The sequence below is a fragment of the Trichosurus vulpecula genome, chromosome 3, assembly GCF_011100635.1.
Source record: "Trichosurus vulpecula isolate mTriVul1 chromosome 3, mTriVul1.pri, whole genome shotgun sequence".
Lineage (NCBI taxonomy): Eukaryota > Metazoa > Chordata > Mammalia > Diprotodontia > Phalangeridae > Trichosurus > Trichosurus vulpecula.
The window spans coordinates 3,715,883-3,787,971 of record NC_050575.1 but is presented as its reverse complement, the minus strand read 5'-3'; the positions used below and the strand labels follow the sequence as shown (position 1 = coordinate 3,787,971).

The following is a 72,089-nucleotide window of genomic DNA, read 5'->3' as shown; positions in this document are numbered from 1 at the left end:
TCATACCTACTAGAATGACTAATAAGACAGAAAAGGAAAACTACAAATGGTGGAGGGGATGTGGGGAAAATAAGACCTTAATGCATTGTTGGTAGCATTGTGAACAAATTCAATCATTTTTAGTCCAAAGAGCTATAAAACCATGCATGCCCTTTGACCTATCAATACCACTACTAGGTCTGTATCCCAAAAGAGGTTTGAAAAAAGGAACAGGGCCTATATGAACAAAAATATTTATAGAAGCTCCTTTCCAGGGGCAAAGAATTGGAAATTGAGAGGATGCCCATCAATTGGGGAATGGATGAACAAATTGTGATATGTGATTATGATGAAATACTATTGTGCTGTAAGAAATGATGAGCAGAATGCTTTCAGAAAAACCTGGAAAGACTTACATGAACAGATGCAAAGTGAAATGTACCATGTACAAAGTAACAGTGATATATTGTAAGATGAGAAGCTGTGAACGACTTAGCTGTTCTCAGCAATACAATGATCCAAGACGACTATATTGAAATGCTTGCCTTCTCAATGGGAGGAGAGGGTTGTGAGGAGAAAAAAGGGAAAGAATTTGGAACTCAAAGTTTTAAAAACAAAAATGTCAAAATTGTTTTTACATGTAACTTGGAAAAGTAAAATACTAAATAATTTTAAAAAAAAGAAAAGGAGAAGAAATCTGGACATAATCTAACATGGATCTTTTAGGAGATTAGATTTCTAAGAGTGCAAAGAAAGGATGGGTAGGATCCAAGGGCCTACAATTCTACAGGGGAAATTAGCTTGGGAGGGATGGGAAATTCCCAAGAACGATATTCTGCAGACATGAAGAGAAACATTTCTCATGAGGACATGTAAGAGTCATCTATGGATAGTAATGTGAGTGAACAGAAAAATCATGGACAATTGAAATGGGCTGCTGCCAGGGATAATGAGCTCTAACAAAGAACCTTAGGCAGTTAGGTGGTACAGTAGTTAGAGCATCAAGTCTGGAGTCAGGAAGACCTGAGTTCAAATTTGACTTTAGACACTTGCTGGTCGTGTCATCCTGAGCAAGTAACTTAACCCTATTTGCCTCAATTTCTTCGTCTGTAAAATGAGCTGAAGAAGGGAATGGCAAATCATTCCAGTATCTTTGCCAAGAAAACCCCAGACGGGTGTAAAAATGAGTTGGATGTAACTGAACAACAGCAATAAGAACAGAGAACCTCCAGAGTCACTATTTGACCTTATGCTGCTAAGTTTATCAATGACTGGATAAAGGCATGGATGGAATGCTTATGAAATTTTCAGATAACAGACACCTAGAAGGGATAGCTAACACACCATATGTCAGAATCAACAAAGTTCTTGGCAGGCTAAAACAGTGGATCATGTCAAATGACATAAAATTTAATAGTGACAAATATAAAATTTTATATTTGCATTCAAACAAATTGATTTCACAGGTGCAAGATGGGGCTATTTAGTTGGATACAGGTTCTTCTGGAAAAGATCTGGGGATTTTTGCAAACTTCAAGCTTAATGAGTGAACAGTATAATGTAGCCACTAATGCAACTTTAGATTGCACATAGAGGCATAGAGAGTATCCAAGTAAAAGGAGATGATACTCCTTCTGCCCTCTCCTGCTCAGACTACATGGAAAGCATTGGGTTCCATTCTGGGCATCACAATTCAAGAAGAACTTTCTTAAGCTGGAGGGTGTAAAAAGATGATAGCTGGATTGGTGAAGAGCATCAGTCCATGAGGATTAGTCAAAGGGACTAGGGATGTTTAGCCTGGAAATAAAGATTTGTAAGGGAATACTGTCTTCCATCACTTGAAAAGCTGTCATATGGAAGGATTAGATTTATTCTTCTTGACCCTTGAGGTAGAACTTGGGTAGAAATCGGGCCTGATGTTAGGAAAGTAAAACAGTACAAAACTTCCTGACAATTAGAGCTATCTCAAAATAGACTGGGCTGCCTGGGGACGTAGTAAATTGTCTCTCATTGGAAGTCTTCCACAGGTTCGGTGTGTTACTGTGGGGATTCTTTTGGAGGATAGGTATTGACTGGATGGCTGTTGTTGCTGTCCAATTCTGATGTTATATTATTTTGTGATTCTGATAATATTGGAGCCCAGTCTTCAATTACGCAAGGTTAGTGATTAGTATGATGGTGGTTGGCCAATGCTTTGAACTTTTAACTAGCCCCAAGTGAAACAAGTCATCACTTGACCCACCTGATTTCCTATGGTCCTTTTCTAATTTTCCAGTCCCTCTTCTAATCTTGTTCCTCCCAACTCTAGACCCCAGATTTATGATGTCTGATCATGATGTCTAGTCTAGCCATTGGACTTGTTACCTCTTAATCTTTAGATCTGGACTTTTGATCCTGTTTATTGTTTGGCCCTACTGCCTCCCTGGCGCTCTAATTCTGAATTCAAGCCATTTGTGGTTTTATTACTAGTAGCTTATTTACTTACTGAATAACCAGAATCGAAACATATCTTGGGTAATCTTCTGTGTATTGGTACAGGGGTTGTCAATATAGGACATGGTGGTTTTTTTACACCATGACAATTGTAACTGAAGTTAAAAACTATTTATTGATAAAATGATTACAGATTCTCAGAAGGATCTCAAAGGCCATCTAGTTTACCCTCCCACCTCAATTATAAATTGTCTTTACAACACCCTCTACAAGTGATCATTCAGGGTCTACTTGAAGAACTCCAATGATGGAGAACTCACTACCTCTGGAGGCAGTTTATGGAATGGAACCTTTTTCTTTGATAACTAATTGTTAGGAATTTTTTCCTCATGTTGACCTAAAATCCACACCTATATACTTTTTAACTAGTTCTAACTATGCAAACAAAAAAATCTAATCCTTCTATTTCTTATCTAAACCTACTCTCATTTATTGGGCAAAATCTTAACTTGTGGCTTAGATAAATCATACCATCTCGGTCTGCCACAGTTTTTTCTTCTGTAAAATCGGAATAAAAATAATGCCTACCTCCCGGGTTGTTATGAAGACAAAATGACATAATATGTCTAGTGTACTTTATAAACCATAAAGCATTTTACAAAGGCTATCATTGTTATCGAAGTTTAAGAAATTCTTTCCCCAAAACTACATAACATACATAATCCAAGTATTATTACTACAATTTTACAGATAAAGAAATTGAGTCTCAATGCTTCTACATAGTCAATAAGAACTTATTAAATATCTACTATGTGCCAAGCACTGTGCTAAGTGCTGGGGATTCAAAGGAAGGCAAATGACAGAAAAACTAAGAATCTAATGGAAGAGACAACAGACAAATATGTACAAATAAACTCTATACAAGATAAATAGGAAATGACTAATGGAGGGAAGGTACTAGAACTAAGAGGATTTGGGAAAGGTTTCCTGTAGAAGGTGGGGTTTTAATTGGTAATTCAGGAGGGGCAGCATCATAGACATGAGGGACAGTCAGAGAAAATGCCTGAGGCTGAGAAAAATGTCTTGTTTGTGTAACAGCAAGGAGGTCAGTGTCACTGGATCTAGGAGTACAAGAGATGAGAGAAGACATAGGTTGTTAAAAGACTAGAAAAGTGTGGAAAAGCCTAGGTTAAAAAGGTCTTTGAATGACAAACATAGGATTTTGTATGTGATCCTAGATGCTATAGGAAGCCACTAGAGCTCACTAGGTAGGAGGGTGATATGGTTGGACCATATTATTTTCATATCTGTGACCCTCCACCTCCCCAATACTCCGCCCTAAAGCTATGCATCTGTAATGTTGATGGAATAGGAAGATCCTCCCCATTTATGAATAGGCTTATGTGACCTGCTCTGAACTTTGGCCCAGCTCACAGCTGTGATACAATCTGAGTCACAGAAACCATTGGGGGAGGAAAGCTTGTTTAGGGGAGGCTTGCTTGTAGGAAGGCTTTCACACCTTTCGGTACTAAGTTGATTTTGTGCCAAATCACGAAGGTTGTGATGCCTTCAGGCTCTGAGAAGCGTATATATACTCTGAGTTGATATTTAGCTTTGGTGGCCCACTTATGAGAAGGATCTTGTGATTTCCTGGTCGAGACTCTGAGTAGCCGTGTGTTCAGAACCCCTGACTGCTCAGAGGTAAAGGCTCTCTAGATCCAGTGATGTATGTAGAGTATACAGAGATATTGCTTTGATTCAGGCAGTTAAGAGCCCTGTCTGTTGGTCTTTATGCTAATTTCTCTACTTGTATTTTCTCTGCTTGTATTTTCTGACATTCAGGGTGTTGACCCTTCCCCTGAACTAGTGCATGTAATCAAAAGTAGGATTGTTAACCCCTTTTTGAGCAGTCTTTCCTAGAAAAGCAGATTAAAGTGTGCTAGCAGGCCCTCCTGGGTATGCTAGGGCCCTTCCTGCTACAGCATCCTTTCCATTGTGCTCTCTGAAATCTTGTTCTATAGACAATAAACTTGCTTTCATTCTAAATCATCTCCTTTCCCTCTTCTTCCATCTTCTGGCCCACACTGAGACTTGATTTTATCCTGGTGGCACAACCTCCCTGGCCCCCTTGCCAGCGATAGTTGTACTTTCATTCATTTCCCCCAATTCACTGGTAAGGGTAGGGGAGTAAGAAGGCCCCTTGCTCCCCATTGCCACTTCTAAGGTTTTTCTCTGACACCATCACTCAGTAACCTGTCCTCCACTGAGATTCACTCAGTCCAAATCTACCATATGATCAAAAATTCTAGTAGCTGTTGTCTGCCTCAGTTTCTCTCCTCAGTGAATTCAGTCCCTGGCTCACAGTCTTTCTCTATGGCCCAACTCTTGCCTTCATTCTTGGGAACTTCAGCATTACCATGGTTACTGACTCATTTCTGTGACCTACTCTTCTACACCACTTCTGCTATACCCAGAGATGGTCATACCTCTGATCTGGCAGCCATACACAAATATACTATTTCCATATTCATGAACTCTGAAATTCCTTTCTCTGTTCACAATGTGTTGTCATTCTAGCACTCCTTTTGTCTTGAAGCTCCAAACCCTCTTCATCCTCCCCATGACCTCTCATCCTTTGACCCCTTGGTTCTTCCCACTACACTGATCACACTCTCCTCCATTCACCATCCAGACCTTTTGCTGAACCAGTTCAGTTCTCCACTCCCCTCACTCTTGAGTTGTTTCTCTTTTTATCCTATCAAATATAATACTCTGCTAAGTGTCACTCCTGACGCCTGCTCCCTTTGTTCCTATTTACCTGCTACTGAATGAAACTGGAAAAAAACCATGAACTTAAAGTCATTGATTAATTTACAACAAATTTTGTTACATAATCTCAGCTAGATTATGCAGCAGCTAGGTGGCACAGTGAATAGAGTGCTGGGATCTAAAGTCAAGAAGACCTGAATTCAAATCCTGCCTCCCATATGTACTAGTTGCATGACCTTGGGCAAGTCACTTAACCCCTGTTTCCCTGGGTTTCCTCATCTCTAAAATGGGGAATGATAAAAACACTTACTTCCCAGAGTTGTTGTAAGGATCAAATGAAATAATATTTGTAAAACACTCACCACAGTGCTGGAGCGCTGCAGGAATATTAGGTATTTTTAAAAATTATACATTTTTCCAATTGCCTGTATAACAATTTTTTGGGGAAGATTTCTTTTAATTATCATTTATTTATTTAATATTTTTAGTTTTCAGCATTGATTTCCACAGGAGTTTGAATTACACATTTTCTCCCCATTTCTACCCTCCACCCCACTCCAAGATGGCATATATTCTGATTGCCCCATTCCCCAGTCAGCCCTCCCTTCTGTCACCCAACTCCCCCCCCCATCCCCTTTTCCCTTACTTTCTTGTAGGGCAAGATATATTTCTATGCCCCATTACCTGTATATCTTATTTCCTAGTTTCATGCAAAAACTTTTTTTTGAACATCTTCTTTTAAAACTTTGAGTTCCAAATTCTCTCCCCTCTTCCCTCCCTACCCACCCTCCCTAAGAAGGCAAGCAATTCAACATAGGCCACATGTGTATCATTATGAAAAACTCTTCCACAATACTTATGTTGTGAAAGACTAACTATATTTTGCTCCTTCCTATCCTATCCCCCTTTGTTCAATTTTCTGCCTTGACCCTGTCCCTTTTCGAAAGTGTTTGTTTTTGATTACCTCCTCCCCCTATCTGCCCTCCCTTCTATCGTCCCACCTTTTGTATCTCCTTCCTACTTCTTTCCGGTGGGGTAAGGTACACAACTGAATGTGTATGTTATTCCCTCCTCAGGTCAATTCCAATGAGAGCAAGATTCACTCACTACCCCTCACCTACCCCCTCTTCCCTTCCTACAGAACTGCTTTATCTTGCCACTTTTATGTGAGTTAATTTACCCCATATCAACCCTTCATATTCAAACTCACCCTGTATCATATATATGTGTGTGTGTGTGTGTGTGTGTGTGTGTGTGTGTGTGTGTGTGTGTATACACATATATATGTATATATATACATGTGTATATGTATATATATATACATGTGTATATGTGTATATATATATATATACACATGTATATGTATGTATATTTCCTTCAGCTACACTAATACTGAGGTTTCATGAATTATACACATCATCTTTCCAGGTAGGAATGTAAACATAAGAGTTCAGCTTTAGCAAGTCCCTTATGATTTCTCTTTCTTGTTTACCTTTTTATGCTTCTCTTGATTCTTGTGTTTGAAAGTCAGATTTTCTATGCAGCTCTGGTCTTTTCACTGAGAAAGCTTGAAAGTCCTCTATTTTATTGAAAATCCATATTTTGCCTTGGAGCATGATACTCAGTTTTGCTGGGCAAGTGATTCTTGGTTTTAATCCTAGCTCCACTGACCTCTGGAATATCATATTTCAAACCCTTCGATCTCTTAATGTAGAAGCTGCTAGATCTTGTGTTATCCTGATTGTGTTTCCACAATACTCGAGTTGTTTCTTTCTGGCTGCTTGCAGTATTTTCTCCTTGATCTGGGAGCTCTGGAAATTGGCAACAATATTACTAGGAGATTTCTTTTTGGGATCTTTTTCAGGAGGCAATCGGTGGATTCTCTCAATTTCTATTTTGCCCTCTGGCTCTAGAATATCAGGGCAGTTCTCCTTGATAATTTCTTGAAAGATGATATCTAGGCTCTTTTTTTGATCATGGTTTTCAGGTAGTCCAATAATTTTTAAATTCTCTCTCTTGGATCTATTTTCAAGGTCCGTGGTTTTTCCTATGAGATATTTCACATTGTCTTCCACTTTTTCATTCCTTTGGTTCTGTTTGATATCTTGATTTCTTATAAAGTCACTAGCTTCCACTTGCTCCAATCTAATTTTTAAGGTGGTATTTTCTTCAGTGGTCTTTTGGACCTTCTTTTCCATTTGGCTGGTTCTGCTTTTCGAGGCATTCTTCTCCTCATTGGCTTTTTGGAGCTCTTTTGCCATTTGAGATAGCCTATTTTTAAGGTATTATTTTCTTCGGTATTTTTTTGGTTCTCCTCTAGCAAGTCATTGACTTGTTTATCATGGTTTTCTCACATCACTCTCATTTCTCTTCCCTATTTTTCCTCTACTTCTCTAACTTGCTTTTCCAAATTCTTTTGGAGCTCTTCCACAGCCTGAGACCAGTTCATATTTTTCTTGGAGGCTTCTGCTGTAGGCTCTTTGACTTTGTTGACTTCTTCTGGCTGAATATTTTGGTCTTCTTTGTCACCAAAGAAAGATTCCAAAGTCTGAGTCTGAATCTGAGTCTGTTTTTGCTGCCTGTTCATGTTCCCAGCCAAGTACTTGACCCTTGAGCTTTTCTTTGGGGTATGACTGCTTGTAGAATATAGAGTACTTTGTCCCAAGCTTGAGGGGCCATGCTGTTATTTTCAGAGCTATTTCTTTTTTTTCTTTTTTTTTCTTTTGGCAGGGCAGTTGGGGTTAAGTGACTTGCCCAAGGTCACACAGCTAGTAAGTGTGTCAAGTGTCTGAGGCTGGATTTGAACTCAGGTCCTCCTGACTCCAGGGCTGGTGCTCTACTCACTGCACCACCTAGCTGCCCCCATTTCAGAGCTATTTCTACACAGCAAGCTCTGCCACACTAACACTCCTTCTCCCCCAAGAACCACCAACCCGGACCCTGACTCAGATCTAAGCAGGCTCTGCACTCCCACTCAGATCCGCCACTTAATTCCTCCCATCAGGTGGGCCTGGGGCAGCAACTTCAGCTGTAGCTCTGGAAGAAGCCTCAGAGCTGCACCACCTCCACCACCCCTGGGGTGGTGGCCAACCTCGAACTCCTTTCACTCTGTCCCCGCAGTTTTTTCCCACTAACCTTCTCTGTTGTCTTTGGTGTTTATGGGTTGAGAAGTCTAGTAACTGCCAAATCTCACTGATTCAGGGAGCTAAGGCTTGTTCTCCCTGGCTCCTGGTCTGTTTGGTCCAGGCGCGGCCCACGGTGGTCTCTGCTCCACTCCTCTCCCAACACCATGCACGATAGACCTTACCCAGCAACCATCCAGGCTGTCCTGGGCTGCAGCCTTGCTTCCCTCTGCTATTTCATGGGTTCTGCAGTTCTAGAATTTGTTCAGAGCCATTTTTATAGGTGTTTGGAGGGTCCTGGGGGAGAGCTTTAGGCAAGTCCCTGCTTTCCAGCCACCATCTATATATAACAATTTTTAACATTTGGTTTTTAAAATTTTGAGCTTCAAATTATCTCCTTCCCCTTCCCATCCTTGAGAAGGCAAGTAATTTGATACATATTACACATATGCAGCCATGCAAAACATATCTTTGTGTTAGCTATGTTATGCAGAAAACACAGAAAAGAAAAAGAAAGTTGTTTTTTAAAAAGTATGCTTTTGTCTGCATCCAGACTCTAATAGGTCATTCTCTGGAGGTAGATAGCTTTTTTCTTTTGTTAAGTTTTCATTTTTTAATTTATTTTTTATTTTTAGTTTACAAGACTCAGTTCCACAAGTTTTTGAGTTCCAAATTTTGTCTCCCTCCCTTTTCTCACCCCTCCCCCCAACACATCATGGAATCTGATATATCTTCTACATATACCTTGGCATTAAACTTATTTACACAATAGTCAAGTTGTAGAGAAGAATTATAACCAATGGAATGAATCATGAGAAAGAAGAAACAAAAACAACAAAGAAGGAAAAAAAGAGCAAATAGTTTGCCTCAATCTGCATTCAGACTCTGTAATTCTTTCTCTGGATGTGCATAGCTTTTTCTTTCATGAGTCTTTTGGAGCTGTCTCTGAAACTTGTATTGCTGAGAAGAGCCAAGTCTATCAAAGTTAGTCATCACAGATATCTAATCGTGTGAAATGTTCTCCTGGTTCTGCTCCCCTCACTCAGCATTTTTCGTCATAAGTCCTTCAGAATTGTTTTGGATAATTGTATTACTGAGAATAGCAGCATCACAATGTTAGCTATTTTTATTCATATCAACTGGACTCTCACTGCTGCAAGGCAGTCTTTTTATACCTCCCAAACTGACTTGCCATCCCATCTACTAAAGTGATTTTTCCAAACCTTTTCATTCCCTCCTCAAACATTCCATAGTTCCCTCTCCTCCCATCCTCTCAGCTGAGAATCCTGTCATGTATATTTCACTGCAAATATTGAAGCCATTCTTGGGGAGTTTCTATTTTCCTGTCTTCTTCATCTCAGATTATTCAGATGCCTTCTACATCTATCTCCTCCTTCACTCTTGTTTCATGTGAAGAGATGATACCCCTTTATACGCAAAAGTGTTCTCATTCCATCCTTTCTTCTCCAGATTACCCCTTCTGCCATCCCCACTCTCAGTTATCTCTAGTCTCTCCCTGGCTACTGGCTGCTTCCCCATTGCCTACAAATATGCTCATATTTCTCTAATTCTCAAAAAACCATCCCTCAACCCTATTTATGTATCCCTACTAGCCATTGTCCCATAATCTCTCCTCCCTTTTGTGCCTAAACTTCTTGAGAAGGCCATTGACAATCCCTGCCTCCACTATTTTTCATCTCTCTTAGTGCTTTGCTCTTTGAGCTCCCAAGTCACGTTGTATGAGGATGACCTTGGATTATACAGGGATAAACCCCAATATTTTCATCTGCTTCCCTTGCAGAGTTTCATCCTCCATTAGTTCTCAGTCTCATTGCTAGTATTTGAGTAAACAGAACTGGCACAGATTTGAATGCCATCCAGATTTTAATATATAACCACATACATACTGAGAAAATACTTAAAATAATGCCATTTCCAGAAATACCTGTTTTAGAAGAGTATAGAATTTAGAAGAATATAATTCAGCCACTGTATTGGTTGTCTATGTTGTTTCATTGACTGTCTAGATTTAAGAAAATAATAGACAAAATATTAATAATTCAGATTAAACTCCCCCAAAAGTGTGTGGTACACCTTGTTTCCCACTTCACATAGATTGTCACTGAATGTAGGGGGAGTGAGATCATGAGCCATGGGGCTAGCTTCTCTTCCACCTGGGTCTCCATTAGATAATGGGTAAAGCATGAGAGTAGGGTGGATAGCAGCAGGTCAGAGGGTCTACACTCTCAGGAAAGGGAGGAGGGACAAAGTACCAAGTAATGCCACCACAGCCTCCTTGCTGCATCTTAGATGGTCACTGTCCACTTCTATGATTCTGTTCCTAAAAGCCTGGGTTTGTTACAGGGAAATGGTGATACCTGACTTAGCTCAACTGAACCAGCAAGAGAAGAGTTCAGAATAAAGACTCCAGCTGGGATGGGGCTCTGGCTCCAACCACCTCCATTTTCTGTGTGTTCCCTAGTTTAAAGTCTTTGGTACTCTAAGCTTAAGCTTGCTTCTTTCTATCTTTTTTTACACTTTGCTCCCCCTTCCTCCACCTTCATGACCCCTTCAAGGTCAGGGTTCAAAGGTGAAAAAAGCAATTCAAGTAGTTTGCTCTCAAGTAAAGTCACAAACCTTTACAGCTTGGAGAACCTTGGAAAAGGGGAATGATTTCCCACAGGCAGCTCTGCCTCATCTCTCCTCCTTCCAGATCCACACCTCCTAGAGGAGTTGCAAAATGTGAGCTTCAATAATGAAATATTTTCCTCCTAAAATACTGTAAGAACTGAACTTTCATAAATCTCTGTGAAAGATTCTTCCATTGGGAAATGTGTAAGGTACAATGCAGATAAGAATCTCTTGAAATTTCAGCACGTTTGATCTGAAAGTGTGTCAGACTACCTATGTACTGGCTGTATTCTGGAGATATTGTTAAGACAGGTATGGGTTCTATTTGGGATTTTTGCTGTTTAGCTAGAAATATTTAGTTATTTTAGAGAACTTTTTTCTTCTCTCTGCCCTTTTTATATTTGTGGAGTTATAGGTAGAGATGGATCCAAATGGTCAGAAATCAGAATCAAATCAACATCAAGAAGACATTGTCTGAAATTGTTTGGAATCAGCTTTAACTATTTTGAGTCTGTGATTCAGCAACTACCAGGCCTGGGTACTACAATCTCAGAAGGATCTCAGAAGTTGAATGGATCTCAGGAACCACTGGGGCCACGAAGTATCTAAACAACACCCCTAAAAAGGTCACCTAGTAGATCCTTAGGCCTCTCATTCCACTTTTGAATAAAATTCCATTTTTTAGAAATCATTCCCTGACACTTGGCATTCAGCTGTTCCAGTTCTCTCTAACATTTGCCCAGTGCCTCACCATCCCAGATCCTGACTCCCTGCTGATGCTTCCACTTTTATGATCCCCTTTAATGAGAAATTCAGGAGTGGGTTGTATCTGGGCCTCTTAAAATCACATATTACCTGCCTCTAATCATATGTTAACTACTATTAACAGTTGTGTAAGTTCTTCCTTATTTACTTAATAGCTAAGACAAGAAGATCTTAATGCAATCATAATAAAATCCAGATAAATGGTGAGGAAACTTGGAAAAATGTCACGCAAGGATTAGTTGCAGGGATTGAGGATATTCAGTCTGGAAAGTAGAAGAGAATACGCCACAGGCCATGATGGTTATTTTCAAATACTTGAAGGGCAGTCATGTGGGAAAATGATTATGCTTTTTATACTGCTCAGTTCTAGTAGAAAGAACTAGGTTCAGTGAGTAAAAGTTATAGGAGGGTAGACAATGACTAGAATATAATTCAGCCACTGTATTGGTTGTCTATGTTGTTTCATTGACTGTCTAGATTTAAGAAAATAATAGACAAAATATTAATAATTCAGATTAAACTCCCCCAAAAGTGTGTGGCACACCTTGTTTCCCACTTCACTATTTTTTTCCTCACAAAGGACATTGATTCACGTGTAGGATAGTCAAGGGATTTAGTTAATGACATATCAACTCAACTCACCCACTTTTGTTTCTCCCTTGTTTTTAAGTTCCTTTGAAATCTTTATCTCATTTGGTCGTTTTTATTCTCCTGGTGGTTCTTTTTGTCTTTTATTCCATGCATAGATCATTCTTTCTCTTTTTAAAAAATAAAACAATAACATACTTCAGGAGTGGAAGGAGTTTTGCAGTTCGGCCACCGACCCTGGGGCAGTGGAGGTCGGGCAGCTACAGCTGCAGTTGCTTCCGGCCCCAGGCCCACCTGGTGGAAGGAATTAAGTGGCAGATCAGAGCAGGAGTGCACAGCCTGATGAAGATCTAAGCCCAGGATGGGTTGGGGGTTTTGGGGGAAGGAGGAGTGCTGGTGTGGCAGAGCTGGTGCATCCCCCCAAACATGGAATATAGTACTCTTTACTCTACAAGCAGTCATACCCCGATGAAAAACTCAAGGGTCAAGTTAGGTGGTTGGGAACATGGCCAGGCAGCAAAAACGCACCCAGATTCAGTCTCAGACTTTGGATTCTTTCTTTGGTGACAAAGAAGACCAAAACATACAGCCTAAAGAAGTCAACAAAGTCATAGAGCCTACACCAAAAGCCTCCAAGAAAAACATGGACTGGTCCCAGGCCATGGAAGAGCTCAAAAAGGATTTGGAAAAGCAAGTTAGAGAAGTAGAGGAAAAATTGGGAAGAGAAATGAGAAGGATGTGAGAAAACCATGAAAAACAAGTCAATGAATTGCTAAAGGAGAACCAAAAAGATACTGAAAAATACACTGAAGAAAACAACGCCTTAAAAAATAGATTAACTCAAATGGCAAAAGAGCTCCAAAAAGCCAATGAGGAGAAGAATGCCTTGAAAGGCAGAGTTAGCCAAATGGAAAAGGAGGTCCAAAAGACCACTGAAGAAAATACTACCTTCAAAATTAGATTGGAGCAAGTGGAAGCTAGTGACTTTATGAGAAATCAAGATATTATAAAACAGAACTAAAGGAATGAAAAAATGGAAGACAATGTCAAATATCTCATTGGAAAAGCCACTGACCTGGAAAATAGTTCCAGGAGAGATAATTTTAAAATTATTGGACTACCTGAAAGCCATGATCAAAAAAGAGCCTAGATATCGTCTTTCAAGAAATTATCAAGGAGAACTGCCCTGGTATTCTAGAGCCACAGGGCAAAATAGAAATTGAAAGAATCCATCTATCACCTCCCCAAATAGATCCCAAAAAGAAATCTCTTAGGAATATTGTCACCAAATTCCAGAGCTCTCAGATCAAGGAGAAAATACTGCAAGCAGCTAGAAAGTAACAATTTGAGTATTGTGGAAACCCAATCAGAATAATCCAAGATCTGTCAGCTTCTACATTAAGAGATCGAAGGGCTTGGAATATGATATTCTGGAGGTCATTGGAGCTAGGATTAAAATCTAGAATTGCTTACGCAGCAAAACTGAGTATCATGCTCCAAGGCAAAATATGGATTTTCAATAAAATAGAGGACTTTCAAGCTTTCTCAGTGAAAAGATCAGAGCTGAATAGAAAATTCGACTTTCAAACACAAGAATCAAGAGAAGCATGAAAAGGTAATCAAGAAAAAGAACAAGAAAAAGAAATTGCAAGAGACTTACTAAAGTTGAACTGTTTTGTTTACATTCCTACATGGAAAGATGACATGTATGATTCATGAGAGCTCAGTATTAGGGTAGCTGAAACGAATATGCATATATATATATATATATATGTATATATGTTTATGTATATATATATAAGTGAATGTGTATGTATGTATATATGTACCTGTATATATATAAAGAGAAAGAGAGAGAGAGAGAGAGAGAGAGAGAGAGAGAGAGAGAGAGAGAGAGAGAGGACACAGGGTGAGTTGAAGATGAAGGGAAGATACCTAAAAGAAATAAAATCAAATTAAGGGATGAGAGAGGAATATATTGAGAGTGGGAGATAGGGAGAGATAGAATGGGGTGGATTATTTCGCATAAAGGTGGCAAGAGGAAGCAGTCCTGTGGGAGGAGGGGAGAGGGCAGGTGAGGGAGGAATGAGTGAATCTTGCTCTCATCAAATTTGGCCTGAGGAGGGAATACCATACATACTCAATTGGGTATCTTACCCCACAGGAAAGAAGAGAGAAGAAGATAAAAAATGGGGGGATGATGGAGGGGAGGTAATCAAAAACAAACACTTTGGAAAGGGGACAGGGTCAAGGGAGAAAATTCAATAAAGGGGAATGGGTTGGGAAGGAGCAACATATAGTTAGTCTTTCACAATATGAGTATTGTGGAAGGGTTATACATAATGATACACATGTGGCCTATGTTGAGTTGCTTGACCTCTTAGGGAGGGTGGGTGGGAAGGGAAGAGGGGAGAGAATTTGGAACTCAAAGTTTTAAAAACAGATGTTCAAAAACCAAAAAAAAAGTTTTTGCATGCAACTAGAAAATAAGATACACAGGCAATGGGGCGTAGAAATTTATTTTGCCCTACAAGTAAGGAAAGGAAAACGGGATGAGAGGGGAGTGGGATGACAGAAGGGAGAGCTGACTGGGGAACAGGGCAACCAGAATATATGCCATCTTGGAGCAGGAGGGAGGGTAGAAATGGGGAGAAAATTTGTAATTCAAACTCTTGTGAAAATCAATGCTGAAAACTAAACATGTTAAATAAATAAATTTACAATTAAAAAAAAAGACATACCTATGACTGCACAGTGAGCTATAGCCCTGACAAGGAGGGGTTACAGCAACAGTGAGACAAGTCTGATCCATAGCAGGACTTCATGACCGGAACATGCAGCAGGTGCTTGTCTGAACTCAGAGAACATACAGAGCTGGTCTAAGCAATAGAAAAACCGATGAAACAGTTGTGGGATTTTGTTATGGCTGGGATCGTCCAGAGGCTGAGTGCAAAGGATTGTTGTTATGCTAAGCTCAGAGCCTAGCTTGTTTGCTGGTCCTTTTCTGGAAAACAGGGCGTCTCCTAATATCTTGACGTTTCCCCCTTTTGGCCAAGTACGGGCATCTGAGAGAACTGTTACCCTTCTGGACAATAAAGGAAAGGCAGGTATAAGCCAGGGTGCCAGTTGGGCAGGGGTGAGATATTGCCCAGGGGGTTAGTTCCGTGATGGAATTTCCCTTTCCAGGAAGTGTGTCCCGTGGATCATTGCTAGCCATTGCTTGCTTGCAAGCAGAAAAGGAGCAAGAATGTAGAGGGAGAAAATGCCAACCCAGGCTTGAATCAGAGCTTTGGTGCTTGGGCACACAACGAATGATTCCTGACTCACCCATATCTAGCCTGCTCTGTTTGGCTCCAGCCACCTACGGTTTAGAGGCCAGTTGTAGTTTGGTTAACAGTACAAATGCTTTATTCTGCAATCTTGATGGTCACACAATTCCCACAGAACTATTGTTCTCACCCTCCCAAGGCGGCTAGGTGCCACAGAGGATAGAGGACTGAGCCAGGAGTGAAGAAGACCTATCTTCCTGAATTCAAATCTAGCCTCAGACACTATGTGACCCTAGGCAAGTCACTTAACCCTGTTTGCCCCAGTTTCTTCATCTGTAAAAATGAGTTGGAGAAGGAAATGCCAAATCTCTGGAGTATCTCTGCCAAGAAAAGCTCAATTACTGTCATGCAGAGTCAGACACAACTGGAATGACTGAACAACAACAGTCACCGACCCAGGTGAAAGTAGCTTCTTTCAGACTTCTGGGGGCGAAGCTAAGAGGGCAGCTGAAAAGCAGGGACTTGCGTGAGCTCCCTGCCAGGTCCCTCTAAAAAACTATAAAAAATGGTTCTGAAAAAAGCAAAATAGCAGAGGGAAGCAGGGATCTAGCCCAGGACAGCCTGGATGGTCGCTGGATGAGGTCTATCACTCAAGGAGCAGAGGGAAGTGGAGCTCAGCATGGGCTGCAGCAGGACCAACCAGACCAGCAGCAGGCTGGAACAGGCCCTAGCGCCCTGAATCAGTGAGCTGTGGCAGTTACCAGACTTCTTAACCCACAAACACCAAAGACAACAGAGAAGGTTAGTGGGAAAAGCTGCGGGGGACAGAGTTCTGGGTTTGGCTACTGCCTCAGGGGCAGTGGGGGAGATGCAGCTACAGAATTACAGCTGCAGTTACTTCTGGCCCCAGGCCCACGTGGTGGGAGGAATTAAGTGGCAGGTCAGAGCAGGAGTGCAGAGCCTGCTTAAGATTTTCATCATGTCCGGGTTGGTGGTTCTTGAGGAAGGAGGAGTGCTGGTGTGGCAGAGCTGGCTATACAGAAAAAGCTGTGAAATCAACAGTGCATCCCATCAAGCTTGGAACAAAGTACTCTTTGCTCTACAAGCAGTCATACCCTGCTGAAAAACTCAAGGGTCAAGTAAGTTGGCTGGGAACATGGCCAGGCAGCGAAAACGCACCCAGATTCAGTCTCAGACTTTGAAATCTTTCTTTGGTGACAAAGAAGACCAAAACATACAGCCTAAAGAAGTCAACAAAGTCAAAGAGCCTACACCAAAAGCCTCCAAGGAAAACATGAACTGGTCTCAGGCGATGGAAGAGCTCAAAAAGGAGTTGGAAAAGCAAGTTAGAGAAGTAGAGGAAAAATTGGGAAGAGAAATGAGAAGGATGCGAGAAAACCATGAAAAACAAGTCAATGACTTGCTAAAGGAGACCCAAAAAAATACTGAAAAAAATATTGAAGAAAACAACACTTTAAAAAATAGACTAACTCAAATGTCAAAAGAGCTCCAAAAAGCCAATGAGGAGAAGAATACCTTGAAAGGCAGAATTAGCCAAATGGAAAAGGAGGTCCAAAAGACCACTGAAGAAAATACTACCTTCAAAATTAGATTGGAACAAGTGGAAGCTAGTGACTTTATGAGAAATCAAGATATTATAAAACAGAGCCAAAGGAATGAAAAAGTGGAAGACAATGTGAAATATCTCATTGGAAAAACCACTGACCTGGAAAATAGATCCAGGAGAGAGAATTTAAAAATTATTGGACTACCTGAAATCCCTGATCAAAAAAAGAGCCTAGATATCATCTTTCAAGAAATTATCAAGGAGAACTGCTCTGATATTCTAGAGCCAGAGGGTAAAATAGAAATGGAAAGAATCCACCGATTACCTCCTCAAATAGATCCCAAAAAGAAAACTCCTAGGAATATTGTGACCAAATTCTAGAGCTCCCGGATCAAGGAGAAAATACTACAAGCAGCCAGAAAAAAACAATTTGAGTACTGTGGAAAAACAATCAGGATAACACAGGATCTGGGAGCTTCCACATTAAGGGACCGAAGGTCTTGGAGCACAATATTCCAGAGGTCAATGGAGCAAGGATTAAAACCAAGAATCACCTACCCAGCAAAACTGAGTATCGTGCTCCCAGGCAAAATATGGATTTTCAGTAAAATAGAGGACTTTCAAGCTTTCTCAGTGAAAAGATCAGAGCTGAATAGAAAATTTGACTTTCAAACACAAGAATCAAGAGAAGCATGAAAAGGTAAACAAGAAAGAGAAATCATAAGGGACTTACTAAAGTTGAACTGTTTTGTTTACATTCCTACATGGAAAGATGATTTGTACGATTCATGAGATCTCAATATCATAGTAGCTGAAAGGAATATGCATATACATATATATATATATGTGTGTGTGTGTGTGTGTGTATATACATATGTGTGTGTCTATGGATGTATATATGTAGGTGTGTGTGTATATATATATGTGTGTGTATGTATGTATACACACACACAGAGGGCACAGGGTGAGTTGAATATGAAGGGATGATATCTAAAAAAATAAAATCAAATTACGGGATAAGAGAGGAGTGTATTGGGAGAGGGAGAGAGGGAGAGATAGAATGGGGTAAGTTATCTCACATTAAAGTGGCAAGAAAAAGTGGTTCTCTAGGAAGGGAAGAGGGGGCAGGTGAGGAGGATTGAGTAAATCTTGCTCTCATCGGATTTGACCTGAGGAGGGAATACCATACACACTCAATTGGGTATCTAACCCCACAGGAAAGAAGGAGGAAGAAGATAAAAAAGACGGGACGATAGAAGGGAGGGCAGATGTGAGGAGGAGGCGATCAAGAACAGGCACTTTCGGAGGGGGACAGGGTCAGGGGAGAGGATTCAATGGGGGGGGATAGGTTAGGAAGGAGCAAGACATAGTTAGTCTTTCACAACATAAGTATAGTGCAAGGGTTTTACATAATGATACGCATGTAGCCTATGTTGAATTGCTTGCCTTCTTAGGGAGGGTGGGTGGGGAGGGAAGAGGGGAGAGAATTTGGAACTCAAAGTTTTAAAAATAGACGTTCAAAAACAACAACAAAGAAAAATTTTTTGCATGCAACTAAGAAATAAGATACACAGGAAATGGGGCATAGAAATTTATCTTGACCTACAAGAGTAGAAGGGAGGGGGGGGATGGGAGGTGAGTGGGGTGACAGATGGGAGGGCTGACTGGGGAATGGTGCAACCAGAATATACGCCATCTTGGATTGGGAGGGGCGGGTAGAAATGGGGAGAAAATTTGTAATTCATACTTTTGTGAAAATCAATGCTGAAAACTAAATATCTTAAATAAATTAAATTTAAAAAAAAACTCAACTTTACAGCCAAAAAAAAAAAGAAAGTAGCTTCTTTCTCCTCCAATTTATTATAGCACTTTGAAGCTATATTTCAACCTACAACATTTGAATTTACATTCTAGTTGAAGATGTCCCTGCCATATCTTTTACTAGACTGTAATCTCATTGAAGGAAGAAGTCATGGTTCATCTTCTCATCTCTTGCCACACAATGATCAAAGCCAAGCATTTGGTGGGCACCTAATCCATACTGAATGCACCGTAATTCACATGTCTATAACACTTTCAGGTCCACTAAGTGCTTTCTTCACAACAACCCTATCCAACTATCATTATCCCCATATTACAGATCAGGAGACTAAAGTTCAGAGTGTCCAAACAAACAATGAATGAGTGAAGAGAAAAAAAGCGCTCAAAGAATATTGCTTCTCAATGATCGATTTATTATGATGAAAAATAACCGTAACCTTTAATCGTTAAGGCAGTGGTGCCTAAAGCTTGTCAAGAATTCCCCAACTATTTAAAAAGTTATCACACAACTGATACACACTTCAAGGCAGGTCAGGATGACTTTTGTTAAACTAATGTAGAAGGTCATGTTTACAGAGAGTAAGGAGCCAGCCTCGGGTCTCTTGGTATATGACAGGCTGACCTGGCAGTAGATCTCGTTCCCTTTACTTCCAAGTCTTTTAGTTCCTGACCTGTCAGTCTTTCTTCTTCTTCAAGAGAGAGAGCTATGCATTTTGGGGGTTGTTGACTTTCCCCAGAAAAAGCATGGTTTCTTCATTAAACAAAATGACTAGGAATGACCTATCAAACTTAACCACTGGAGGTAAAGGCCACCTTAATGAAAGAAAGACAAACTTCATTCCTGTGGCTGCCGCAGCTTCTGTGCCAGCCTCATCTACATCTAGCGCAGCCTTGTGGACCACCTGTAAGAGGGAAAATAAGATTACTGAACCTGGAGGTGGACATACAGGAACCATATCATGAAGTATGTGAGGAGAAGTCCTGCATGGGCCTTGGGTATTTGACCCCAGGAGTTTTGGGGGACCTTGTGCCCAAATCAAATGAGGTTTCCCTAAAGGAGATCCTAGGATCACTGCCATGTTGAAATCAGTGCTGAGAAATAAAGGGGGGAGAGGTAAGACCTTGAATATTTCTTCTCTATTTTTGAGAAAATTGAATTGTTGCAAACAGTTGGCAATTGCTCTGGACAGTTGCCACCACTGCTCCTTCCCTCCTTCCTTATCCTCTCCCTCCTACCCTCTTCATATTTTATACTTTCTCCTCTTTTCTCTCTAACCCCTCTCTTTCTTTCCCAGACTCCTCATCATTTAAAATCTCTCATTCCTCTTTTCCCCACCCTGCCTCATGTCCTCCAGAATCTTCCTCACCTCTATTCCTTCATCCTTTTGTAAGGGAGTTTGTGCTTCCCAGACCTGACCACAGAAAAGGGACTTCATAATGTTATTTAAACTGATTGTAAAGCCCCATCCCTGCCCAGGTGAGCTTGGGCCAGTTCTCTGAGGGCTGGCCCTCTGACACTGCCTGCTGCATGTGTGCTGGGAGATCTGGCTTCAGCTTGGTGGAGAGACTGCAGAGACCATCAGAGTACAAGAGGCAAGGGTGGCCTTTGAACGGCAGACAGGAGATCTGGAACAGCAGCTATGTGAGGAAAGCCAGCCCCTTTAGTCCCCAGGCCCTGCTTCCCCAGAAAGGAAGGGGAAACGAATAAGCATTCGTATAGTCCTACTGTGTGCCAGGCACTGTGCGTAGTGCTTTTTACAAATGTTATCTCATTTGATCTTCACAATGACCCTGGGAGATACCTGCTATTACTATCTTCATGTTACAGTTGAGGATATCGGGACACAGAGAGGTTAAGTGACTTGCCCAGGGTGACACAGCTAGCATCTGAGGCTGCATTTGAACTCATGTCTTCCTGACTCCAGGCCCAGCACTCTCTCCATTATACCACCTAGCTGCCAACCTGTATCCCCAGAAACTGCTAAAAGTCGCCTTCTTGGGGGAGGTCGTTTTCTCTTTGGTTGTGCTGACATTTCATTGCCCTCCTGAGTCAAGGAACCCCCAGTTCATGGATCTTCTGTTATTTAATCCATTCTGTAGAACTTTGAACTTACTGCTTTATGACTTGTTTCAAAAAATAATGTTTTTGTGCTATCTATCATTATCTTTTAATGTCTGGTGGACATTAATTAATTTAATTAAGTTAATTCATGTCCAGTGGAATGTGAGGTAAGTTGGCCTAAGTTACCCCTCCTTCACCTAGTCTGGAGGCAGAACTAATCCCTTTATGGAGTGAGTGTAGAAATTGGCTTCTTTCATAAACCACTAATATAAATGTAACCCTACATGCCAAATATGTGACACATAGCTGTTGTTTTAGTTGGTACCCAACTCTCCATGACTTTCTTGGTGTTTTCTTGGCAAAGGTACTGGAGCGGTTTGCCGTTTCCTTCTCCAGTGTGTCCACATCTTACAGACAAGGAGCTGAGGCAAACAGAGGTTAAGTGACTTGCCCAGGGTCACACAGCTAGTAAGTGTCTAAGGCAGGATTTGAGCTTGGATCTTGCTGATTCCAATCCCAGTGTTCGATCCACTACATCCCTCTAAACAAAGTTTACTAACTCTGAATCCCTGGATTAGATCAAGTTTGCTACACTGATTGTGATCAGTAGACCTTGGAATTCTTTGCCTAAACGTAGCTGACCAAGCCATCATCGGTACTTCCTAGTATTTTGGAGAATCTCTCGGTGGTAGAACATGAAGTTACTTCTCTCAGCTAAGGCCAGGCAGTAGGCCCATCCTCACAGAGGTTCTCAATGACAGCTTTAAGCATTGAAATTCTCAGATATTAACTCTGGAGTACTTTTAGCCTTCTACAAAGGTTTGTCTTATATTTTTAAAGCTGAATAAATGACCCTATGCTTTGTGCATCATCCCTTTCTGTGGTGTTTGGGTTTGAAGATGATTGTGTTATCAAGCATTTGGAACTGTGCTCTAACCTGAGGGTGGCCTGAGCTGAACAGAGTGGGCTAGGGAGAAGAGAGTCAGGAACCAAACAGAAGTTTTATTTCAAAGTGAGGGAAATTGCTTGCAAATGAAGGATATGGGTGCCGGAGCTGTATTGTATCGGGGAAGGGGGCACGGTTTCCACTTTAGTGTGGGCAGACCTCAAGGCTTCTACCTATGGCTGCACAGTGAGCTGTAGCCCTGACAAGGAGGGTTTACAGCAACAATGAGACAAGTCTGATCTATAGCAGGACTTCATGACCGGAACATGCAGCGGGTGCTTGTCTGAACTCAGAGAACATACAGAGCTGGTCTAAGCAATAGAAAAACTGATGAAACCGTTGTGGGATTTTGTTGTGGCTGGGATCGTCCAGAGGCTGAATGCAAAGGATTGTTGTTATGCTAAGCTCAGAGCCTAGCTTGTTTGCTGGTCCTTAGTTCTGGAAAACAGGGCGTCTCCTAATATCTTGACATTTCCCCCTTTTGGCCAAGTACGGGCATCTGAGAGAACCCTTACCCTTCTGGCCAATAAAGGAGAGGCAGGTATAAGCCAGGGTGCCAGTTGGGCAGGGGTGAGATGTTGCCCAGGGGATTAGTTCCGTGATGGAATTTCCCTTTCCAGGAAGTGTGTCCCGTGGATCATTGCTAGCCATTGCTTGCTTGCAAGCAGAAAAGGAGCAAGAATGTAGAGGGAGAAAATGCCAACCCAGGCTTGAATCAGAGCTTTGGTGCTTGGGCACACAACGAATGATTCCTGACTCACCCATATCTAGCCTGCTCTGTTTGGCTCCAGCCACCTACGGTTTAGAGGCCAGTTGCAGTTTGGTTGACAGTACAAATGCTTTATTCTGCAATCTTGATGGTCACACAATTCCCACAGAACTATTGTTCTCACCCTCCCAAGGCAGCTATGTGCCACAGAGGATAGATGACTGAGCCAGGAGTTAAGAAGACCTATCTTCCTGAATTCAAATCTAGCCTCAGACACTATGTGACCCTAGGCAAGTCACGTAACCTTGTTTGCCTCAGTTTCCTCATCTTTAAAAGAGATGGAGAAGGAAATGCCAAATCCCTGAAGTATCTTTGCCAAGAAAAGCCCAATTACTGTCATGAAGAGTCAGACACAACTGGAATGACTGAACAACAACAGTCACCGACCCAGGTGAAAGTAGCTTCTTTCTCCTCCAATTTATTATAGCACTTTGAAGCTATATTTCAACCTACAACATTTGAATTTACATTCTAGTTGAAGATGTCCCTGCCATATCTTTTACTAGACTGTAATCTCATTGAAGGAAGAGGTCATGGTTCATCTTCTCATCTCTTGCCACACAATGATCAAAGCCAAGCATTTGGTGGGCACCTAATCCATACTGAATGCACAGTAATTCACATGTCTATAACACTTTCAGGTCCACTAAGTGCTTTCTTCACAACAACCCTATCCAACTATCATTATCCCCATGTTACAGATCAGGAGACTAAAGTTCAGAGTGTCCAAACAAACAATGAATGAGTGAAAAGAAAAAATGTGCTCAAAGAATATTGCTTCGCAACGATCGATTTATTATGATGAAAAATAACCGTAACCTTTAATCGTTAAGGCAGTGGTGCCTAAAGCTTGTCAAGAATTCCCCAACTATTTAAAAAGTTATCACACAACTGATACACACTTCAAGCAGGTCAGGATGACTTTTGTTCAACAAATGTAGAAGGTCATGTTTACAGAGAGTAAGGAGCCAGCCTCAGGTCACTCGGTATATGACAGGCTGACCTGGCAGTAGATCTTGTTCCCTTTACTTCCAAGTCTTTTAGTTCCTGACCTGTCAGTCTTTCTTCTTCTTCTTCAAGAGAGCTATGCATTTTGGGGGTTGTTGACTTTCCCCAGAAAAAGCATGGTTTCTTCATTTAACAAAATGACTAGGAATGGCCTATTAAACCTAACCACTGGAGGTGAAAACTGACTTGATGTAAGGATAAACTCGACGCCTGTGGCTGCCGCAGCTTCTGTGCCAGCCTCATCTACATCTAGCGCAGCCTTGTGGACCACCTGTAAGAGGGAAAATAAGATTACTGAACCTGGAGGTGGACATACAGGAACCATATCACGAAGGATGTGAGGAGAAGTCCTGCATGGGCCTTGGGTATTTGACCCCAGGAGTTTTGGGGGACCTTGTGCCCAAATCAAATGAGGTTTCCCTAAAGGAGATCCTAGGATCACTGCCATGTTGAAATCAGTGCTGAGAAATAAAGGGGGGAGAGGTAAGACCTTGAATATTTCTTCTCTATTTTTGAGAAAATTGAATTGTTGCAAACAGTTGGCAATTGCTCTGGACAGTTGCCACCACTGCTCCTTCCCTCCTTCCTTATCCTCTCCCTCCTACCCTCTTCATATTTTATACTTTCTCCTCTTTTCTCTCTAACCCCTCTCTTTCTTTCCCAGACTCCTCATCATTTAAAATCTCTCATTCCTCTTTTCCCCACCCTGCCTCATGTCCTCCAGAATCTTCCTCACCTCTATTCCTTCATCCTTTTGTAAGGGAGTTTGTGCTTCCCAGACCTGACCACAGAAAAGGGACTTCATAATGTTATTTAAACTGATTGTAAAGCCCCATCCCTGCCCAGGTGAGCTTGGGCCAGTTCTCTGAGGGCTGGCCCTCTGACACTGCCTGCTGCATGTGTGCTGGGAGATCTGGCTTCAGCTTGGTGGAGAGACTGCAGAGACCATCAGAGTACAAGAGGCAAGGGTGGCCTTTGAACGGCAGACAGGAGATCTGGAACAGCAGCTATGTGAGGAAAGCCAGCCCCTTTAGTCCCCAGGCCCTGCTTCCCCAGAAAGGAAGGGGAAACGAATAAGCATTCGTATAGTCCTACTGTGTGCCAGGCACTGTGCGTAGTGCTTTTTACAAATGTTATCTCATTTGATCTTCACAATGACCCTGGGAGATACCTGCTATTACTATCTTCATGTTACAGTTGAGGATATCGGGACACAGAGAGGTTAAGTGACTTGCCCAGGGTGACACAGCTAGCATCTGAGGCTGCATTTGAACTCATGTCTTCCTGACTCCAGGCCCAGCACTCTCTCCATTATACCACCTAGCTGCCAACCTGTATCCCCAGAAACTGCTAAAAGTCGCCTTCTTGGGGGAGGTCGTTTTCTCTTTGGTTGTGCTGACATTTCATTGCCCTCCTGAGTCAAGGAACCCCCAGTTCATGGATCTTCTGTTATTTAATCCATTCTGTAGAACTTTGAACTTACTGCTTTATGACTTGTTTCAAAAAATAATGTTTTTGTGCTATCTATCATTATCTTTTAATGTCTGGTGGACATTAATTAATTTAATTAAGTTAATTCATGTCCAGTGGAATGTGAGGTAAGTTGGCCTAAGTTACCCCTCCTTCACCTAGTCTGGAGGCAGAACTAATCCCTTTATGGAGTGAGTGTAGAAATTGGCTTCTTTCATAAACCACTAATATAAATGTAACCCTACATGCCAAATATGTGACACATAGCTGTTGTTTTAGTTGGTACCCAACTCTCCATGACTTTCTTGGTGTTTTCTTGGCAAAGGTACTGGAGCGGTTTGCCGTTTCCTTCTCCAGTGTGTCCACATCTTACAGACAAGGAGCTGAGGCAAACAGAGGTTAAGTGACTTGCCCAGGGTCACACAGCTAGTAAGTGTCTAAGGCAGGATTTGAGCTTGGATCTTGCTGATTCCAATCCCAGTGTTCGATCCACTACATCCCTCTAAACAAAGTTTACTAACTCTGAATCCCTGGATTAGATCAAGTTTGCTACACTGATTGTGATCAGTAGACCTTGGAATTCTTTGCCTAAACGTAGCTGACCAAGCCATCATCGGTACTTCCTAGTATTTTGGAGAATCTCTCGGTGGTAGAACATGAAGTTACTTCTCTCAGCTAAGGCCAGGCAGTAGGCCCATCCTCACAGAGGTTCTCAATGACAGCTTTAAGCATTGAAATTCTCAGATATTAACTCTGGAGTACTTTTAGCCTTCTACAAAGGTTTGTCTTATATTTTTAAAGCTGAATAAATGACCCTATGCTTTGTGCATCATCCCTTTCTGTGGTGTTTGGGTTTGAAGATGATTGTGTTATCAAGCATTTGGAACTGTGCTCTAACCTGAGGGTGGCCTGAGCTGAACAGAGTGGGCTAGGGAGAAGAGAGTCAGGAACCAAACAGAAGTTTTATTTCAAAGTGAGGGAAATTGCTTGCAAATGAAGGATATGGGTGCCGGAGCTGTATTGTATCGGGGAAGGGGGCACGGTTTCCACTTTAGTGTGGGCAGACCTCAAGGCTTCTACCTATGGCTGCACAGTGAGCTGTAGCCCTGACAAGGAGGGTTTACAGCAACAATGAGACAAGTCTGATCTATAGCAGGACTTCATGACCGGAACATGCAGCGGGTGCTTGTCTGAACTCAGAGAACATACAGAGCTGGTCTAAGCAATAGAAAAACTGATGAAACCGTTGTGGGATTTTGTTGTGGCTGGGATCGTCCAGAGGCTGAATGCAAAGGATTGTTGTTATGCTAAGCTCAGAGCCTAGCTTGTTTGCTGGTCCTTAGTTCTGGAAAACAGGGCGTCTCCTAATATCTTGACATTTCCCCCTTTTGGCCAAGTACGGGCATCTGAGAGAACCCTTACCCTTCTGGCCAATAAAGGAGAGGCAGGTATAAGCCAGGGTGCCAGTTGGGCAGGGGTGAGATGTTGCCCAGGGGATTAGTTCCGTGATGGAATTTCCCTTTCCAGGAAGTGTGTCCCGTGGATCATTGCTAGCCATTGCTTGCTTGCAAGCAGAAAAGGAGCAAGAATGTAGAGGGAGAAAATGCCAACCCAGGCTTGAATCAGAGCTTTGGTGCTTGGGCACACAACGAATGATTCCTGACTCACCCATATCTAGCCTGCTCTGTTTGGCTCCAGCCACCTACGGTTTAGAGGCCAGTTGCAGTTTGGTTGACAGTACAAATGCTTTATTCTGCAATCTTGATGGTCACACAATTCCCACAGAACTATTGTTCTCACCCTCCCAAGGCAGCTATGTGCCACAGAGGATAGATGACTGAGCCAGGAGTTAAGAAGACCTATCTTCCTGAATTCAAATCTAGCCTCAGACACTATGTGACCCTAGGCAAGTCACGTAACCTTGTTTGCCTCAGTTTCCTCATCTTTAAAAGAGATGGAGAAGGAAATGCCAAATCCCTGAAGTATCTTTGCCAAGAAAAGCCCAATTACTGTCATGAAGAGTCAGACACAACTGGAATGACTGAACAACAACAGTCACCGACCCAGGTGAAAGTAGCTTCTTTCTCCTCCAATTTATTATAGCACTTTGAAGCTATATTTCAACCTACAACATTTGAATTTACATTCTAGTTGAAGATGTCCCTGCCATATCTTTTACTAGACTGTAATCTCATTGAAGGAAGAGGTCATGGTTCATCTTCTCATCTCTTGCCACACAATGATCAAAGCCAAGCATTTGGTGGGCACCTAATCCATACTGAATGCACAGTAATTCACATGTCTATAACACTTTCAGGTCCACTAAGTGCTTTCTTCACAACAACCCTATCCAACTATCATTATCCCCATGTTACAGATCAGGAGACTAAAGTTCAGAGTGTCCAAACAAACAATGAATGAGTGAAAAGAAAAAATGTGCTCAAAGAATATTGCTTCGCAACGATCGATTTATTATGATGAAAAATAACCGTAACCTTTAATCGTTAAGGCAGTGGTGCCTAAAGCTTGTCAAGAATTCCCCAACTATTTAAAAAGTTATCACACAACTGATACACACTTCAAGCAGGTCAGGATGACTTTTGTTCAACAAATGTAGAAGGTCATGTTTACAGAGAGTAAGGAGCCAGCCTCAGGTCACTCGGTATATGACAGGCTGACCTGGCAGTAGATCTTGTTCCCTTTACTTCCAAGTCTTTTAGTTCCTGACCTGTCAGTCTTTCTTCTTCTTCTTCAAGAGAGCTATGCATTTTGGGGGTTGTTGACTTTCCCCAGAAAAAGCATGGTTTCTTCATTTAACAAAATGACTAGGAATGGCCTATTAAACCTAACCACTGGAGGTGAAAACTGACTTGATGTAAGGATAAACTCGACGCCTGTGGCTGCCGCAGCTTCTGTGCCAGCCTCATCTACATCTAGCGCAGCCTTGTGGACCACCTGTAAGAGGGAAAATAAGATTACTGAACCTGGAGGTGGACATACAGGAACCATATCATGAAGTATGTGAGGAGAAGTCCTGCATGGGCCTTGGGTATTTGACCCCAGGAGTTTTGGGGGACCTTGTGCCCAAATCAAATGAGGTTTCCCTAAAGGAGATCCCAGGATCACTGCCATGTTGAAATCAGTGCTGAGAAATATAGTGGGGAGAGGTAAGACCTTGAATATTTCTTCTCTATTTTTGAGAAAATTGAATTGTTGCAAACAGTTGGTAATTGCTCTGGACAGTTGCCACCACTGCTCCTTCCCTCCTTTTAACAGCCTTCCATCTCCTCATACATGGCATTGTTCTTCCTTCCAGCCTCCGCATCCTCCCTTCCTTATCCTCTCCCTCCTACCCTCTTCATACTTTCTACTTTCTCCTCTTTTCCCTCTAACCCCTCTCTTTCTTTCCCAGCCTCCTGTGTTGATAAACAAAATGGGCTCCTTAGCACTTAGTTCAACAAGTGCCCTTGCATAGTTTGGCTTTTGTTCCCTTTGAGTAATTCATTGAGTCTTACTAAGCGCTAAGCCCAAGGCCCAAACCCCTATTTGGTGTAAAACTTTAGTGGGTGTGGATTGGCAACTAAGGTGGGGCCCAAGGTGGGCCTAACTCCAGGGAGGGCCTAGTTTCCATGTCTGGGACAGCAGAGGCTCTTAGACCATGTGGATTTAAGTCTGCCTCTTTGTGATGATTCTAGGTCACGTGGGTGAGTCGCATGTGTGACTCACCCCTGATGCTGAAAAAGATATAAAAACCAGGGGTTGGTTGTTTGTTCCTTGGAACTCTCTTACCCACAGCAGTGGTGGTGAGTGTCTCTAGGCCAGCCCTTGTTCTGAGCTCCCAGGCTGAACCTAGATGTTGGTAACTATGAATCTGTATTGGGTCTGTCTGTTTGTAATTTGTTTAAGGGGCTTCAAGATGGTGTTGATGCGGAGACTCGGACAGCTGCAGCTAAGGAGCCCTCCAGCTTGTAAACCTGGATGCTGAGACTTTGTTGAACTCTGGTAACTATGTGTTGGGATTTGAATCAGACAAGGTCTGTCTGTTGATGTTTGTACTTTGTTTGTATTTTGTTCTGAAGTTCAGGGTGCTGGCTTCTTCCTCTGAACTAAGTGAATGCTGTCTGTATGCTGAATTAAAGTAAGCTTGTCAAACCCCTTCACCTTGCTTTCCTTAGTTAAGCAGATCAAAAGAACCTGTGCTGTTGGCAGCTTTCTGGGTGCTGGCTGTGGGTGGATCTTACACCCCCGCAGAAGCTGCTAGCCAGAGTGTTAAAACACCTCCTCATCATTTAAAATCTCTCATTCCTGTTTTCCCCACCCTGCCTCATGTCCTCCAGAATCTTCCTCACCTCTATTCCTTCATCCTTTTGTAAGGGAGTTTGTGCTTCCCAGACCTGACCACAGAAAAGGGACTTCATAATGTTATTTAAACTGATTGTAAAGCCCCATCCCTGCCCAGGTGAGCTTGGGCCAGTTCTCTGAGGGCTGGCCCTCTGACACTGCCTGCTGCATGTGTGCTGGGAGATCTGGCTTCAGCTTGGTGGAGAGACTGCAGAGACCATCAGAGTGTAAGAGGCAAGGGTGGCCTTTGAACGGCAGACAGGAGATCTGTAACAGCAGCTATGTGAGGAAAGCCAGCCCCTTTAGTCCCCAGGCCCTGCTTCCCCAGAAAGGAAGGGGAAAGGAATAAGCATTCATGTAGTCCTACTGTGTGCCAGGCACTGTGCTAAGTTCTGTTATTATTTTCAGTTTACAGTTGAGGACATTGAGGCACAAAGAGCTTAAGTTACTTGCTGGGTGATTTATTACACAGCTAGAATCTGAGGCTGCATTTGAACTCATGTCTTCCTGACTCCACTGGGCCACTTGGCTGCCTTGTGGTATACACTAGACAGCTATAATTCTACCCTCATATCGTTCTCAGGGAGAGGAGAGTAAAAAGAGATGTGGCCTTCCTCCTCCTCCTCCTCCTCCCAAAAGTGGAAATCACAATCTCCTTTAGGAGACAGAATGGGTCTGATCCCAGGGTCAGGTGTCTAAAGAAATCCCTCTTAACAGCCAGCCTGCCAGTACCTGCTGCTTGGTCTGCTATCACACCACCTCCCTGTGTGGCCTAGCTCACAGTTTACATTGGTGTACAGTATTGATTTGCCACATATGAGCCTGTGACATGAACTGAGCTCTGTTAGATGGGTCTTCATGTTAGGGGAACATATTTTGCCATTCCAGGTGACCCCTTTATGAAGCATATATGGTGGCATAGTTCACATAAATTTGCACTTAGAGCCAGGAAGACATGAGTTCAAATCCTGCCTCAGATGCTTATTAGAGGCATGACCCTGGGTAAGTTACTTAAACTCACTGACCCTCTGTAAAGTGAGGGTCCTTTTCAACTGTTTAATCTATGATTCTATGAATCTGAATAGAAACAACCCCATAGGATAAAAAATGATATGCCATACCATGGAATCTTTTAAAGATGGTTCAGTGAATCCAGGAGAGACACAAAGAGGAACCTAGCTTCTGAATGGAGACCTACTCGGAGATTGGGAAAAGGAATGAAGAGAAGCCAAGGGGTGTTGGAGAATAGAAATATAGACAGAGATAACAGCTGCAAAGAAAGAAGCCAGGACTCTGAGAGTGAGGCTTCTCAGGCATATCATGCATGAGCAATGTCTATATTCTCTCAGACTACAGAGCCCAGGGCTATAAATCTGATACCTCCTTTTCCCTCTTAGACTGCATCATACAAGCCTGGAGCCTTTCTTTCTAGGCACAGAAAAGTCTGTTTCCTTTCTTTGTTTGGAATGTTTTCTTTGTCTTTATAAACTATGTCAGCCACAGTCCTTTGCTAGGCTGGCTGTACTTATTGGGAACAAGAAGGCAGTTGCAATGGGAGAATCTTCAGAAAAGAGGGAGATTCAGATCTAACACTGGGGTATTTTGCCAGGCTGCAGGCTATGAGCTGTAAAAGATGGAGAGAATTACAGATAATTTGATATTTCTTCTCTTCTATGGGAAGATATATTTATAACAAAAACCCATCTGGGCAGTGAGTCAGTAGTGGGGTAAACAGCAAGCAGGAGTGGTTGAACAACCAACCCTGCTGATCACACCATCCCACAACTTCCATGCTCATCACACCCTGCTTATCTTCCCCTCCTTTTCTCAACCTAATCTCCAGTCTCTCCCTCCTGATCCTTCAGTCCCATACTCCTCACCTTTTATTTCCCATTCTTCTCATCAATCGATTAACAAGCACCTATTAACCACCTACTACTGTGCCAACAACGGGCAGCTACATGGTGCACTGGACAGAGTGCTGGGCCGTGAGTTAGAACTGCTCATCTTCCTGAGTTCAAATCTGCCCTCACATGCTTACTAGCTATCTGAGCTAGCTGACCCTGGGCAGGTCACTTAGCCCTTTTTGCCTCAGTTTCCTCATCTGTAAAATGATCTAGAGAAGGAAACGGCAAACCACTCCAGTGTTTTTGCCAAGAACCCCCCAAATGGGATCACAGAGAGTCAGACACAACTGAAAAACTACTGCAATGCACCAGTGAATGAACCAATCCTTCCTCATCTGACCCTATTCATCTCCCTGATTTCTATAACTTCTTACTTCACACATTCATCTATTTCTCCCACCTCCTCATTCTCCACATAACCTGGTACAGTGGAAGGAGTCCTGGCCATGTCATTAGGAGGGCTGGGTTTCAAATCGTGCCTTCAACACTTCCAAGTTATTTGTTATGACCATCTTTTGTTCTCATATGTGACCATCCACAAATCGTGTCCTTTTTCTGAGCCTAATTTTCCTTGTATATGAAGCAGAGATGATTGTACTTGTCTCACATTGTTGTAGGAAGAGATGGAAGGATCCTTAGAGGTCATGTAGTCTAACCTCCTCATTTCAGAGATGAGCCTTAGAGAGGTTAGATGACTTTCCCAATGTCACACAGCCAAATCAAGCCCACAGGTATTGATTAAGTGTTTACAGTCTGTCAGGCACAAACAGAAAGACAATCCCTGTCCCCAAAGGCCTTCCATTCTAACAGGGAAGTCAATGCATTTTTAAAAAGAATTAACTGGCATATAACGTCATAGCAGGTATTCAAATTCAGACACAAAACAAACTCTCCTCACTACTCTGTGTTGCCTACCCTGACAACTCTATTACTAAGGAATCAATTTTCAGGTGTTTTTAGAGTTCAAGGTCACTTCATATTTTGTCTCTCTCATTTTTTGCTAACTTGCTATGGAATCCCACAGAGAACGCAGAGATTTTAAAAAAGTCACAATTTGAATACCGGATTTACTAGAAGAGGAACTCGAAATGAATTCACCTCATGGTAATCCCATGACTAAGTTACAAGTGTATAGGTACTTCTCCGATTACACTTCTTTCCCCAAACATTCATTTCCGAATGAAACAAGATACTGTATGCAACTTGGAGAATAGTAGAACAAGTTTGAAAACAAGTAAATAAAAATCACATACAAAGTAAATGCCACGTCTTTTCAGAGCTAGGAAAGCAGTGACAACTGGGCTGAGCAGGGAAGACCAATACAGAAGGTGCAATTTGAGATGATTCCTAAAGGGAAGCGGGATTCCAAGAGGCAAAGGTGAAGAAGGAGAACATTTGAGGCATGGGAGACAGCCTATGCAAAGGCGTGGAAGTGGGAGACGGAACGTCTTGTGTATGGAACCGTGAGACCAGTTTGATAGGAACATAGTGGGACAGAATAATGGGAAATCTGTCTGGCAGCTGGGTTGGAACAAGATTGTTACAGGCTTTAAATAGCCTTTCCATTTCATCTGAAAACAATAGAGAACCACCGAAGCTTCTTGAGCAGACGCCTTCTCCACTTCACTTTTAAAATATTTTCCCCACTGTCATAGTTTCTCCTATTTGGACTTTTCCTGTGTAGGCATGAATGTGTACACTTTTTAACGTTCTCATGCAGAATGTGAGCGTGTCCATTCCCCTGGAGGCATTTCTGTGCATACTGAGTTTGAAATACAGGAAAGAAAACAAGCTTGATTAGCCCAAGCAAAGAGCTAGGGATCTATGAGGACTTCTAATAAAGCACAGGGCAGTGAGCAGAACCAGAGGTCACAGATTGGCACGGGATCACATAAGATAGATGGATGGCTGGATAGAAGACTTGTAAAGGACAGTCTAGGGTCAGCTAGATAGAATGGATTAGGGGAGAGTCCACTCACTCAATCAGAACTTCTTAACAAGGAAGAAGTAAAGTGAGTGAATTAAGACCCTCAGAAAAGGGAGGAGGGGAAGATGGTGGAGTGGGTCAGAAAATTCCAAGCTCTCAAGATTTTCCCCCACAAAAGAGATAAAATAGCACCTTAGAGCGCACAAAGTGTGTGGGGAGACAAAGAAGAATGGGGGCACCACTGGGGTCTTCCTGGGACAATTTGAGAAGTTCTGAAGAACCCCAAACTGGGTTCGGTCCCTCGAAGAGTAAACACCTCCAGGCTAGGTTAATTTTGAACAACAAGGGGCATGTTCCAGGGTTAGTTGGTCTGAGAGGCTGCCTTGGCCCCAGCCACTGGAACTTTGTACCCCGAGATAGTAAGGGGAGTTGTGCGTTTGAGCCCAGGAAGATTGAGGGAACCTCTGCTGACAAGGAACACCAGACCCAGCTATGCTCCGAAGAGGCAAGAAGGCACCAGCACACGCCCAATGAGTGCAGAAGCAGTGGGGCAGAAAGCCCCTGACTGTGGGCACTTACAGGAGGTTGGGGGTTTGGCTTAGGTTCCAGGCTAGAAGGGAGAACTGAAGATCTGGGGCAAGAGGCTCCAGTTCCCATACCCCAGGGCTAGAAGTGATTACAAAAAATGCACAGGCAAAGGAGAAAGAACCCAACCATAGAAACCTATTACAGAAATAGAGATGGCCAGAGTTCATCTTCAGAGGAGGATATTGAAGTAAAGAAACCCCCAAAGAGCAACGTCAAATGGTCACTTGCCCAAAAAGAATTTATAGAAGATCTTTAAAAAGACTTTAAAAATCAAATGACAGAGATGGAGGAAAAACTAAAAAATAAATAAAAATAATCCAAGAAAAACAAGAAGGTTATGAAAAGAAAGTCAACCAATTAGCTAGTTAAGTGTCTGAGGCCAGATTTGAATTCATGAAGATGGCTCTTCCTGACCTCAGCATTGGTACTCTCTCCACAGAGCTGCCTTACTGTCCCAGCTGTCTAATAGTTAAATTAACAATAGAAAGGACAGGAATGACACATGTAAATATCATAGGCTGATGCCAGGTGTATTGTGTTTGAAGGGGCATAGAGAAAGGATATTAGAACTGGAAGGAACCTCAGAGATTTTCAAGTCTAACGCTGTGCCCCTCTTACTCCCACTAATCTCTTTAAAAAAAGGAAATGAACTCATAGAGAAGTGAAGTGACCTGCCCATGATGTCAAATCCATGCCTTCTGACTGCCTGGCTCCTCTCCTACGCTGGCTCATTCAGAGATAGTTTTAGAAGTCTGGGGATTTTGTTCATTCCAACAGGAGATAGAAAATGTGCTACAATTAAAGGTGCTTAGGCCTGAAAGTCAGTGCATTTACTGGGCTCTGTCAGCAGCATGGGGATGTCTGACACATAGGAAGCACTCAATACACTTTTGTTGACAGAATACTAGGACTGTACATGCAAATATTTAAGCTGAGTGTTCACACTGCCGAGCAATCAAACTTTGTGGACTCTTTGAGGGGTGGGAAGGGAATACACATCTCTAGCATTAACAAAATTGTTTTAAAGGGCAAGAAGTCCATTTTTGCGGGCTGATGATGCTGAAAAATTCAGCAAGTGATCTCACCTCCCTGATCTCTAAGGTAACTGTTGGGCTTGTGGGGAACAAGATCTTTATTGGTACAAAAATGCAGCATGAACCAAAAGGTGTATTTAATTAGAAAGGGCAATCACCCACTGCAGCAGCATATCCAGATGTTACATTACTGTGTGTAATAATGTGTTATTAATGTTCTTCTGAAAATCCATTGGTCAGGATAAGCTTATTTGGGTGGCCCTGAAGCAACACTGGGCTTACTTCAAATTACTTGGCATGACTCAAGGAACCATGGGACTTCTTTGCAACATAACTGTCAGGGAAGATGATTTCCCTGAATAGCAAACAAAATCTTTAGCTCAGCATTCAAGGCCCATCTACAATCAGATAAAACTCTGAATTTTCAGCATTATCTTACACATTTTGAAAAGTAACAACTAATTTATTTTTTTCAGGGTTGCAAAGCATTTTCCTCACAATCCAATGCTGGTGAAAATGAGGATGAGAAAAGAGAACTGGTTTGCCCACAGTCCCATACCTGGGAAAACAGAAGCTTGTGGTAGAGTAAACATGGACTGCATTTAGAGCCAGGAAGACCGACATCTGAATTCAGTCTCAGAAATGTAATTGCTCTGGGACCTTGGGCAAGTTATTAACCTTTCTTAGACTCCATTTCCTCATCTTGAAAAGAATAACGGTGTACATCTAGATAGTCCTCTAAGGTTTGCCTTATGCTTTACCTGCGTTAAGTCATTTGATCCTTCCAGCAACCTTAGAACACAGGTGCTATCATTATCCTGGTTTTATAGATAAGGAAAATGAGGCACAAAAAGGTTAAGTGATTTGCCCAGGCTCACCCAGCCAGAGACTGCCTGAAACAGGATTCAAACTCAGTTCTTTCCAATTCCAAGTCCTATGCTCTCCCCATTGCACCACCTAGCTGGAAGGTAAATGCTATTAAAATTTAGTGAATATCTCACGGGGTTGTTGTGGCAATTGAATGAGTCACTGAGCCTCCTTAGGCCTCAGTTTCCTCCTTTGTAAAATGATAGCATTTCTACTAAAGGGTCTCTGAGGACTTTTCCAGCACTAAACCTATATAAAATAATATTTTTCATTTTTATTTTCAGTTCCAGATTCTCTCCCTCCCTCCATCTCCTCACCCATCCATTGAGAAGGCAAGAAATATGATACCCACTATATGTATCGTCATGCAAAACATATTTCTGCATTGCTGTATCACAAAAAAGCAAGAAAAATAAAGTGAAAAAATATTCTGCAAACTATACTCACAATTCATCAGTTCTCTGAAGGTTGATAGCATTTTTCATCATGAGCCTTTTCATGGATCATTGTATTGATCAAAACAGCTAAATCTTTCATTGTTGATTATCATTACAATATTGCTGCTACTGTATGCAATGTTCTCCTAGTTCTACTCATTTGATTTTGCATCAGTTCACAAAAGTCTTCCCAGGTTTTTCTAAAGTCATCTCCTTGGCCATTTATAACAGTATAACAATATTGCATCCCAATCATATGCCACAAACTTGTTCAGCTGCTCCACAGAAGAAGGGTATCTCCTTAATTTCTAATTCATTGCCACCATATCCAACTCTTTGTAACCTCATTTGTGTTTTTCTGCTAGCTATGATTATTATTTATTAGGTTTTGGATCTGTAGCTCAAATGGCTCTGCCATTCTTTGGTTTTGTGTCCTTCAGCAAATCACTTCCCCTCAAAGCCTTCCATTGCCAGTCTTCCTGACTTAGGTCAGGAAGAAGTGAGTTCAAGTCTAACCTGAGATATTTCCTAGCTGTATGACCTGTGGCAAGTTTTCCTTATCTTTATAGTAATAATTCTTTCACTAGGTACCTCAAAAGGTTATTGTGATCAAGTTACTTTGTTAGTCCTGATTCCTTATAGCTATATGGATTATTACTATCTTTCCAAGGAGCCAGATTATATTTGAAAACATGGGTTATAATAATAAACTATCTTATTCTGGGTTCTATGGAATCTACAAGAATTGTAGGAGGCCATGGGATCCATAGGCATATATTTTTATCATTACTTATATCACTGCAATGTTACCAGCATGACCATGTTTACCTACCTTACCAAGGCAGAATCCAGTACCCTGCCCACTCAGTCTCTGCACCTAAAAACTTGGGAAGGAATAATTTAAAGTGCTGAACCTACCTGGGAAACTTTGATACCGTTTTGCCCAGTTATTCCAGAAAGATTAGCTTGACTGGTAAAGAGTTCCTCGATACCGATTGTGGGAAGTATCTTCTCTAGTTCATAGTTACTAGAGATGGAAAATTTTGGCAAGAAGAGATCGATCTCTCTGTAAAAAAAAAAGAAAAAAAAGAGTGAGAAAAGAGAACTGTGACCATTTTATTTTCTGGCACCCTTGGAATGAGTAAACCCCTGAAACCATCTTAATATTCAGTTTAACAAGTATTTACTGAGTGTATTAGGACCCTAGACAGAGACTCAGAGCTAGAAGTGAATTTGTTGTCAAAACTAAAAGGGCCTTCTAATCTTAGTATGTGAGCATGTTGGAAGTTAGAGCTAGGTAGCTAGTATCTTAATGTCATAAAATGTTAGACCACTTTTTTATTGAATCCTCTCTTATGTTCTGCTGTATACATGGAAATGTTTTTTCTTTTTCTTTTTTCGTTTTGTATATAGGTTTAAAATGAATAAAAAATTTACAAAAAAAGAATGTTAGACCACAAGAATGTCGAATTGAAAGGGGCCTTATAGAAATTGAATGTTACAACATACAACATGGGACATCAAAGTTGTAAGGTACTTTGGAATGTGGAGCATTTAAAATGGAGAATTTAAATTAAAAAGGTTCTTAGCAATCCCTTGTCCAATCCTCTCATTTTAAAAATGGGAAAAATGGGAGGGAGAGATTATTATTTGACCAAGATCACACATTAGAGCCCCGAGCATTGTAGAGAAGATGCATAGGACATAGTTTCTGGCAGACAGCTAGGTGCACAGTGGATAAGAGTCAGGAAGATCTGAGTTCAAATATGACCTCAGATACTGCCTAACTGTGTGACCTGTGATAAGTCACTTAACCCCTGCCTGCCTCAGTCTCCTCAGGTGTAAAATGAAGATAATAATAGAAGCAACCTCCCAGGGTAGTTGTGAGGATCAAATGAGATAATATTTGTCAAGCTTAGCATAGCGCCTGGAGCATAGTAGGTGATACATTAAAAACAGCTATTATTATTATCATTATTAATTACCACTGAAGAATCTATTTGGGGATATTATACACCATAGTATAGCACTAGAAGACTATATTTGACACAAGTCCAAAGAGTGGTACCAACCCACAAGGTTCAGAGGAAAGGATTTTTGGAGTATTCAAGGTAGGCTTCAAAAAGGATGGGGAAACTGATGTTTTAACCTCTCCATACCAGATGCCTTGGATGGGGAATTAAATGGAATGAGGGTTAAGTTGGTGTTTAAACTTTTAGAAGGGGCATGTGTGTGTGTGTGTGTATGTGGGTGTGTGTGTGTGCATGTGTGTTCATTCATTCCTCCCTTACAAGACTACCAGATACAGAAGAGAGATCTACGTACATGCTTATATTGCTTGAGCCTTTCTAATTTCTATGTTCTAAGCTCCCTCCTAGCTCTAGAATTCTGTTCTAACATTCTATTATCTAATATGTTCTGTTATCTAATAGTCCGTGTTCTAAGAGATGCCCTAATTCTGACATTCTCTTTTCTCACATTTCAATTTTTACCTCATAATCTTTATGGAAAAGTCTCCTTGCTGGAAGCCATCTTAATGCTGTACTCACTAAATCAGATTTTTTAAATGTTCCCACTTTTAGAAGAAACATGTAAAATAATTAGTAATAGGAATTTTGTTTAAAAAGAAAAAAGCACCTCCAACATTAGTTCTAAAGTTAGCACAATTTTTTTACTTTCTGCATATTTGACTTACTTTTATATTCAGAATGGTGACTATTAGAATCTGCAAGAGCCTCAATGGTGTGTAAGACAGTCCATCAGTCAATAAACATTTATTAATCATCTACTATGTGCCAGGCACTGTGCTAAGCCTTTTACAAACATTTTGTTTGATCCTCACAACTCTGAGAGGGATGTGCTATTATAATCTCCAGTTCTAGGTGGGCAGTTCTCCTGCCCATCTTCCTTCCTTCCTTCCTCCCTTCCTTCCTTCCTTCCTTCCTTCCTTCCTTCCTTCCTTCCTTCCTTCCTTCCTCCTTCTCTGTCTCCTTCCCTCCTCTCTTTCTTTCCACATGGGGACTCATACCTTTATATGTGGGTGCTCTACCCAAAGGAATCTAAATTTTGATTGCTGAAGTCTCACAAGATATCTTGGGGTTTGGGGGTTAGATTTTTTTTCTCTTTCATACTTATTTATTCTAACTTTTATTAAAAAAAAACTGGGACAATTAACTCTTTTGTCCCATGTAGTTTCATTTATATTCTCTTGAAATAGAGCTCTGGAAAACCAGGCTTTGATAAAACCCATTGCGATTCAAATGGAACTACTTGACCATGCCTTAAACCCAAATCACTCTGACTCTTACTGATTGACCAATACTAGGTCCCAGCCCAAGCTTCACTTGGTCATTATTTGGGTTTTAGTGGCTCAGAATGAGGTGTAAATAGCAATTGTTTCTGTTTTGGCCAGAAACCTGAGGGTCTTCCCCTCCCAGTTTGATTTTTTTTTTCTTAGAGTGAGCGAACTAAGGCCATCTTTTGCCTCATTTCTTAGCTAGCCTTAAAAATCACTGAATGGGTGTTGCCTCAGATGAACTGAGACATGGGAAAGACCTTATCTTAAAAAAGCCAAGGTCTCTCACTGCACTTGAGGTCATCTCCAGTCCTCCCGTGTCTTATCCACTGGATTCAGATGGTTTGGGAGAACACAGTGAGGCTGGTGATTTTGCACAGTCCTACCTCACTTGAATCCAATTCACTTGCAAATCAAGACATCACCCTCCTGACTTCACTGGTCCTTTTTGAGAACAAAGGACAGATAGCTATCTGTGTGTTTTTATCTCAAGCTTGTATTTGTTTCTCCTAGCCCCCTGCTCCTCAAATGCCATACACAGTAGGTGCTTAACAGGTTTTTCATGAATTTAAAAATTTAGAATGTCTGACTTGAAAGAAATTTGAGAGAGCCGTCTATCTAGTCAAACCCACCGGTTTTTATTCAATAAGTCCAGAAAGAAGTGACTCAGTGAAATCATTCGAGTAGTAGCTGAACTGGGATTCCAACAAAGACCTTATGAACATTCTCTGCTCTGCTACTGCCAATTGAATTGCATTCAAAGACTTAATTAAATTGAATTGAATAAAAGGGATTTCTTAATTTGCTGTGCTTGTAGACGCACAATTGAGTTACTGATGAGTTGATTTCCTCACCCTGGGCCTTGGGGATATTTTTTTGGTTTCTAAGAGTCCAGTAAAAACATAAATAGTCCTGGGATGTGGGAGGCAAGAACTGATCTCACTGTCCAGAAAAGGCCACAGTTTGACTTCATGGTGAGGTAGAAAGAGCCCTCGCTTGACAATCAGGAGACTTGGGGTGTAGCTCAGGTGCTGGTACTGAATTGATGAGTGACCTTGGACAATTACTTAATCTCTCAGTTTTCTCCTCTATAAAATGAGGGAAAATGAATCTACCTCTCCAGATTGTCATGAGGAAGCACTTTGAAAACATTAATGTTTTCTAGATTTGTGAGGGTATTTATGCGTCAGATCTAGTAGCCATCTTCCAATGAGGTGACTTAGGTTCCTTCCTACAGCAGTTTTTTTTTTTTTGGTATTTATGTAGTTTACTTCTGTGATATGTCAGAAAGACTCCTGAATTTGGAACCAGTTTGAATCTCTACAATGACTTGGTCAAGTCATTTCAGTTTTTGAGCTGCAGTTTCTGCATCTGTAAAATGAATATATTTGATGACCTCTAAAGTCTTCTCCAGCTCAAAAGTCTATACTGTAATTTTGCTTATTAAAAAAAAGGAATTGGGAAGGCACGTGTCAGTTCTCGATCAATGCTTTAGCTAGGGTCACTGGCAAATAATCAGGCACAGGGCATATGAGACACAAAAACAAACCTTGATTTATTTATTCTTAAGATTTTACTGAGGGCTGTTATGGTATTTACAATAAAGGATGATAGAAAAAGATTATGATAGAAAATAATAGAACTGTCATGGATGGAAAGGATGTTAGAACACAGATTAAAATGTAGAATGAGTGATGTTAAAACTGGATGCTACCCTAGAGATTCTCAACAGTGGATAATTACCTTTCTTGGAGTGAATTTTTCCACTTTTTCAGTACTTCTGGGCTGAGAGCATCTTCAACACTCTTCATTTTCTTTTCATCAGGAAGAATGAGAAGGGCTGCAGCATTGCCCACATACTTCAGCTCTACAACCGTGCAGAAAAGCTCCTCGTCTCGGAAAACACGGGTGTGAAGTGTATTCTGCTGCATCATGGGAACTTGAACAATCTTGTCTTCACTCACAAAAAACTTATCCTCTGAAGTATCACGTGCATCAAAAGGTGTTTGCCACTTAGCTTAAGAGAGGGAGGAAAAGATATAAGAAACTATTACACACAAGGGCCATTTTATGGTAGTACCTACAGATGGAGCAAGCTGAACTGGATACCTCTAAGCCAGGGGCTCTTAACCTTTTTTTTCATGTCATGGATCCCTTCGGCAAAAACCCAGTGAAGCCTGAATAATGTCTTGTTTTCTACATCTATAATTTAAGAAAATGCTAAAATTCAGTTAGAAGTTAATGAAAATGACGTATGTTTTCTTTCCATCCGATTCTGACACCCCTGAGATGTCTCGAAGGACCTCCGGACGCCACGTTAAGGATACCTGTTCTCATATGATCATCTCAATAGATGCAGAAAAAGCCTTTGACAAAGTACAATACCCATTCCTATTAAAAATACTAGAAAGCATAGGAATAAGTGGAACCTTCCTTAAAATTATAAATAGCATCTACCTAAAACCATCGACAAGCATTATTTGTAATGGGGATAAACTAGATGCATTCCCAATAAGATCAGGGGTGAAACAAGGGTGTCCATTATTACCCCTATTATTCAATTTGGTACTAGAAACATTAGCTGTAGCAATAAGAGAAGAAAAAGAAATTGAAGGAATTAGAATAGGAAAAGAAGAAACTAAATTATCACTTTTTGCAGATGATATGATGATTTATTTAGAGAATCCCAGAGAATCAAGTAAAAAACTACTTGAAATAATAAACAACTTTAGCAAAGTTGCAGGATATAAAATAAACTCACATAAATCCTCAGCATTCCTATACATTACTGACAAAGCCCAACAGCAAGAGATAGAAAGAGAAATTCCACTCAAAGTTACTGTAGACACTATAAAATATTTGGGAGTCTATTTGCCAAGACAAACCCAGAGCCTATATGAACATAACTATGACACACTTTTCATGCAAATAAAATCAGATCTAAATAAATGGAAAAATATCAGTTGCTCATGGTTAGGCCGAGCTAATATAATAAAAATGACAATTTTACCTAAATTAATCTATCTATTCAGTGCCATACCAATCGAACTACCAAAAAATTATTTTACTGAACTGGACAAAATAATAACAAAATTCACCTGGAAAAACAAGAGGTCTAGAATATCTAGGGTATTAATGAAAAGACATGCTAGAGAAGGTGGATTAGCCATACCAGATATTAAACTGTACTACAAAGCAGCAGTCATCAAAACTGCCTGGTACTGGTTAAGAAATAGGGGTGTGGATCAGTGGAATAGGATAGGTACACAAGTAGGAGAAATCAACAAGTTTAGCAATCTACTCTTTGATAAACCCAAAGAGGATAGCTTCTGGGCTAATAATTTACTATTACACAAAAACTGTTGGGAAAATTGGAAAATGGTAGGGCAAAAACTGGGCATAGACCAATATCTTACACCATATACCAAAATAAAGTCAAAATGGGTTCATGATTTAGGAGTAAAAGCTGATACTATAAGTAATTTGAGAAAGCAAGGAATAGTTTACTTATCAGATTTATGGAAAAGTAAAGAATTCATGACCCAACAAGAGATAGAGAGCATTAAAAAATGCAAAATGGATAATTTTGATTATGTCAAATTGAAATGTTTTTGTACAAAAAAAGCCAATGCAACAAGAATTAGGAGGGAAGCAGAAAATTGGGAGAAAATCTTTGCAACTAGTATCTCTGATAAAGGCCTCATTTCTAAAATATACAGGGAACTGAGCCAAATATATAGGAATACAAGCCATTCCCCAATTGAGAAATGGTCAAAGGATTTGAACAGGCAGTTTTCAGAGGATGAAATTAAGGCTATCTATAGGCATATGAAAAAATGCTCTGGATCACTACTGATTAGAGAAATGCAAATCAAAACAACTCTTAGATACCACATCTCTCCTGTCAGATTGGCTAAAATAACAAAACAGGAAAATGATAAATGCTGGAAAGGATGTGGGGAAATTGGAACATTGTTGCATTGCTGGTGGAGTTGTGAGCTGATCCAGCCATTTTGGAGAGCAGTTTGGAACTATGCCCAAAGGGCTATAGAAATGTTCATACCCTTTGACCCAGCAATACCACTTCTAGGGTTGTATCCCAAAGAAATCACACAAGCAGGGAAAGGGACCCATATGTACAAGGATATTTATAGCGGCTCTTTTTGTGGTAGCCAAGAATTGGAAATCAAAGGGATGCCCATCAATTGGGGAATGGCTGAAGAAGCTGTGGTATATGAAGGTAATGGAATACTATTGTGCCATAAGAAATGGGGATGATGCGGACTTCGTAACAACCTGGAAAAACCTACATGACATAATGCTGAGTGAGCGGAGCAGAGCCAGGAGAACGTTGTGCATAGCCACAGATATATGGATTCCGTGAGGACCAACCCTGACATACTTCGCTCTTCTCAGCAACCTAAGGTGCAAGGACAACTCCAGGGGACTCACGATGGAGAATGCTATCTTCATCCAGAGAAAGAATTGTGAAGTTTGAATACAGATTGAGGCGCACTACATGCTCACCTTTTTTGCTTCTCTTTTGTTTTTGTTTTTGGGGGTTTTTTTTGGTTCTGTTTCTTCTTTCTTATGACTCATTCCGTTGGTCATAATTCTTCTCCACAACTTGACTAGTGTATAAATTAATTCAATGCAAAGTTATACGTGGTAGTTATATGAGATTCCATGCTGTCTTGGGGAGGGAGGGGAGAAAATCTGGAACTCAAAATTATGTAGAACCGTGCATGGTAAACTAAAAATAAATAAATAATTTAAAAAAAAAAGAATACCTGTTCTAAATCGTAGGCTCACACCTTTGTTTTAAGCTAAGGTCCTGAAAAAATCATTTAAACCACTTCCTCCCCTTTCCTCATTGCGTCATTCTCATGCTCTACAATTCTTGTTGGCATGAGACCGGGGAAATTTAGACAAGAAATAACAAAAAAAGAACAAAAAAGCCCCCAGAATCCTGGACCAAAGGATCATGGGATCATAGATTTAGAAAGTGAAAAAGCCCTAGAACTACTCTAGAACAGCAGCATTTGTGGTTTTTACTGATAAGGAAGATGAGTCTCATGGAGGTTAAATGACTCTTCCAAGCTCAACAAGGCATTCAAGTGCAGAGCCAGGGTTTAAACCTCAATTCTCTGTCAAGAAACCCAGTATTCTTTCCCGTTGGCCAAGCTGCCCTTCTGTAGAACATGGAATCACTGAAGCAAATGAGCATAGACTGGGAGCTGCAAGGGACCTCAGAAGCCATCTAGTCCAACCACCTCATTTTACAGAACCTGGTCCATTGTGTCAGAGATCACTTCCATGACGGGTCAGTCACATGAATGAAATTAAGTAACAGGATGTGCGGGGAAAGGAACAGGGAGTGAGACTTTAGGTAGAATGTGAGAATCAGAACTGGGATTGAACCTGGAAAGACAGGTGGATCTAAGATAAGGAGAATAAGAGAACAAGCATTTATTAAGCACCTACTGTGTGCCGGGTACTGTGCTAGGCACTTTACAAATATTCTGTCCTTTAATTCTTACAAAACCTCTGTGAGGTAGGTGCTAATATTATCCTCATTTTGCAATTGAGGAAACTGAGGCAGAAGGAAGTTAAGTAACCAGAGACCAGGACTAAGGTCAGTGGGGAGAAGTTATAAAATGTAGTTTTGATTTGAAGTAACAACAATAAAACCTTTCTAATGATCATATATACCATAGTGTAATGAGCTACTTTGGAAGGCAGTGAGTTCACTCTCATCAGCAATATTCAAGCAGACACTCATTGATTACAGGTTCTGAATGTTGTGCAGAGAAGTCGTGCTTCACAAACTCAAAGCCATCTGAGCCTCCTTCCAACTTTTCAGTTCTCCAATTGGCCTGGTGCTCTCTAAGTTCAGTGTTGACCTCCATACACCAGCACCCCCATCTTGGTCCAGCACAGTTTTGGAGAGCAGTGGGGTTAAATGGAAGATCACCTGGATGTGAGTCTACAAACCACCACTTGGTAACCATGTGACTGAGCAAATCGTTTCTCCCCAGTGGGCTTCAATTCCTTCTGTAACGTAGGAATGATAATCCCTATCCTGCCTCTTTAGGAGAGGCATTTGTTGGTATCAGTAGAGCTAATAGATCCATATTACTCTATGAATGTTAGCTACATTACTCCCCCAGTCCTTGAAAATCTCTTCCCTACCACCGACATTGTCCCCGACATCACCTTATAGCCAAACCAAGGTTTAGCCATAACTAGAGTCTTTCACAATTCTGTGGGCACAGTGTTTTCAGGATCTCTGTGATTGACTAATTTTGCCAAAGCAGCCTCCCTTCTGTCAGAACAATTGCTGGCCATGTAGCCAGACCCCACAGCAAGAACCCTACCCAAAGAAGGAGACCGCCTAGTGTATCCTGGAGATACAGGATGACCTTAGTGGACTGATATTTGGAAATCTGATCGATGCAATAACCAATCATGGCTTCAGAACACTGATAGCAAAGCAGGCTTCCCTCCTTTCTTCAGGGGGTTGGCAGCACGTAGACATGGCATGAGGCATATTCTGCTAGTCATGACAATGTATTCATTTGCCTTGCTTAACTTCTTTTCACAAAGGAGATTCTACTGATGGCAAGAGAGTCATTGGGAAGAATTGGCAATTTTTTTAAAAAACAGCATCAATAACACATTCCTAAGAGTTGTTTTTCCATAGTCATTACAGCACACAAAATGTAATGGATCTACCTGATCTACTGAGACACAGATAGACAGGTTCAGGGAGCAAGTTCAGGGTGCATTGGTCACTCTGCTTTCAGGACTATAGACACTGTTGGTGGGCCTCACCAAAGAGGCTAACCCATAGAAGCAACTGCAAACTGCAATTTTGGTTTCTAGTTGGGATCTTCCCAGAAAGAAGGGAGTAGCCTGGGGAGATAATGAGAACCAGACTACTCTACTTCATAGGCCAATTGTACCTCCCACAATAAATTAATGTCTTCGTCTTCTCATCTAATTCATCCTTTCTCATATGAACTTGGGTAGCATGAGTCAACAGTCCCAGAGATTAGTTACTCCTGACTGAGTCAACCCAAAAAAACTTGTGATCAGATCCTGAGGAATTTGAAATTATTTTGGAAGCCTAGTGCCACCATCAGTCTCTTTTGCTTCCTGTATGCTTTACTTTCTGCTGCCACCAATCTGCCACTTTTATGGTTCGGGATACACAGTGGACACCTTCCCGAAAGAGAAAAGCCATGAACTGGGAGTTAGGAGACTTGTGATGCCATTCTTGACCCACCATGTGATTCTAGGCCATTCATTTGACCTTTCCAATGCCTCAGTTTCTTCATCTGTAAAATGAGGATGATTCCTGTCTTCTTTACACGTTCAGTGCCAGCTGCCACCTACCTCACAGGACTGTGGTAAGGATCACGTCAGATAACGTGCTTGAAGTTCCTTTTAAATTCATAGTCCGTTGTAATACAGGAACTGTTACCATCACTAAGTCATCAAGGATCATTTAAGCTCTTGCTGACAAGTACTGTGTCAAGCACGGATACAAAGAAAAGCAAGAACAGACCCTGTCCTCAAGACTTCACATTCTAAGATGGGGAGCAACATGGGAGTAACAAAGGACAGACACGTTGGTCGCTCATTATCCTTTGTACTTGAAGAGGACAAAACGACACCACAATATCCGGGACAAAGGTACAGGGTGTCCGACTACAGGAGCCGATGGTTGGTGATCTCAGAAGGGAAGAGACTAGGAGAGGCCTCTTGCAGAAGGCAGGATTTGAAGAGTCGGAAGGTGGGTCTTGAAGAAAGACAGAGAAGCCAGGAGGTAAGCGGTGAGGAAGGAGAGCATTACAGTCATGGGAAACAAGCCAGTGCACAGGCTTCAATTAGGAGAGGGCCAGATTAGCTGAATTTTAGAGTGCATGGAGGGGAGTCAAATGTAAGAAGACTGGAAAGGTGCGAAGGGAGCAGATTGTGAAGAATGTTATACAGAGTATTAGTCCAACACTTAATATTCTATATGAGATGTAATACAGAACAACAGTTGTTAATATTATGAGTCTCTCTGCCCATTCTCATCCCTCATTCTCAATCTGCCTTTGCTGTCTGGGTTGACATGAGCTTTGAGCATTAGAATCAAGCCAAGGAATACATTTCCACACATACTTACTAATGAATCAGACTTCTGCAGTTCATTCACCCCCAAGTCCTAGAACTTCAGTACTTTGGAAACACAGTGCTATAGTTGTCACGTGGACATCAGGGAATGCACAGGTATATTCAGACGCTGACTGTGTGGCTGTGGGAACCCAAGAAATTCTACAGGAATGGCATTTAGTTTTTACACATAAAACTTATACATGAATCCAATCACAACATGGAGGAATGGCCTAAAGATGAATAACTAGAGTAGAGATAAATGTTGAACTTGACTCATCATGTCAAGGGAGTCAGAAATCATACTCTTTCACTTGAGATGCATTAGCATCCCAGGGATATATGACACACAATGGAGAAAATGCACAATTCAGAACTATAACAAAAGGACAGTTTTTCATGAATAGTTATTATCTTCATTTTATAGATGAGGAAATGAAGACAGGGAAAAGTCAAACGAAAGGCTTAGAACCACCCAGTGAGTCAGGGATGATGCCACAAGTCTCCTAAATCCTAGACCCTGGCTCTTTTCTTTTGGGAAGGCTTCTTTCAAGCAGTCCATACGGTGCAGCCCAAACCATTAAAGGAGCAAACTGGTGGCAGCAGAAAGTTTATGAAACAAACACGTTGACCTCCATGGCTAGGTTGAGGAAAAATGATGAAAGAACAGTGATAGATGAGAACTGGGCCAAGAAAGGAAGGAAATCTGAGTGAAAAGAGGGAGAGTTGGGGCAAGTGCTCTCTGAGAAAAGAGGAGGAGAGGAGAAAAAATAGAGTGACATAAACGTAGCCTGAAAATATAGGCACAATTTGGGGCCTGGAAGTCAAGAGAGGTTTTTAGTTCCATGAACTAACTCGTTCTCGGAATACACTCCCTTGTCATTTCCAAATCTTAGAATCTCTAGCTTCTTTTAAAAACTCAATTCAAATACTGCCTTCTGCATGAGGAATTTTCTGATCCTTCTAGTTGCCAGCATTACCTTCTAAAATCATTTTGTATTTATATATATACATATACATATTAATTTATTTATTCATTCATTTCCTTAAATACATTTTGTTTTCCCTGAAAGAATCTAAGCTCCTTGAGCCTAATACAGTAAGTGGCATTGATAAATACTTTTGGATAGATTGATCTCTTCTATTCTGACATTTCATTCTCTATGATTATAAGAATATAATGGAATGGAAAGATTCTAATAATCCTTCCAGCCGTAACATAGGCTCTAAATTCTATCATTCTATATCCTATGATTCTAATGCCCCTTCCAGTTTGGAAATGTTGCAGTTCTATGACTCTGAGGCCCTTGCTAACTCTAATATTCTATGGGTCTCAACTGACCAAAATACCAAAATGAGCTGTTTCAACCCATGCCCAACAAGGGATGTGTCCATGCTATCTTCTTCAATGGAGTGTAAGTTCTTTGAGCACAAGAACTGTTTTTGTTTGTGTGCCAACACCTACAGTTCCTAGGACAGAGCAGATGCCTAAGAAATGCTGATGGCTGCTGCTCTAGCTCTACCATGAGCAATCTTGGAATTAAACTAAACTAGGATACACAAGCTATAATTTGTTAAATTGAGAAAGAAAACAATTCTTCCTATCTGGGTGTGGTCCATTTTTTCCAACTAACTGAGGACAGCACACTGGCCTTACAAGTGGTTCGCATAATCATATAGTTGGCTAAGCCAATACACAAATAGCCTGTGGTGCTGAACCCTACCCTTTATTGGTGAGGAATTGGCAGTATGTACTGAACGTTAAATATTTATCTTTTATGAATCCAAATTATTGAAAACCCCAAGGAGGAATCGTTGAAGATCAGAGGTGTGGATTTCAAATAAAGAGCTCTCAGTCTCAGCGTGATAATAAATGGGCCACTTAAACCCTCAACTGTAAGGAAGAAAAAGGGATGATAATATTCACACACTTACTCATATACCCTGAACAGATGCTCTAGACGGACAAAAAGCTGGAAACAGGATTAAATAGAAGATATTATTGGATCACATTTGGGAAATTCTTCCATGCTTCCAATGATCCAAAGCTGCTCTTTGACCTAAAAACTCATCTCTTAAACCCCACTTATATCCTACTGATGATAGCATATGTAAATAATGGACAATCATGATCCCGGAGAGTCACCGTCTTGGATGACCTAAATGGCAGACATCAGTTATCTGCAGCATGATTTGTACCTGAGAGAGGGCATAAAATACATAAATGGATATATGCACCACCAGAAAGGGAAGTAAGGTTGTCATGTTATAAGGGGGAGAATTGATAGAGAGAAAAGCCAAGTGCTGCTCTAATAACCACAACATAGCCTTTGGAGAAAGCCTTTAGCCCATAGGATGGCTCCTCTGTAGAAGGTCTGTTATCTGTACCAAAGGTGAAGTACCATGTCCTAAATCTTGAATCCAGAAGTGGGATTTATGATATAGGACAATAGTGAGAAAAATGCATTGAACACTTCAAATTCTATATAGTTGTGAGTTATAATTATTACCAGGAAAGTAAATAAAAATGAAGTACCAGTGGCCAATCATCTCAACGTTTCCAGTGATCTATAAACCAGGGAAACAGAAAGTTGGTGGGAGGGACTGGAAAGACAATAAGTCTACTGGGCCTTTTGCTGGAAGCACCATTGTGAGGTTAATAGAAGGGTAATGGAAGGTGATCGTTGTGGTCCAGTCTTCATGGGTTTGGGTCATATAGTTCTAGAGAGAAGGCTGTCCTGATTTCATCCTATGTCAGTAGATGTGTGAGCATTGCTGGAAGCACCATTGTGAGGTTAATAGAAGGGTAATGGAAGGTGATCGCTGTGGTCCAGTCTTCATGGGTTTGGGTCATATAGTCCTAGAGAGAAGGCTGTCCTGATTTCATCCTATGTCAGTAGATGTAGAAGCCAAAACTTCACTTATAAGGCAAAACCAGTTGTTCTAAGCAACAAGCAGATTTACTTCAAGAAAACCCACCAGAATAGGATAGGTCAAAGATAAGAGAATTTCAAGGCACTGGAGCCATGCAAAGCTCCAGGATGGTATAGGAAGCCTGTAGTAAAGAGGAGCAATCTTTTACAGCTAGAGAGTGAGGGACTTCCTGCACAGGTATATAAGGGCTTCTGTGGACTCATAGTCACAGAGGCTTAAGGTTGAGGAAGATGACTTCAAACATTTTGCAAATGACTGAATCCCAGGAAGGCTACTCTTAAAAAAGCAAGAGGGGAAAGAAAAAAACTGTCTTGCCAGAATGCTGGTCTCCTAACACTTTTAACACAGGTTGACAACACAGATTGGCCTTACCAAATGGAGCCTAATTTAGATGAGAACATAGGGCATGATCCAAAACCCAATCCAGATAGGACTGAGCCAGCTCCCTAGGAGGACAAGATCTGGAGAGTTCAGCTCATCAAAGAAAAGGGAACTAAGAAAGACTAATTCCTTGTACGTTTGTTTTGTTTTGGCTTTGGGGGCAGGGCAATTGGGGTTAAGTGACTTGCACAAGGTCACACAGCTAGTACATGTGTCAACTGTCTGAGGCCGGACTTGAACTCAGGTCCTCCTGCCTCCAGGGCCGATGCTCTACTCACTGGGCCACCCAGCTGCCCCTGCCTGTATGCTTGTATCAAGGATCAGAACTAACACACAACTTGACACCTTACAAACCTACTCATTGTTCATTCTCATGACCCCTTCTGTGTTTCCTCCCTATCAAATCAAAGTCCCTATGTTTGGCAGGCAAAGCTTCTCACAACCTGGTCCCTTCCTTCCTTTCTAGTCTTCTTACAATTTACTCTTCTTTCTGCACCCTACGCTCCATCTCTACTGGTCTTCTTTCTGTCTCTTGTTAAATGTCTCATTGCCCATTTTCATGTCTTTGCATTGGGTATCCCCCATGCCTGGAATCTTCTCACTCCTCATCTCTTTTCTTTTAGTTTCCCTGGCTTCTGCCGAGACTCAGCTCAAATCCCACCTTTCTCAGTTCTCCCAGGTATTAATGACTTTCTCAGCTCATCTTTCATTTATTCTGTATAAATCTTTTATGCACTTTGTTTGTTTGTTTGTTTGTTTTATCACGCTATTTCCTCCATTCCAAGCTAAGTTCCTTGAGGACAAGGACTGTTTTGAACTTCCTTTGTATCTTCAGTGCTTAACCCAATGCCTGCCACATAGTAAGTGTTTAATGAACTCTTGTTGACCAACTGACCTATGTATAGCCTGGAATATAGTAAACACTAGAAGAAGGTTTGAATCTCAGCTCCGTCACTTATTTCGTGTGTCACCTTGGACAAGTTCCTTTACCTTACTGAGCCTATGTAGATAATCTATCTATACGGTCTCTTCCAGCTTTAATATTCTATGATCCCATGGTTACAAGAACAACAAAAGCCAAAATGTGAATCCACAAGATTTAACAAGTATGTTAATTGTCAAGGCATAAAGCAGAAGTGGAGGGAAGACTAAATCCTCTTCATTTTTTTTCAAATTGATTATAAATCTGAGAGCTCACGCAGTTCAGCTCTCTTACTTTACAAAAACAACAGCAAAACCCCAGCCTCAATGGGGGAAGTGACTGATCCAGGGCCATCGAGAAGTCCTGTAACTCTAAATGCAGTTGTTTTGATCATGAGAACCCTAGGCCAAGAGGAAAGATGGCACAAACAAGAAGCTAGCAGGAGACTCCAGTGGAACGAACCTTGGGGGCTTGTCTGTAAGAAAAGATGTGAGGTCATGGGCCCAACACTCTTATAAAAATTTCCCTTGAGAATAGAGTAAATCACCCAGATGAACCCCCAATTCTTACCTTTAAATAAGATGTGATTCACAAGAACCATTATTGTGTTTTCACCGAGTCTTTTGAACAATTCTTCGATTTTCCCGTGGGTTTGATTCTTTACATAATCATTGATCTGCTGTGTTGCCAAATCAGGGTCCTGGAAGTGAGCAGGGAAAACTTCTGCTGAATATAAAACCTTGCTGTCTTCCTGGAACTTCTCTAGCAATTCCAAACTTTTGTCAACAAACAAGGCATTGCCTGTGTTTAGTTGGAACGTGTCGTTTAGGAGACTGAGGGAGCGTACGAGCTGCTGAAAGCCTCTGTGGATTTCAGCCTCTGGGGTCTCTGTCAGATTGAATCTCAGGCCCTCTAGGATCTGAGTCTGGGTGTTTCCTCTGGCCCCCAGAGACAGGAGAGCAAAGGCAATGGATACACTTAGGGGAGAGAAAAGGACATTCTTCTCGAGGTTTTCTGAAACAAGCTTCTTGTATAGATGAATTGCAAAATCAGTATTGATAGCAGATAGTGTAGGAAATTCCGGATTTATCCTGCCAGGTTGCTCCTCCAGGATCTGGTCATGAGTCTGAGCTTCCTTTGGGTTGGGGTAACACAGCCCAGTGGTACAGAATACAGCCACAAGCAGCCCCAGAATATAGGCAGGCTGCATTCTTCCAGCCTCTGATCTGTGGAAAGGAAGAATCACTGAAGTCATTGCAGGCAAAATGTTAAGCAGGACTGGGCTTGGGCAGCTAGGTGGTGCAATGGATAGAGCAGGGGTGGGGAACCTGCAGCCTTGAGGTCACATGTGGCCTTCTAGGTCCTCAAGTTTGGATTCAGTCAAAGGGCTGCACTTGAGGACCTAGAAAGCCACATGTGGCCTCGAGGCTGCAGGTTCCCCACCCCTGGGATAGAGTGTTGAGCATGGAGTCAGGAAGATTCATCTTCCTGAGTTCAAATCTGACCTCAGACACTTACTAGCTGTGTGATCCTGAGCAAGCCACTTAACTCTGTTTAACTCTGTTTCCCCATCTATAAAATGAGCTGGAAAAGGGACTCTTGCCATCATCAGTCCTTGATTTATTCTCAGGGTCAGAGATAGCTGTAGAAAAAAAACTGTGAAGTTGTCTTTGGTCCTTCCGCATGAACTCCTTTTCCTCCTTCCTTGTTCCCCTTTCAACCCTCTCATTTCCCCATACACCTGAAACTCCGTCCCTATACAGTATCTCATTGCTACTAATGCCCACTAAGATATTAATGGATAACTGAAGCTTCGCTCAGTGCATGGGCTTTCCCCACTGGGATGTTTGCATTTAAATCGGGGTTCCTCGAAGACCAAAGCCTTTGCAGACTCAAAGGAATGGATTGCTCATTCCTTAGGATTGATAGGGTTGGTTAGGACACTGATGGGATGTTTCAAATCATGATCTGCTCCTAAAAACACATAAAAGATTGGACAGAGCCAGAGGAGATCTTAGAACTCAGGTCATCTCACCTTCTTGTGTTACAGATAAGGAGGAAACTGGTGCTCAGGAAGGTCAGGACTCGCTTGAGGCCACTCAGGTGCTTCATTATAGACCTAGGACTAGAAGGATCTTTAATCTAATTTAATCTTTAATTCTACTTTAATACCAAAGGGAACCTTGTTGTTATTGTTCAGTCATGTCTGATTCTTTGTGAGCCCATGGAATTTTCTTGGCGAACATACCGGAGTGATTTCCGTTTCCTTCTCCAGGGGATTAAGGCAACAGAGGTTAAGTGGCTTGCCCAGCTAGCACATGTGCCATACTAAATTAGAACTCAGGTCTTCCTGACTCCAGGCCCAGTGCTCTATCTACTGAGCCATCTAGCTTCCTGAAAGGGATAAAGAGACCTTAGATATGATCTAATTCATTCCTTTCACTTAACAGTTGAGGCAATTAAGGCATAGAGAGAGGAGAGGACTTAGCCAAGGTCATGCAGTGAGCTACTGAAAAAGCAAGGATTAAAACCCAGATCTTCTGATTCCTTGTTATTTCTTATACAGACCCCTCCTCCTGGGCACTCGCCTTTGATTCCTTTGTTCCCAAGAAATTGATTGTTTCCCATGAGAAGTAAAAAGTTCTGGTATCATGGCAATGCAGCTCAGTGCTTTGTATTTGATTAAATACTGTATCAGCAAGCATCAATTAAGTACAAGGGTGTGCTGGTAATTGTTTTAACAACCAGCTGTCCCAGAAAACAAAACTTGTGCTCACGACATACTTTTAAGTTTAATCTGCATTAATACCATTTTCCCTATCATTTTCTTTACTTTAAACAATTGACAAAATAATAAACCAAGCCATGAATTGTAGCTTGTCCAATAAATGCTCATATCGAAAATGAACAATTGGTTCTCCCAAACTCATAGCACACCTGGATTAAGGGCCTACTGTGTGCCAGGCACTATGCTAGTTTCTAGGGACAAAAAGTAAAAATGCAACAGTTTTGTTTTTCAAATATCAGCCAAGTATTCTATCCTTACATCATCTTTGATGTAAGGTACCTTTGATGTAAGGAACTGAAAGAAAACCTTGTCTTCACCTCCAGGTTAATGACAATGAAAATTCTAAATGAGCTTGTATATTTTAAAATATATTGTCCTTTTACGTCACAAAAATGTTTCAGTTCCCCATGCCCTCAAAGAAAGTCATCAGTACGGGACCAGTGTAATTGAGGGGAAAAAGGTCAAGTTATCAAAGATCATTTTGCCATCCTGAGCTTACGAAATCAGGTTACTTTGATATAGGTTAGTCCTCAGTAAATCATAGCTGCCAAAGAAGTCAGAATTGGAAAGAATTTTCAAATATAGAATATTAGAAAACTAATTGTCGGAAATTGAAGGCACCTAAAGCAAAGAACGTCAGAATTGACAAGACCTTGGAGTATAGAATGTCAGAACCAAAATCACGAGGGCTGGTAGACCCTTAGATCATCACACTTATTCTTATTTCTATATCACTGTATGGTTTACAAAGCATTTTCCCCAAAACAACCCCCTTAAGGTAGGCAAAGCCACTATCAGTGTACACATTTTATGGCTGTGAAAACTGAGGCGCAGAGTCACACAGCTAGAAAATTACCCTGCTTTTCTGCCACGGTGGCTTCCCTCTAGTGACTGGCAGAGCTTAGATGAGAAGGGAGGTTTCTTGTTGAATGAGGTGTATTGAATCACGATTCTACTACTTAAATCTGTGCAAATTTAGGCAAGTCACCTTCCAACTGTTGGCCTCAGTTTCTTCATCTGTAAAATGCATGAGTTGGACTAAAGTCCCCATCAGCTTTGATATTCTCTGATTCTATTCACCCGAATATCAAAGAGCAAAGAGATTTATTTACCCGAGCAGAGAGCATTGGAAGAGAAAAACGTTACTTACCACTCACTCCCAAAGTAAACTGTCTGCTTGCTTCTCTCACTGTCCACCTTCGCTCTTATTTGCCACTAGAAAGAGCTCCTCCCCCAGTTTAGTAAGCGGGAAATGGGACCACACAGGGACCTTTTTGTGCTGACATTGGCAAAGTGATGATTTCCAGTAACTTGATTTTCCCATGTACCTGCCCATTCCCCACACAGAGATTAAGGCCAGGCATTTAAACCATGTGTTTCACAATGCATTTTCCCCTATTTGATCTTAGCCAGAAAGAAGAATTTAATCAGAGAGCAACAGGAATACGGGAAGGTCAAAATCTATTAGTTACCTAATCCGTGTAGGCAATCAGAAAATTAAGAAATTGTATATATCTGTGCTACCTTGGCCAGATTAGCTGCAAATTCAAGATTGTTGAGAAATTAGGAACTGTTTCAGCCTCAACAGGTAACCTCAGGGAAAATGACATAAATTGTGCTTCTATTAACTCTTTGATTCCTAAAGGTACTGGCTTTTGTTGTTAATGCTTATTTTTTTTTCAAGCATGGTTTTGATGTGTTCAATGTCTAACAGTTAATTTATTAGATGACAGAATCAGAATCCTAAGAGGTCATACATTCAGAAGGAACATGGGAAATCATCTTCTCTACTTCTTTTATTTTACAGACGAAGAGATTGAGACCAAGAGAGGGGAAATGACTTCTCTGAGTTAGAGACGGCATTCAAACCCATGCCCTCTGTCCCCTGATAAGGCCAAGTCTCTCTCCACCACACTGTGTTACTCTCACAAACTTTCAGTCATTATTTAAATGCTAGCTGGTATTATATAGGCTTCAGGGATTGCAAGGTGTTTTACATCTTATTTGATCCTCCCAACAACCCTGGGAACTACCATCCCCATTTTATAGATGAAGTAAATGAGGCAGACACAGGCTAGGTGATTGGCCCAGGGTTACGCAGCTAGTAATTCTCTGAAGTAGGATTTGAAGTCAGGTCTCCTGAGTCTAAGTCTAGCACCCTGTGTACTGACAGCTGGGTACAGTATCCAAGACAAAGGAAGAACTGGCCCCACTGTCCTTTGCTCTGTTCGTATCATATCTAGAATGCTATATCCTGTTCTGGGAGCCAGAATTCTGAAAGAACTTTGATAAATTGGGTTATGTCCAGAGGACAGCAACTAAGATAAGGAGACTGACGATAGTACCAAACATGGATCAACTGAAAGAACTGTGAATATTTAACCTAGAACACAATTTGTGTCTCCTAATATTGGAAGAGATGTTCTGTGAAAAGAAATTTAAAATCATTCTCACAGGCGTCTGAAGCAGAATTGGAACAGGTAGGTAGAAGGGACAGAAAGGTAGATTTCAAATAAATGTAAATGCAGTATCTCCTTTGGACCAAAGCATGCACTCACTAACATGTTGGGGCTCACAGAGGGCCTCTGCTACTTGCGTTAATTCTGTGGGTCTGTGTCTCCAAACACTGTAGTTCAAAACTCTACGTGGGGTGGTTCCCGTTAATAGTGACCCAGGTTAACAGTAAGCTAGTTTTATAAATATTTTTTATTCTGAATTTAGTTAATAAATAAATACGCACAGGAAAAACCCCAAGAGGATTCTATAAGAAACCATGAATCTCTACTTCAAACCACTTTTTTCCATGACATGCATAATATCTAAAATATATACCACACACACACACACACACACACACACACACACATTAAAACCAAGGGGCAACTAGATGGTACAATGGATAGCATGCTGGGCCTGAAGTGAGGAAGACTTATCTTCCTGAGTTCAAATCTGGCCTCAGACACTTACTAGCCATGTGACCCTAGGCAAGTCACTTAACCCTGTTTACCTCAGTTTCCTAATCTGTAAAAGGAACTAGAGAAGGAAATGACAAACCTCTACAGTATCTTTGCCAAGAAAATCCCAAATGGGGTCATGCAGAATCAGACATGACTGAAAAATTAAACAATAGAAAATAAAAATATGCTCTAACATATACATTATATATACCATACTACATAGTACTATGTAGTCTATTATATATACAAAACTATATAATAAATGTATGTCATAATATATAAAATACAATTTTTTATTAAGTACATAACAAATTTTCCACATGACTTTCCATACTATTCTGCTTGTGTGCACTGTCTCCTGAACTGAGAAGCCTGCACCTTCTTAACAATGCAAGTATGATCTTTGGGGGGGGGGAGGGGGAAGGGAACAGAACATGACTACTGCTGACACTCTTTCTCCTCACTCTCTCCCTGCTTAAAAACTTAGGAAGACAGAAGGAAAAAACCTCTTGTCACAAGTAAGCACAGACAAGCTCAATCAATCCATTAAGCAGCCATACCCCACAATGTTTCTCTCTTTGTGAACTTTGTGTCCACCACCTCTCCGTCAGTACATGGGTAACGGATTTCATCAGAAAGCCATGGGGGACAAGGTTGACCATTGCACCGATAGAGTTCTTAATTCTTTGTTTGCTCATTTTCCAGCTTATTTGTTGACTTTTAAGTCTATGCTAAAGTGGGCTCTGCTTCCAGAGTGGAGAGGACATGTTCCCAAGCTTTGGGTTTTTTCCACAGCTGTTTTAGAGGTAATTCTTGGGACCTGTAAGTTTTCAGTTTTTCAGAGGTAACAAGACCCATGGAAAGCTGTGTTTACTACTCTCACATACTGTGCACTGGTCTTTTAGGGACCACAAGGGCTCTTTTCTACCCTGGAGCTACGGTGCGGCCTGCACTGAATTGTGCTCCTCTCTCACCCTGCTGTGATAGACCTTTCCTGCCGACCTTCTAATCTATCTTGGGATGGAAAATTGTTTCACTCGTTCTCTTTGTGGGTCCTGCATATGTGTCTTTATATACATATATGGATGTGTATATATTACACTACATGTTTATACACACATTTAGTGTCTATATTGATGTACATAAAGAAGTGGCCGAGTATAGCCAAAAGATGAGTGAATTGAAAGCTGGAATACCCAAATCCTAGCTGCAAATGCTAATTAACCGTGACCTTTAGCAAATCACTTCATTTGCCTTCTCACTGTCAAGGTCACCATCCTACGCCCAGGTATCCACGCTCACAAATTTGGTGTCATCCTCAGCTCCTCACTAGCACTCACCTCACGTAGGCAGTCTGTGGCCAAGCCCCATCATTTCTCCTCCACAGCAGGAAGAAGTTAAGTGGCTTGCCCAGGGTCACACAGATAGAAAGTATCTGAGGCTGAATTCAAGCTCAGGCCTTTTGATTCCAAGCTCTAGCACTCTAGCCACTACACCACCTAGCTTCCTCCTAGTTATGGAGTCTTATGACTATGGAATTCTATGACTCCACTTTGTAGCAGAATTGGTACAGAACACAGGACCGGTGTGATCCTTTACCTAGGAGCATTGCAAAAGATTTCTATGCTAATTATGACTATTTCATAATATTTGCCATTAGAATTGGGTTTTTGTTTATTTCTTTTCATTTTTATACTCTTAACTACGAATGACTGGTTTCATCCCAGTGAAACACAAAGGTGACATAAATCACAATTTTTGCAATAAAAATCATTATTTGTAGTGGCTTCAAAAAGAGCTTTTGGACTTCAGCAGGATTATACAACCCTTTCTACTGGTGTTTGTCCTGCTAGAGAATACTGTGCAAAACAAGCTCCCTTCTGCAAACATTCCTTGGACTGTGCTCTGTGTTCCATATTCAGCAGTGACCCAGTCTAAACAGCTGTGCCCTCCACATCAACAGTCACCTAAAATGGAGGGAAATGCAGAAATGCTCATTGGAGCTGCTTTGGGTTCTTTGTGGTGAGGGGCATTTCTTCGTGGAAATAAATTTGTATTGTCAACAGAACATGAACCAAAGTTAATGGAGGATGCCAAAGAATGAGTCTTTGCAAACCTTTCATTCTCTGATGCCTCTTGTCTATGAGCATGCTCAGTAGTACAGACAGAAAACAGGAGGCAGAATTCACCAGCATCATTGGTTCATAAAGTTCATGTCTAAAATGTTAATATTGTCCTTATGGTTAGTTTGGGGAAAGACCCAAATTCAAATCCCAGAACTGTGTGACCCTGGGCATGTTATCTTCCCTCCCTGGCCCTTAGCTTTTCCACTTCTATTTTGAGAGATATCATTAAATGATTTCTAAAATTTCTTCCAAATCTAAAACCTATGAACCAATGAGTCCAAGACATATAGAGGCATTCAGAATAATGTAGTAGAAATGGCATGAAACTAGAAAACAGGAGACCTGGATTTTAAAGTGGCTGAGTCTCTAACTAGCCATGTAATAATGATAACTCATTTACTGTCTCTGAGCCTCAGTTTCTTTATCTGTCAAATGCAGATAAACAGTCAGTCAGTTGAGCACCTACTGCGTGCCAAGCATGTGCTAAGTGCTGTAGATCCAAAGAAAAGCAAAAGACGGTCCCTGTTTTCTTTTTTTTTAGTTTAATTTATTTAATATATTTAGTTTACAGCATTGATTTTCACAAGAGCTTGAATTATGAATATTCTCCCCATTTATACCCTCCCACCCACTCCAAGATGGCATATATTCTGGTTGCCCCATTCCCCAGTCAGCCCTCCCTTCTGTCATCCCTCTCCCCTCCCATCCCCTTTCCCTTCTTCTCTTGTAGGGCAAAATAAATTTCTATGCTCCATTGCCTGTGTACTGTGTATCTTATTTCCTAGTTGCATGCAAAAAATTTTCTTTTTGTTTTTGAACGTCTGTTTTTAAAACTTTGAGTTCCAAGTTCTCTCCCCTCTTCCCTCCCCACCCACCCTCCCTAAGAAGGCAAGCAATTCAACATGGGCTACATGTGTATCATTATGTAAAACCCTTCCACAATACTCATGTCGTGAAAGATTAACTATGTTTTGCTCCTTCCTAACCTATCCCCCTTTAATGAATTTTCTCCCTTGACCCTGTCCCTTTTCAAAAGTGTTTCTTTTGATTACCTCCTCCCCATCTGCCCTCCCTTCTCTCATCCCCCCTTTTTTATCTTCTTCCTACTTCTTTCCGGTGGGTTAAGATACCTAATTGACTGTGTATGTTATTCCCTCCTTAGGTCAAATCCAATGAGAGCAAGATTTACTCATTCTTCCTCACCTGCCCCCTCTTCCCTTCCTACAGAACCACTTTTTCTTGCCACTTTTATGTGAGATAATTTACTCCATTCTATCTCTCCCTTTCTCCCTCTCTAAATATATTACTCTCTCATCCCTTAATCTGATTTTATGTTTTTAGATATCATCCCTTCATATTCAACTCACCCTGTATACTCTCTCTCTCTCTCTCTCTCTCTCTCTATATATATATATATATATATATACATTATATATATATATAATATATATATACCTAGAGACACACACGTGTGTGTGTGTATATATATATATATATATATATATATATATATATATATATATACATACACACATATGCATATTCCTTTCAGCTACTATGATATTGAGGTCTCATGAATCATGCACATCATCTTTTTATGTAGGAATGCAAACAAAACAGTTCAACTTTAGTAAGTCCCTTATGATTTCTCTTTCTTGTTTACCTTTTCATGCTTCTCTTGATTCTTGTGTTTGAAAGTCAAATTTTCTATTTAGCTCTGGTCTTTTCATTGAGAAAGCTTGAAAGTCCTCTATTTTGTTGAAAATCCATATTTTGCCTTGGAGCATGATACTCAGTTTTGCTGGGTAGGTGATTCTTTGTTTTAATCCTAGCTCCATAAACCTCTGGAATATTGTATTCCAAGCCTTTCAGTCCCTTAATGTGGAAGCTGCTAGATCCTGTGTTATCCTGATTGTTTTTCCACAATACTCAAATTGTTTCTTTCTGGCTGCTTGCAATATTTTCTCCTTGACCTGGGAGCTCTGGAATTTGGCGACAATATTCCTAGGAAATTTCTTTTTGGGATCTTTTTGAGGAGGCAATTGGTGGATTCTTTCAATTTCTATTTTACCCTCTGGCTCTAGAATATCAGGGCAGTTCTGCTTGATAATTTCTTGAAAGATGATATCTAGGCTCTTTTTTTTTGATCATGGCTTTCAGATAGTCGAATAATTTTTAAATTATCTCTCCTGGATCTATTTTCCAGGTCAATGGTTTTTCCAATGAGATATTTCACATTGTCTTCCATTTTTTCATTCCTTTGGTTCTGTTTTATAATATCTTGATTTCTCATAAAGTCACTAGCTTCCACTTGCTCCAATCTAATTTTTAAGATAGTATTTTCTTCAGTGGTCTTTTGGACCTCCTTTTCCATTTGGCTAATTCTGCCTTTCAAGGCATTCTTCTCCTCATTGACTTTTTGGAGCTCTTTTGCCATTTGAGTTAGTCTATTTTTAAAGTGTTGTTTTCTTCAATTTTTTTCAGTATTTTTTTGGGTCTCCTTTAGCAATTCATTGACTTGTTTTTCATGGTTTTCTCACATCATTCTCATTTCTCTTCCCAATTTTTCCTCTATTTCTCTAACTTGCTTTTCCAACTCCTTTTTGAGCTCTTCCATCACCTGAGACCAGTTCATGTTTTTCTTGGAGGGTTTTGATGGAGGCTCTTTGACTTTGTTGACTTCTTCTGTCTGTATGTTTTGGTCCTCTTTGTCACCAAAGAAAGATTACAAAGTCTGAAACTGAATCTGAGTGCGTTTTCGCTGCCTGGCCATGTTCCCAGCCAACTTACTTGACCCTTGAGTTTTTCAGCAGGGTATGACTGCTTTTAGAGTAAAGAGTACTTTGTTCCAAGCTTGAGGTGATGTGCTGTTGATTTTAGAGCTATTTCCATACAGCCAGCTCTGTCACACCAGCACTCCTCCTTCCCCAAGAACCCCCAACCCAGACTGAACTCAGATCTTCAGCAGGCTCTGCACTCCTGCTCTGATCCACCACTTAATTCCTCCCACCAGGTGGGCCTGGGGCCAGAAGCAACTATAGCTGTAGTTCTGTAGCTGCCCCACCTCCGCTGCCCCCAGGGTGGTGGCTGAACTGTGACCTCTATCACCCTGTCCCCAGCAGCTTTTCCCACTAACCGTCTCCGTTGTCTTTAGTGTTTGTGAGTTGAGAAGTCTGGTAACTGCCGCAGCTCACTGATTCAGGGCGCTAGGGCCTGTTCCGCCCGACTCCTGGTCTGGTTGGTTGTGCTGCCGCCCAGGCTGGGCTCTGCTCCCGTCTGGGCTCTGCTCCCAGCTCCATGCATGATAGACCTCACCCAGCAACTATCCAGGCTGTCCTGGGCTGGAGCCCTGCTCCCCTCCACTATTTCATGGGTTCTGCAGTTCTTCTCTGTTGTCTTTGGTGTTTGTGGGTTGAGAAGTCTGGCAACTGCCACAGCTCACTGATTCAGGGCACTAGCGACAGCTCCACCCAGCTCCTGGTCTGGTTGGTCCACGCAGCCCACGATGAGTTCCACTCCCCTCCAGGCTCCACTCCCCTCTGCTCTGTGCACAATAGACCTCCTCCAGTGACCATCCAGGCTGTCCTGGGCTGGATCCCTGCTTCCCTCTTCTATTTTGTGGGTTCTGCAGTTACAGAATTTGTTCAGAGCCATTTTTATAGGTTTGTGGAGGGACCTGGCAGGGAGCTCACACAAGTCCCTGCTTTCCAGCCACCATCTTGGCTCCACCCCCCTCACCCCACCCCACCCTCATCCCTGTTTTTAATTGAGTTCCTAGTGGAATGAGGGAGACAACATGCAAACACCCAAGTATAAACAAGATACATACTGGATAAATTGGAAATAATCAAGAAAAAAGGCACTAGAATGAAGGGGAATTGGGAAAGATTTCCTATAGGAGGCCATACTGAGGGTTGCCTTATTTCACAAGGATGTTGCAGGGACCAAATCTCTCCCCCCCCCTCTCTCTTTCTCCATATATACATACATATATACAAATACACTCACATATACATATATATATATATATATGTATATGTATACACCTATATATACACATGTGTGTGTAGTAAGCTAGCCTCCAGAAAATTAAACCTTCTTTACTTCTCTAGCTCACACTGATTTCCCTGTCTCAAAAGTCCACTAATACTTGTTATCTAGATCACTTACTCCCAGAGCTGGAACCGGGGTAGGATAAATCAGACTTTGATCAAATGCTCATAATTTTAAAGGGTAACTACTTCCTCATCCAGCCATGGAATACACACAATTTACTTGTTCACATCAACTATAAAGACCATTCTTTGGTTTCCTTAACAACAGGTCTATAATGGGTAGGGATTGTGGCCATAACTTCTGTCCTGAATACCTTTAAGGCCATTTCTTCCCCACTCCTCAGAGTAGCATATTAAACAAAAACAATTCCTATTTCAGTGCTGATCTCACATCAAAGCTTTTCAAAGCAAAAGCTTCACCAATCATACTTTACAATTTCTCCCATTCATTTATCCATTTCAAGTTATTCCCTTAAAGATACTTTTCTAAAGTTTACAGCCCCATTCATGTCATCAATTACATCTATGCACCTATGAAAATTCTAATTATAAAGATTTTTCACATTAGCTCTTAGCAAGACCTAGTGAAGGCACAGACTTTTGCAGCAAAATCCATTCCTTATAGCCATGTAAGTAGAAGTGAGAGTAGCTGATGGGGAGAGATTTCCAGACCAGTTTCAGAAGCTTCAGTATCAATGGTGTGTTCAAGATAGTTCAACATTGAAGAGTTATCATACATAGCAGCCTGGAGAATCTAATCAGCTTAGGCGGACAAAGCCAAGATGGCAGTGTGAAAAAGGAACTCACTTGAGCTCTCCCCCAAATCCCTCCAAACACCTGTAAAAATTACTCTAAACAAATTCTAGAGCTACAGAACCCATGAAATGACAGAGCGAAACAAGTCTCCAGCCCAGCACGGCCTGGATGGGTGCTGGAAAGGGTCTATCACACTGTACTGGGAGCAGAGTGCAGCTCAGCAGGGCAGCGGAGGTGGCTGGAATTGTGGCAGTGGCAGCTGCTTCTGGAGCTCCAGGCCCACAGATGGTGGGGTGAATCAAGTGACTGATCAGAGAGGTAATGCAGGGATCTCTTTGCTGGCATTGAGGCAGCATTCTCTTGCTTTGCCCTGCTTGGATCTGGGTCACAGTCCTGATTGGTGGTCCATAGAGGAGGAAGAATGCTGGTGTGACAGACCTTATGGTGGCTGTGGAGAGGGAGTCCTCCTGGTAGTTACACAGCAGAAAGGAGTGCTTGCACTCACAGACCACAGCACAGGCCAGGAGAAGAGTATCATACCACCTCAGAATAGAAGAAGCTCTGAAAACAGCAGTGCAAAACCCCTGAAGTTTGGGACAAAACACTCTTTACTCTGAAAGCAGTCATACCCTGACAAAGAGCTCAAAAGTCAAGTAATTGGCTGGGGAAATAAGCAGACAACATAAAAGGACTCAGACTATAAAATCTTACTTTGGTGACAAAGAAAATCAAAACATACAGCCAGAAGAAGGCAACAAAGTCAAAGATTCTACATCAAAAGCCTCCAAGAAAAATATGAAATGGTCTCAGGCCATAGAAGAGCTCAAAAAGGATTTGGAAAATCAAGTAAGAGAAATAGAGGAAAAATCGGGAAAAGAAATGAGAGTGACACAAGAAAACCATGAAAAACAAGTCAATAGCTTGCTAAAGGAGACCAAAGAAATACTGAAGAAAATAACACCTTAATAAATAGACTAACCCAAATGGCAAAAGAGCTCCAAAAAGCCAGTCAGGAGAAGAATGCCTTAAAAAAACAGAATTAGCCAAATGGAAAAGGAGGTCCAAAAGATCACTGAGGAAAATAATGCCTTAAAAATTAGAATGGAGCAAGTGGAAGCTAGTGATTTTAGGAGAAATCAAGAAATTACAAAACAGAACCAAAAGAATGAAAAAATGGAAGACAATGTGAAATATCTCATTGGAAAAAAACATAGACCTGGAGAATAGATCCAGAAGAGATAACTTAAAAATTATTGGACTACCTGAAAGACACGATCAAAAAAAATGCCTAGACATCATCTTTCAAGAAATTGTCAAGGAAAACTGACCTGATATTCTAGAACCAGAGGGTAAAGTAGAAATTGAAAGAATCCACCAATTGCTTTTTGAAAATGATCCCCAAAAAGAAAACTCCTAGGAATATTGTAGCCAAATTCCAGAGTTCCCAGTTCAAAGAGAAAATACTGCAAGCAACGAGAAAGAAAAAATTTGGGTATTGTGGAAACACAATCAGGATAACATGAGATCTAGCAGCTTCTACATTAAGGGATTGAAGGGCTTGCAATATGATATTCTGGAGGTCAAAGGAGCTAGGATTAAAAGCAAGAATCACTTATCCAGTAAAATGGAGTATAATACTTTAGGGCAAAATACAGATTTTCAATGAAATAGAGGACTTTCAAGCATTCTTGATGAAAAGACCAGACCTGAATAGAAAATTTGACTTTTAAATATAAGAATCAAGAGAAGCGTGAAAAAGTAAACAGGAAAGAGAAATCATAAGGACTTACTAAAGTTGAACTGTTCACATTCCTACATGGAAATATGATATTTATAACTTATGAGACCTTTCTCAGTATTAGGGTAGTTGAAGGGAATATGCATGTATATATATATATATATACATACATATATATATATATATATATATATATATATATATATATATATATATATATAAAATAGGGCATAGGGCACAGGGTGAATTGAATATGAAGGGATGATATTTTAAAAAACCAAATTAATGGGTGGGAGAGGAATATATTGGGAGAAGGCAAAAGGGAGAGACAGAATGGGGTAAATTATCTCACATTAAAGTGACAAGAAAAAGCCATTGTAATGAAAAAGCCAATGTAAAGGAAGAAGTGGTAGGTGAAAGGGAATGAGTGAATCTTGCTCTCATTGGATTTGGCTTAAAGAGGGAATAACACATACAGTCAATTGGGTATCTTACCCTACAGGAAAGTAGGAGGGAAGGGGATAAGAGGCAGGGTGATAATAGAAGGGAGGGCAGTTTGGGGGAGGAGGTAGTCAAAAGCAAACACTTTTGAAAAGGGACAGGGTCAAAGGAGAAAATTGAATAAAGGGGGAAAGGATAGGATAGGGTAGAGGGAAATATAGTTAGTATTTCACAACATGACTATTATGGAAGTCTTTTGCATAATGATACATGAACAACCTATATTGAATTGCTTGTCTTCTCAGGGAGGGTGGGTGGGAGGGAAGAAGGGAGAGAATTTGAAACCCAAAGTTCTAAAAACAAATGTTAAAAAATTGTACATGCAACTGGGAAATAAGATATACAGGCAATGGGGTACAGAAATCTATCTTGCCCTACAAGAAAGTAAGGGGAAAGTGGATAAGGCGGGGAGGAGTGGGGTGATAAAAGGGAGGGCAGATTGGGGAATGGGGAAATCAGAATACAGGCCATCTTGGGGTGGGTGGAGAGTAGAGAGAGGGAGAAAGTTTGTAACTCAAAATCTTGTGGAAATAAATGTTGAAAAGTGAACATAAACTTAAAAAGAAACTAAAAAAAAAAAAGAATCCAACCAGCCTAGAGGAATGAGAAGTCTCTACTCTGTTGCTGCCATTCTTCTGCTTAATTGTAGGTTTTTCAAAATTCTGTTAATGAATATATTTGCCAAATTAAGCTTTATTTCTCATAAACACTAATGGTCAACACTGCCTTTATGTTTCATGGTGTCCCTTTGTGGCATGAAGGCTTGATGGAAACTGCCCATGAGAGAGGTACCTTTTCTAGTTTAGGACTGAGAGATCCTGTGAAAACCTCAAACTCCCCCAGATAGGATTGCAAATATCAGTTTCTTAAGAACATCAAAAAAATTATAGCCACCTATACCAATTGACCTCCCTCAGCTGCCTTGGAAGACATGACCCTCCTGGTACCTTCTAGGACTCCTACCATCCCCTGATAGCCTCTGTTGGAATGTGATAGCATGAAGTCTTGATATAGAACAGTGGCATGCAGTAGGCATTTAATAAATGCTTGTTAAATTGAATTTATTCTATTCACTTTCATCACTATAAATACTTTATCAAGGAGACTGATAAGGCCAATGAATTCTTAGTACTCAAGAAGTCTATGAGTGAGCAGGCAGAGTGCTGGACTTGGAGTCAGAAAACTTAGATCACCACAACCTGGGTTTTAATGGCCAAACAGAGGAGTTTTTATTTGATCCATTGATGGGGATGGGATCTGAATCCCCAAAAGGAAAAGACCATGTCTTTAGTATCTGGACCCCAAAAAGGAAAAGCCCCTGGACTTTCCCACAAGGCCTAGGTCAAGGTGTTTGCCTGGGACCATCCACCCTTTCCAGTTAACTAACTGCCCTTTCACTGTCTGCACCTGGCCCCACCATAGACTGCCACTCCCTTAATTGTAGCTAGACCCCTTCTCTGTTCCCACAGTCCTCTGTATGAAAGACCTATCTTGCCTCCATTAAAGTGCTTACATTCCTTAAGAGTCTAACCAATGCTTAGATTCCTTAAGAGTCTGGCCAATATGGCAGACTTTTAGAATCATGCCCTCCCTCTATCTTTGTTCTAATAAACCTTGTCTTTGGCTGAAAGAAGGCTTGGGTCAAATTCATTCAGGTAGGACCTGCGTGTTGCTATTCTGGGGTCCCAGCACCCCTAAACCTCGATACTGTGAGATAATAGGGAGCCACTGGAGTGTTTCAAGTAGGGGATTGGCATGGTTAGATTTGCAGTTTAAAGAAATCATTTTGACTTCTGTACAGGGGATGAATTGCAGTGGGGAGACACTTGAAGCAGAGAGACCAAGAGGAGGCTGTCATAGGTTAGGCAAAAGGTGAAAGGGGAACTGAACCAAGGAAGAGGGGGCAGGGGAGTAGTTGTAGGAGTGGAAAAAAGAGCACATATGTGAGAAATTTTGTGGGGATAGAAATAAGATTTGGCAACTGTTTGGATATGTGGGGTAAGTGAGAGTGAACTGAGGACCATGCCAAAGTTGTAGACCTGGGTGATCTTGAGGGTGCCCTTAATAGCAATATGGAAATACTGAAGAGGATTGGGTTTTGGGCAAAAAGATAATGAGTTTTGTTTTCTATATGTTGAATATGAGATGCCTAAGGGACATCCAGTTTGAAATGTCCAGTAGGAGATTGGCAGTGCAAGCCTGCAGCTCAGGAAAGACAATAGGGCTGGGTGTATCTGCATAGAGATAATTGAATTCATGAGTACTGATGACATCACCATATAAGGCAGCATAGAGAAAAAAGAGAAGAGAAACTGGGGTGTTCCACAGCTAGGAGATGTGACTGAGCAAAAGAGAAACTATCAGACCAGTAGGACGAGAACCAAGAGATAAGCCGTTTCATGAAAATATAGAGAGGGTAGAGTACCTAGAAGGAGGGGATGACACCAACCAATCTCTCCTTGTCATGGATTGCAACGGCAAAATTTTCTTTTACTCGGATTTTATTTGATCTGTGGACCTTTGACCCTGTCCAGTGTATCAGAAGAGGAAACCAAGGACAAGGATAGCTATATACTTAGAACTTCCAAATAGGCTTGAGGGCTCTCTCTTGCTGGAGCAGAGGGACCTATTCCTCTGAGGGAAAGGAAGCTGCTAGTTCGGCAAAGAATGAAGTAGTAGAACCACAGAAGCTACCAAGTGAGAGACCATCCATTTGGGCCAAAGGACATATAGAAGAGGAGTGTTGGTTGGAATACTAAGGCAGCAACTTGTTGATCTAGTAAAAACAAGAAAGAGCTCTACTGTCTCCCTGGGTCATATGTCCAAAGTATAACAGGGAACCTCCGAAGACTTATCAAAACCGATGACTTCTCCCCACTTTGGGTGATTCACATGGGCATAAATTTTATTGGCAGAAGGAAACTAAGATGTATTACCAAAGATTACAATGTAATGGGCAAGAAACAAAAGAATATAAGAAAAAAGGTTGTGTTTTTTTTTCACTGCTGCCCATTGAAAGCAAAGGATGAAGAACATAAGAATTGATTTGGTTGGTATCTGAGAATGAGATTTGGACTTCTGGACACTGTGGCATAAAACATGGGGAAGACAGATCGTTGTTCATGGATGGCCAGAAATTATGCCTAACAAAGGCTCATAAAAATCTACTCCCCAGATGTCATGCTAATCTAAGCAAAAGGGATATTAAAAATGTGTGAGAAACAAGACTGGATATATTTATTTTCCAATTTAGATATCATAGAGAGCAACTGTAATGAAGAATAACAATCGAGACACCCAGACCTTTGCAGAAAATAAAATTTAAGAAAAGAGCCAACAGTAAAATCCCTGACCTCAAATATCTGTACAAAATGCCCAGAGATTAAACAGAAAAGATTAAAAAGAAAGCAAAAGGAAGGAGGGACTTTAATGCAAGAGGACAAATTTGGCCCAATAATTGTCACTGCAACATGGTGTAATAAAACTCATGACTGGATGGTCACAAGTTACTCCAAAGAAGTTGTTGTTTAGTCATTTTCCAGTCATGTCTAACTCTGTGTGACTTCTTTTTGAGATTTTCTTGGCAAAAATACTGAAGTGGTTTGCCATTTCCTTCACCAGCTCATTTTACAGATGAAAAAGCTGAGTCAAACTGGGTTAAGTGACTTGCCTAGGGTCTAGTGTCTGAGTCCAGATTTGAACTCAGATCTTCCTGACTTTAGGCCAGGCACTCTACCCACCCTGCCCTCTACCTTCTTCTCTTCAAAAGATGAAATGGAAGCCTAGAAGGAATGGAACCCATTCCCACCCTGTTCAGGAAAAAGGGCATTTTAGGCCTGGAATGAAGAAGATAGTATTGCATATTAAGAAGATGTGCTCATGTGAGGAAATGCAGGGACCTTGAGAGAGAAGCATGGAAGTATGTCAGAGGGCATTTGGGTGACAGTCAATGTCAAAGGAGAGAGAGACAAAAGTGGTCCTGTAATGTAAGCATACTACAGACCACTTGGACAGAAAGAAGAAATAGATGAAGAAATGGAGAACTATACTGCAGACTTGACTCATAGTAACATAAAGTACTGACGGCCAGGAAAGTTCAATTATCCAGGTGTCTGCTAAAGCTCTCTTCTTCTTTCTGCCAAACACAGAGCCAGTAATAACATCTGAACTTATCTTTATAATAATTTAAAAGACGTAACAAGAGGACATCCTATTCTCAATCTGATTCTCATTAATAGGGAAGACTTGTTTGCTAGGCTGGGAATTATAGGAACCAGTGAGGATGGGGGAAAGTGACTGTTTCCTTCTAGATTTTGTGACAGATAAGGAGAGGGAATCTGGGGATAGTCTGACGTGCACCCTAGATTTGGGTGGAGAGGAAAGATTTCAAAGGGTTCAGAGAATGAATAAATAGGATCTCACGTAATAAAATATTACAGGGAAAGCCAACCCAGGTGGTATGAGAGGTACTCAAGAATGAAATTCCCAAGGCACAAAGGGAAAGAATTCTAACAAAAAGAAATAGTAGGATTGTCTGAAGAAACTGATCTAATTGCATAGGGAATTTATCAACCAACTTAGGTTTTTTTAAAGACGTATACAGAAGATTCAAGCAAGACCACATATCAGGAAACGGATATAAGAGCATATCACAATTCTGTAAAAATATTGTTAGCAAGTGTCAAAGTTCAGAATGAGTGGAGGCTGAGGAGGGAAGTGAAGGACAAAAAAATGGGTGGAGAGGGAAGAGGGTTTAAAACTGTTGCTACAAAAAAGCAGGATCCTCTGCCCCCAAAAAGGACTAGGCCACTTTGTGTGTTGGGGTAGATAGAATAATGATAACCAACAACGGCGAGAAAAAAAGAGCTCTCGGTTCTTATTTTGCATTAATTTTCTCTGACATGAAAAATAACCTTGTCATTGGAAAGGACCAGACAAAAGTGACTGATGGAGTTGATACCCAGGTTAAAAAGGGAGTAGTAAGAGAGAATCTAGTTGTCCCTGATGAATTCAAGCCAGCTGGCCCAGATGAACTGCTACAGGTCTGATCCCTGGTTCCATTCCTTCTGGGTTTCCCTTTCGTCTTCTATAACATGACGGGGTGGCACATGGTCCTCTATAAGGATTTGCACCGGCTCAAGGGGCTGCGGAGGTCTCAGTAGAAGTGATTGCT

The 72,089-nt window shown here is 41.2% G+C and overlaps 1 protein-coding gene across 2 annotated transcripts; it reads right to left on the bottom strand.

Moving 5' to 3' along the window:
• Nucleotides 1–27,647: 27,647 nt before the first annotated feature.
• On the bottom strand, nucleotides 27,648–56,041 carry LOC118841094 (alpha-1-antichymotrypsin-like). 2 transcript variants are annotated; one of them, XM_036748502.1, is made up of 6 exons: nucleotides 55,934–56,008; nucleotides 54,031–54,120; nucleotides 52,566–53,221; nucleotides 41,339–41,612; nucleotides 37,219–37,366; nucleotides 27,648–28,154 (listed from the first exon to the last, which is right to left on the bottom strand). In XM_036748502.1, the coding sequence occupies exons 2-6, from the start codon at nucleotides 54,105–54,107 to the stop codon at nucleotides 27,960–27,962; spliced, it is 1,350 nt and encodes a 449-aa protein (XP_036604397.1). In that variant the 5' UTR covers nucleotides 54,108–54,120; nucleotides 55,934–56,008; the 3' UTR covers nucleotides 27,648–27,959. The 2 variants fall into 2 exon arrangements, with proteins under 2 accessions (XP_036604397.1, XP_036604398.1); XM_036748503.1 differs by lacking the exon at nucleotides 54,031–54,120 and having other exon boundaries at nucleotides 55,934–56,041.
• Between the last annotated feature and the right edge of the window lie 16,048 nt (nucleotides 56,042–72,089).

Coding starts and splice junctions, on each gene's coding strand:
- LOC118841094 (XM_036748502.1), bottom strand. CDS start 54,107: ATGAAGCACCTGAGTGGCCTCAAGCGAGTCCTGACCTTCCTGAGCACC. Junction 41,613..52,565: donor GAATCACATCTTATTTAAAG/GTAAGAATTGGG, acceptor CCCTCTCTTAAG/CTAAGTGGCAAACACCTTTT. Junction 28,155..37,218: donor ACGGTATCAAAGTTTCCCAG/GTAGGTTCAGCA, acceptor TCCCTCTTACAG/GTGGTCCACAAGGCTGCGCT.